Genomic DNA, 72089 nt, shown 5'->3' on the forward strand with positions numbered 1-72089 from the left:
AGCATTCTATGATAACTTTCATTTATTTTTCTTTTTTCATATGTGTACTGAACCATTTTCTTTCAAACACCCTCCCTATTAACTACTCTATTTTCAACACCTACAACTATTACTATTTACTTTTAGGCTTTTTCTTTATATTCTCTGCCTTCTTATGCTCCTCTATTTTGACACATTCTAGAAACTTTTTTTAAAAAAATCTCAATCTGTTTTTATCAGATTATTTTATCCTTTCTTACATAGAAGACCTGCTTTAGATTCTTGAAGTTTACAGTTGAATTGATGCTCAAATCTGCTGATGTGTCTCTTTTGAGTTGTCTCATATAAGTTTTTAAAGCTCTCTTTAAAAGTTTTAAATATTTGTCAAGAAAATATGTAGATTATTAATTAATGGCAGGGCAGTAACTTGTGTTAACAAGTTTCCTATTTCATCATCTATTATCCAAAGTATCATTTAAAAAATAAAGTCAGCGCCTTTAATCCCAGCACTCGGGAGGCAGAGCCAGGTGGATCTCTGAGTTCGAGGCCAGCCTGGGCTACCAAGTGAGTTCCAGGAAAGGCACAAAGCTACACAGAGAAACCCTGTCTCGAAAAACCAAAAAAAAAAAAAAAAAAAAAAAAAAAAAAATAAATAAATAAATAAATAAATAAATTCAGGTTTCTGAGCCCTTAATGTAGAATAAAGAAAAACAATTTTTAAGATTAATAAATAAGAATTTGATCTTAATAATTATTTTCCTTATTCTGTAAAATAATATAGATGAGTCTTCATGACCTAGTCACCTCTTCAAAGCATTTGCTTTTAATACCATCATGTTAACATTACATTTTAACTTATGAATGCTAGAGTGTAACACAAATCTTAAAATGTTTTATTAATAAAAACAAACCCAGGGCCAGGTATTGGGGTGAATACTGGAAAGATCAGAGAGACAGAACACAAACCACAGCTGACCTTACCTCACCAACTTCTCAGCTGAAGCCTGTTAAGCTTTTAGGCTTTTGAGTAGCAGTTCAGCTGAGATCCATTCGGGTGAGAACATGGAGGCTTCCAGTCTGAGGTAACAGGATCAGCTGAGAACTTGGTAGGTGAGGTTAGCTGTAGCTGGGTCTGTCTCTCTGATCTTTCAGCATTTACCCCAATATCTGACTCCAGGTTTGATTTTATTAATAAGAGCCTTTAAGATTTGTGTTACACTAGAGGAATACAAGTATTGAGATGCCACCTCTCATAATTCTGTTCTTCTTTGCTCCATACCTGTATGCTAAGTCCTGAGAGTTTTCTTTAATGAGATACCACTAATTTATCCTGTCTGACCTCCATTACCTGATTTCAGGGGACATTACCTTAGTTTTCTAGTACGAATTTATTTTTACTCCATATTCAGACCATATCATTGATTATGACTTGGTTTATGTATAAGTTTCAGGGATGAGTGTTGCATGAATCTTAAAAGTTATTATTAATAAAAACAAACCCGGAGCCAGGTATTGGGATGAATGCTGAAAGATCAGAGATAGAATAGGCCACAGCTAACCTCACCTCGCCAGTTCCTCAGCTGATCCTGTTTCCTCAAACTGGAAGCCTTTGTGTCCTCATCTGGAATGAATCTCAGCTGAACTGCTGCTCAAAAGCCTAAAAGCTTAACCAAGCTCTAGTTCCTGGTCCTCATGCTTTATATACCTTTCTGCTTCCTGCCATCACTTCCTGGGATTAAAGGTATGTGTCAACATGCCTGGCTGTTTCCAGTGTGTCTTTGAACTCACAGAAATCCAGATGGATCTCTGCCTCTAGAATGCTAGGATTACGGGCATGTGTGCTACTATTGCCTAACCTCTATGTTTAATATTGTGACTGTTCTGTTCTCTGATGCCAGATAAGTTTATTGAGGTGCACAATATATTGGGGGACACAATATCACCACAGATGAGGTTCATGACTAATACCTGGCAAGTCTATGTATCCTGAATATTAGCAGTGGCCAGCTTGGAGGAGAAACTATGATGCAAGCAGTTCCAATAAAAGTTGATCCTAATAATGTTACTGAAATAACTGGTAAAATGATCATGTTTTGATTCTGTCAAATATACTCTATCCCATATACTAATACATATGATACATATATTCATTCCAGAGTTCCTGATTCTTACTGATCAGAATCTGGAAAACACTATGAAACATTGGCTTCAATTTTCTACAAAATTAAGAAATAATTTTAATCACAAAATAGTTTGGACTTCTACTGAAAATAATTACATAGTTGAGAAATTCTTACCAAACTTCCTCCAGATATATAGTTTACACTTGACAAATTAAATAAAATTTAGAATTACAGAACATGTATGAAGCATTTTACTTATATTAACCTGTCTTTTCTTGGTATAGTCATCTTTCATTGCTGTGACAATACATATCATATAAACTAATGGAGGCTTGACTTATCTTGACTCACAATTTTAGTGGCTTCAGTCTGTGACTACTGGCTTCATGCCTGTGAACTTGTGTTGAGGAAGTGCATAATGGTGACAAGCACGTGGCCAACCAACAAGCTGGTGAGAGAGCATGGGATGAAGCATGATGAGCAGGATTGATCCACAGAGCATGCCCCCAAGGACAAATTTCTTTCACTCAGTTTTATCTCCTAAATTCCTGTCATCTCTCATTTATACATCAAATCATGGACAATGGATTAATATGTTGATGAGATCAAAGTTGATATGTTCCAATCATTTCTCTGGAGCTCCATTTTGGTCCAAGTCTTCAATACATGAATCTTTAGTGGACATTATTGTCCAAATTGTAACAGCTGTTTAAATATATTCAGATTTGTTTTACCTTTTAGCAGAGAATAGTAAGAAAATAAAGTAATACATTTACTAAATATTTTATGCTTGTACCTTAAAAATTAAGACTTCTATATTTTAAATCTCTTTGTATGGAATATGATACCACAGAATAAAATGCTTTGGCAAAGAATTATCTTCTAGTTTCCTTCATAAGCTTTTACTGTATTTCTTAGATCAAAACATTATTTATGTGAATATATTAGTACCTTTCATTGTATATATAAATATTTGTACATAATTTATTTAAAAAGTCAATTTTGTTTTCATTAATAGTTTTTTCATTGTGTATATAAAATAAATCTTTTATAACCATTAACCTTCCTCTTTTAGACTACAACTGAAATGGAGGTTGGAATCAACTTGATTCATTATCTGCATAAAAATTATTGATCAAAAAGTTGAATTTGTTTGTATGTATTGATTTTACTTTTTCTTGAAGAAATTCATCAGAATGAAAATACACACAATTGCTGTGGGATGTTATTCTGTATGCTGTGAATATGTGTTGCTCTGATTGGTTGATAAATAAAATGCCGATTGGCTATTAGCCAGGCAGAAAGTATAGGTGGAGTGAGAGACGAGGAGAATCCTGGGAAGAGGAAGGCAGAGTCAGGAGTTGCCAGCCAGACACAGAGGAAGCAAGATGACAAGGCAAAACTGAGAAAAGGTATCAAGCCCCGTGGCTAAACATAGACAAGAATTATGAGTTAATTTAGGTTAATAAGCCTGAGCTAATGGTCAAGCAGTAATAATTAATATAAACCTCTGTATATTCATTTGGGTCTGAAGGGCTGCAGGACCGTGGGACCTGTGGGAGCCACGTAGGACCAGGAAAACTTTAGCTACACACAATTAATTTACAATAGTGAAAATAAAAGATTTCTGGTATAATCTTTTTTTCTTTTAGACTATGTATTCTCAGATAAGTTTATAGTAATTAAATCAAAATTAATTTTATATGAATTTGTTTTCAGTGGGAGCTTCAAAGATTGTTATACAAACTAACATAGTGTATATGCATTATACATACAATAAAATAGATAATCTTTTGTCATTGACTTCATAGAAGAATATCGGTATGGAGCACTTTTCTTTGGATTTTGAGTGGTCATGAGAATGATTACTGTCATTTTTATAATTTATGTTTAAGTACACATGTTAAGTTGTGGCTTTCTTTCCTATATGGATAATGATCTGTGGTACCTTAGTTATTTACAAAGTTAGGTAATGCCTCTAGAATGTACATAGGTAGCCTTAAGTAAGAGGAGTGAAAATTCAGTAATTTCTTTTTATTCCCCTATGGCTTCTATTTCAAAGTTCTACATTCAGCATGTTACCGTAAAAAGGAACCATCACCCACTTGTTTAAGCCCATCAACTCAGAGAGTTCTAGGTCTTTGGAAGAGTGGGGCACTTGCTTTTTTGATTGATTCTGATGCAACTGCTAGATTATAAGCACCTGAGAATTCTGTTTTGTTTCTTGTCAGTCAGCATAAGGTTTGTTTTGTTGGGACTTATATTTTCAGCAACATAATTACTGATAGATGTCAGGAGAGCTGTTCTTTGAACCCCCAGATCCATGTGGAGCTTTCTATAGATGTCTATTCCTTTCTACTCATGGTCAGAATTTAGGTAGACTGGTGAGTGCTCCACAACATGTGTTTTAATAGTCCATTCACTGTCTTTTTTTTCCTTTTTGTTTCTCTGGCTAGATATGTTTTCCTCCCAATTTGAAAGAAATAATATTGGTTCAAAATAGTTGTTGTGAGGGCTGATGATTTGATCCTTGAGGCTGCCAGGGTAGTACTGTCTGTCTAGTTCCTCTTAAGACAGTAGTGTTGCCTCTGATTTGGATGGTACACATAATAAAAATTTCAAGATAAGTATAATGAAATAATAATTTAAAGATACTCTTAATCCCATAGTCCTTTTTGTCCTCCATCGTTAATAAACTATATTAACCCAGTTGCTTTATTTGTGTGTATTGCATTTTTAAGCTAACATTTTAATTTATTGTTTGGGTTTTTCTATATAATGTATTCTGGTCATACCACCCTCATCTCCTCCCAGACCTACCTCAACCTCCTTAATCACCCACTTTCTTATCTTTTAAGTTTTCTAAAGCCTATCCAGTCCTGTCTGTGCTGCTCAAACAGTTTCTGATTGGACATAAAGCCTGTTCCACAAGATGGAAGCCATTTCTGGCTAGATAGGTCATAGACCCTAGGAGAGAGCCTGTTATTATTTTGCTAAATGGATATAGTATTAATCAAACTCTCAATGATGCAATTATCTATTGATATATTAGCCCATCTCCTAACCCTCATCAGAAACTTCCTCTTTCATTAGATGTTAATTAACATGATTCATAACTGGTCAACATGCAGAGAATAAGAGAGTGGGGAGTGCTTAGCTCCAAATGGCACATCTATATTATCTCAAGGCTCAGGAATCAGTGAAAAAGAGGGAGAGGGAACATTGTAAGAACTAGAGTTTCTAGATGACTACAAGGAAACAATGTTATACTGCCACAACTGGGCAGCTTCATAAATAAATGTCAGTTGTTTTCTATTTGTAGTGTTTATTCATTAATTTACCTGTTTGTATTTTGAGGGAATTTGAATTAACATCCCCTCATGCTGGCTTTAAAACTGAATTATCATTACTATATAAAAACCTAACCTATCTTTTCCAAACAGTAACTTTACAGTTTATGCAAATTATTTCCATCTAATCAGAAGTTATATTATCAGATCATGTGCTATTTAATGTTTAATATAATGGAAAATGTTCAGTTTTATTTTGTGTTTGCCATAAAACTAAAGTCATAAGAAGGTAATAATATATAATATTTGAGCTTCACAATGACCCTGAGAAAGAATTCTAATCACTCCTTTAATATGTGAAAAAGCTCATTTTAATAAAACTTTTATAAGATAATTTTGTTCATCAGCAGCAAGAATTTGTTAAACCTGCAATATGAACTATAATATCTACAGAGTATTTTTGTGTTTGATGTGTTATCTTTGGCTAAAAAAATTGAAGTTATTCTTTGAGATTTTCTTTTATTACAAAGAAACAATAATCAAGCTGTGCACTCCCCTAAGAGCAATTGCTATTTGCATGGGGAGAAATCTGATGCTGCCTGAAGCCTCATTTTTAAAGATATATATGAATAAATAATTAAATTCCAATACAGGCATATTCTCACAACTTGTGTTTTGCATAAATGTGGAGAAGGAGATTTAATTTTGCATCTCTATGTAGAGTTATTGCACCAGAATACTTTTTATTGATTTGATTTGGAAGCAGCTACAATCAGGGACTGCCATTTAAATCAAATTTGGCTTATTAATAACACTAGATTGTTTTCCTTGTGCCTTTTCTGTGCAGCGTATTTTCAATAAGCATCTATGCTTTTTTTTTTTTTTTGTCTTGGATGAAAACATATGATCATGTTTAACATACACAAAGTGACTTTGGACATGATCACAGAGTTGTGGAAACTTCACTTAATTTGGGAATACTGTATCAGTCTTTTCCTCACAGTTGTAGTATGTCCATCCAAAAGAAGTCAGTTAAAGTGAGAACTCTCTAAAACACCTTCTAGACGTGGCATTTTGTAACTGTCAAACTGCTCTCTGCTTCTTTGGCAAGTGGGCCTTAGCTAGAGGTTTCGTAGCTTATACCTGTGCTGATTTCCATCAATTGTGTAGATGTTTGCATTTGAGATTCTATGGCAAATGATGGTCTTAAGTTCATTGGTCATAAGGATAAAATTCTTATATTATCATTATTTCCATATTTTAAAAGCTATTTATTTTTAGTGAATTATGTTTCAGATTATTTTTGTTTATCTAATTGAATTATTATTTATAACCATGAATGTTTTCATCATTTGTTCCTAATAGAATCATCCTGATTTTTGATCTGATTTGGTTTTTAAAACTCAAGATATGGAACTAATACGCGTGCGCGCACACGCATGTGCGCACACACACATACACACACACACACACACACACACACACACGCACGCATACACATGCATGAGCACACCTCCAACAACAACAACAACAACAATAATAATAATAGAAATTAAGCTATCAGTTTGAAAGTGGGGAGTATGGAAGGTAGTGGAGGGAGGGATCTTAGAAGGGGGTGGAGGAATTTATGGAGGAAAGTGTTGTAATTATATTATAATTAAAATGCTTTAAAAAGAATTAAAGTTTGAAACAAACAAACAAAAGGCCCCTCAAGCAATGGCTGTTTATTTGCCTTGCTTCAGGGTTATTCTTTTAAGATCTGCAAAATCAGTCATCTTGGAGAGAAGACAATATAAAATGATTACACAGTAATCATTAATGCCAAGAATGTGCTCATTTAGATTTAATTTTCTACCCAACTATGTGGTTTTGCTTTGAATACTATACTATTGACCTTATCACGATAACTTCTGATTCTGACATCTGGTCATCATTGTCCACTTCATCTTCTCACTGACACAACAAACAAGATACATCACAGACATGAGATCTTCCTTCCCTTGACCCTGAGTGGTCAAGTGCTATCTTTGCACTGAACTCAATTGTGTTATTTTTCTTTACACCCTTCCAATTTATTGCAAAGAAGTGCTTTGCTTATGAGTGTTATGGGTTATAGTTAACCATTGATGTGCAGATGAGCCTACATGAACTTGGGGAATCAGACTCACACATCTCAAGAGTGTGCCTGGAGAATAACGGCAAGTTAGGTTTGGCAGAAACTAAATATCCTAAAGATCTCTGAAGTGTTGACAGTATGATGTAGATACCACAGGAACCTGAGCCAGCTCTGAGGCTTCCTTTTATTTTTGGCAATTTCAGTGAAGCAAACTTGTAGCAAGAAAAATACCATTTCATCTCATTTGACCTGGTTCCTTCAGGCATTTTCTTTTGATTGACAATCATATATTTTTTTCCTAAATAAAACCCTTAAAGGCAAATATATTGAAATTCTTTTCTCAAGGGACTGACATTTAGAATATTCATGTTTTGGCTGTAATTTCTCAACAATCTATTTTGCACTTTGTGTTTTCAAATATAGCTTATTTAATTTCTTAGAACAAATCACTTCTGGCACTTTCTAATGAACCCTGTTAAGAGACAATGATCCTTGTGATATTCTCCTGGGACAGCAGAGTTTCTGTGTTGAATGTTTTTAACCTAAGAATTTTACAAAGATTTTATTAAATAAGCTGCTCATTGCTTCAACCTTCATTGTACCTATTTAACTGCAGTAATTGATGTCAAGACTTACGAGCAAGATAATATGAAAAGACACTGTACTGTGAGATGTTAGCAAAGACACTACAAACTACTCAATTTAATACTTGTAAGTGTGGAAAGAGAGGGTGGAACATGCTGAAGTGAAGCATTAATCTAATTAATCTTTATCAATAAAAAATTGAGAGTCAGATACCAGCATAAGAACCTGAAATTTCTGAGAAGCAAGGAGCAGCTACCAGTCACCTCCTACTTTTGTTCCTCCATCCAAAAGGGCCAAGATCCTCTCTCCATCCCACCTTACTACTTTTTGTCTCCTCTCTGTCTGCAGTCCTCCAAACCTGTATGGTTAATTTTGATCAGCTAGTGGCTAGCTCTGCCCTCAGACTCCAAGTAAGCTTTATTTGTCAGAATACAATCAAAATATCACACATTTTCCCCATTTTGTATAAATAAAAAGCAAGGGTTTTAAATAACATAGTAAAAGTAAATACAATAAATACAATATATTCAAACATATACAGGCAAGAATTACATCAACAATATCTAGTCCATTTGTACTTGACAAATTCAGGGAAAATACTCCATTATCTATCTATCCTATCTTGGTGTGCCCAAAGTTTTGCACCTAATTTGCTTTTTATCCTAACTTGTATTACCAACCCAAAACTATCTTTTTATGTCTCTAAACCTTATACTCTTTATACCTCTTTTGTGAGTTTCTTTTTTGAATTTGATAACAAGGAAAACTATAAGTTTTTAGTCTTCAACTCGACCAGAGAACTGAGAAGGATATAATATTACTCAAGTAAACAGGAAGTGCACAGCAAACAACTTTGAAAACTAAGAAATGACAGAAACAGCTGGTTGTCTGGACAGTCATTGAAGGTTCCTCTGCAATATTGGGGATCCATCTTCGGCCTACAGGCATAGAATATCTGATATAGTTTTTTGAGAAGCAGGATTTCTGAAAGATTGTCCCGCTTTGTCTTGACAAATTTCAGCAGTCACTTTCTTTTGTGTTCTGCTTATCCAATTTGCACAGCATACTGTCAGCAGTCAAGATAAGGGCAGTTTCTTTCCCAGTGGCTAACTTTTGCCACAAAGAAGGTAAATTTCATATTGAGTTTCTTTGATGCCTATCATTTCTAAAGTAGATTGGTGCTGCCAGAAGCAGACATGTCTCATTGTCATAAAAAACTCACATTATTAAAATATCTTAAATGCTATATTCTGTAGATCTCTGGAAGTATTTGAAGACCACCTGTCTATCTAAAATATACCTCTGTTTGACCTTGAAAACATGCTAAACATGACCACAAGTTTGATTGTAATAACTGACTAACTACTAACCTGAATTTCTTTATTATCCTACATAGTTTGTAATAATAACTTTCAAGGACTAGAAATTTGTATCAATATAGAAAAATTCATACCAATGTAAACTACTTTTTAGTTGAAAAGTAGATCCAATAATCTATCCTTTTATTTTTATCTCTATCCCCCCTTTTTTAGAACAAGATCCCTGAATCTAATCTCCTATGTTCAGCTATTTTTCCTGACCATTACCAGTATCAACTTGTAACCAACACCCCTAAATGATGACAAATATCCATAACCCACTGAATGACCAGAAACTGCCATCCCACCTCTTGGGAATCTGGATGTTGATCTCAGGGTCATGGGTTCATGCCCCACATTGGGTGCCAGATGAATTGTTAATCTAAGTAATCTTTATCAACAACAACAACAACAACAAAAAAAAAAAAAAAAAAAAAAAACCAGGATTCAAGCAATAGTGGAGAGGGTGCCTGAACTGGCTTACCCCAGTAATTAGATCAGTGAATACCACAACTGTCATCATAGAGCCTTCATCCAGTAACTGATGGAAGCAGATGCAGAGATCCACAGCCAAGCACCAGGATGAGCTCCAGGAGTCCAGTCAAAGAGAATGAAGAGGGATTCTATGAGCTAGGGATATCAACATCATGATGGGGAAAACCTACAACTAAACCAAACTGTGGGAACTCATGAAATTTAGATCAATACCTATGGAGCCTCCACAAGACTGGACTAGGCCCTCCACATAAGCAAGACAGTTGTGTATCTTGATCTGCTTAAGGGGCTCCTTGGCAGTAGGATCAGGATCCATCCATGGTACATGAGCTGGCTTTTTGGAGCCTACTACCTGTGGTGGGATACCTTGCACAGCCTTGAGGCAGGAGAAGGGGCTTGGATTTGCTTCTACTGAATGAACCAGGGTCTGTTGACACCCCATGGGAAGCCTTACCTTCTTGTAGGAGAGGAAGACTGGAGGGGTGGGAGGAGGGAAGAAGGTGATCTGTGATTGGTATGTAAAAATGAATAAAAAATTTCTTAATAAAAGAATAATAGGGAGTCACATATCAGGATAAGAAGCTGAAAGATCAGAGAAGTGGGAAGCAGCCACCAGTCACCTCCTACCTCTTCTTTTACTCTGTTCAAAAGGGCTGGGATCCTCTTACTGCCCTGCATTACTACTTCCTGTCTCCTGTCTCCAGTCCTCCAAACCTCTATGGTTAGTTTAGGTCAGCTAGTGGCTTGCTCTGCTCTCTGACTCCAAGCAAGCTTTTTTGTCAGAACACAATCAAAATGTCATACAACCCTGGATTTGGCACAGAGTTAAAGTTGTATGTAGGTTAAGAGAAATATCCACTACTGGGTATAATGGTTCCTGTAGTGTTTTTAAAATAAATTTTGAATAAGGGAAAGGATCAGGAAAATTCTATAAAAATGAATTTAGACGCACCGAGAAACAAGTTCAAATTTAGAGGCTTTTTTGATATGCATTTTGCTTGTATTTCCAATTCCTGTTTGATTCAGTTAAAAAATTATTTACAAGCCCCTACCATGTTTAGTTAGTCTTTGCAGACAAAATTTGTACATCACTTCTAGGCCCAAATTTGGTATTTTATAAATGGAAAAGTGGTCAATGAATTTAATAAATTCATATCCAGGGGCTGACATGAATATTTGGAAGTATGATAAATCCACAAGAATGCATAGGGAGTATATTCCTGTAACTGTTATGTCTAGTACCATGAATGGTGACTAGTGAGGACTTGAGAAAACATCCAGGATTTCTCTAGCCAAAGCTATTCACATAATGACCAAAATGTATTAGTCAGGCACACTTGAACACATGGAGATTTTTATTTTTTTTTAAAAAATAACTCCACAGATTCACATATTATCTTCTTTATAGAAAAGTTAATGTGACTTTTAAATTTTGAACAATAAATTTACTTCTTTTATGTGCTCTCCTTGTATACTATAAATGATAACTGAAAACAAACTATTTATTGCAGTCTGATTATTACATCATTGACCCAACAAATACTTTGATGATAGATATATTGAGAAAAATCAAGCAGTTTCTATATATCAAAAAATACTAGGGAAAGCATTGAAGTGGACTGCCTATAACTCATCAGAATACTTACTATTGTATTTCAGTCACCTTAGATAGCTATATTTCTTTGCAGAACTAGAAAGCTTGAATATTTCATCTTTCCATTCTTCTTCAAAGTATATTCTGCATTACAATTTATTTTAAGGAATGTGTGAGGTATGTTAAAATGTAAATTTTAGGCTTTTTGTGAGGCCCTTGAATTTTTTTTTTTTTTTTTTTGTTTTTCGAGACAGGGTTTCTCTGTGTAGCTTTGCGCCTTTCTGGATCACTTGTAGCCAGGCTGCCTCGAACTCACAGAGATCGCCTGCTCTGCTCCAAGTGCTGGGATTAAAGGCGTGCGCCACCACCGCCCGGCGAGGCCCTTGAATCTTTAAGCAGCACTTGAATCTTTTGATGCTAAAAGGACCTATCAAAGACACACACACACACACACACACACACACACACACACACACACACACACAATCTAAAAAATGAGGATAGGATTTACAAATAAATTCAACTAAAGAAGATCTTAGAAGTTATAGTACTTGTGAGCAGTGGCCACAGCTTTAAACCACTCATAATTTCTATATACAGAGAGTAAAACATACACCCAACAAGTCTTTTGTTAGTAATAACTCTATGTCGTTGTATGCTGATACTTTTTAGTTAAGATGGCTGACCTCAAATGTGACCTGTCATCTAACAAATGATCATTATTTCTCATTTAAATCAAATACACACACACACACACACACACACACACACACACACACACACAGCTGTATTGGAAATCATGAAAGCAAATCATCAAGTAATTGAAATGGAATTTACAAAAGTGTAAATATAGATCAGCATGCATGAGTCAGAGGGCGCTGGGAAAATCCAGAGTAGGTCTTTGGGCCTGTATTCTTAAATGATGTGTAGGTTAAGTAGCTTCTGTGGACCGAGGGTTGAGCTGGGTTCACAAAAAGCAATATTCCTTTGAATGAAGTCTTAGTACTTCTTTCCATTTCTTTGGGTAAATGCTAGAAACAAGGGTAGACATAGTATGTGTGTGTACCACATGTATGTCTGTTACCCAAGGCAGCCATGAGAGAGTGTCAGCTGACCTAGAACTAGACCTATGATGGTTTTGATCCTCCATATGTGTGCTGGGGACAGATAGAGGGTCTTTGAAAGAGCAGTAAGTTCTCTTAACTTCTTAGCATTTTCTCCAGCACCATCTTATTTTAAAATCTATCCTTCTAGAAATTAGTCTACATCAATGAACAACAGCTAATTCATTTCTATCTTCTTTTCTTAAGCTGTTAGTAGAGTTTTTATTATTGCTTAATGACTAAAATGGATGTATCTGCAAATACACATTAGGTGTTTGAGAATCAGCCTTTGTGTCAATCATTTTGATTATTGTCAACTCTGTATCTATAGTAAAACTTCTCTTAAAACAGTATTGTTTGGACTTATTTTATCCCGTACTTGCTACATTCTTATGCTTTCAAGATTATAGAGTTACACATGGGGTGCAGGATCTTACCTATCATAAAGATATCATGTTTCTATTTTTGTACATGAAACACCAAGTTTTACATAAAGTTATGCCCCAAAATACTTTAGTCTTTATTTTATATACTATCATCCTTCACTTTTTAAGGCATTTTGTCAACGTTCAATAATGCATATTTTCCTTATGTTTATATTTTAAGTTCATTTAGTCAGAACATATAAACAGTTAAGTAAAAAAAGTGCATTTAAAACTGCTAGACATGTTTATACCATTAATTTTTTGAAAATAACATTGAAGTTACATGACTTTTCATAATCCTTATTTGCACTGTGAATATTTGAAAGCTACTGTTGTATAGAAGTCTCAAACTATAGTAACTTTTTGAAACATTTTGACACATAGTGAGAATTGTTCTGATGACAGAAATTTTATTCCTCAGATTATTTACTTCCATATTTTAATGTTACTATTATGTATATTTGTCATGGTGATGACATGACCATGTAAAGTTGCCATACTCTGGTTGGTTGGGATACAATGCACGTTTTGTATTTGTTACTGTTTGGTGGCTGTGATAAACATCTTGACCCAAAACAAATTAAGGAACAATTTATTTTGGCTTATAGTTTTGGAGGAGTCGATGACCAGATGGAGGAGAAGGTAAGGCAGCAGGAGCAGGAAGCTGAACTATCACATTTCAGTCACAAGCAGGAAGCAGAAAGAGAGAAGGAAATGGGGTGAGGCGCTGAAGCATCAAAGCCAGCCCCCCACTGATGTGCTTCCTCCATTAAGGCCCAGTCTCCTGGTGGTCCCAAGCCTTTCCAATTAGAACCACCAACTTGGGAACAGATTTTCAAATATATATATAAGCTTATGTGGGATATTTTTACATTTAAAATACCATATTCTCCCTACAGTCCTGCCATGGAATTCTGTGGTGTGGTATAGAGAAATCACTATAAATATAAGTGATACAGAACATGACAACTTAAAAGCCAGTTTGGGATTTACCATCTCTTTTTTTCCTTCAACCATCAAGCTTGTAATGTTTCAGAGTGAAGTTGATACAGCAAGTTGAATCCAAAAGTAAGATAATTTAAAAACATCCATAGTCGCTCAAGAAGATACATATAACATGAAGAATAAATGATTTTTCCATCTTTAAGATAACAGATCACAATCTAAGCTAAAATGATATAATACTCAAGGTGGATTGTATCAATTTCATTCTAAAATGCCACATGTAAGTGTGATGATGAAGTTTCTCAAGTCAAGTGTTGGTAATGGCACTTGCTGCCAAACCAGATGACTTGAGTTTGACCACTGGGACCCACATGGCAGAAGGAAAAAAATGATTTTGTTTTCAAATTGAGCTCTGACTTCTACATACATTCTGTGATTCCTGCATGTGTGTGCATAAATAACTGAATAAATAAATAAATCTAAAAAATTAAGTAATTTTGACTAGCCTATAGTATCCAGTGTTTGGTCAACTTATGGATTCTGCCATGAGAAGGCATTTTGTAAACATATTTAGAGTGTGTATTTATTTGGTGTTAAGTAAAAGACATCATGCTTGACAATATGGATGGGTCTTATCCAACCAGTTGAAAGTTTTAAGAGCAATTAAGGTTTTCAAGGGAGAAATAAATTCTGACTGGAGACGGTTACAACAAAATCCTGCCTGAGTTTCCACTCTACAAAGCTGATCCATAAATATCATCTTTCTTTTTACAATTGTGTAGACTAACACCTTAAAGCAAATACCTTAGCATAGCCACCCTAATGTATGTCTTATTGGTTACTTATCTTTGAAAACTCTGACTAATACAATATGTTTGGTAAAGTGTTTATTTACTGTACAATTTTATTCTCAATTGACTCAAAGAAATGTAGAGGACAGATATAGAAAAACATACCAAGGGAATGTTGGGATAAACTCTGAACAATTGTCTTAGGTAATGTATTTATTTAAACTTTCTTTTTGGATATAGTATTTTCCATAATGTAATTTCCCTTTGAGATGATGAAGAAATGCAGAAAACCTTCTTGTGGTTTTATGATGATAAGTGCAAATCTGAGGGGGAAATTATGGAAAAGAGGAGATCTCATCATTAAACTGGAGATGTTTGTCAATTATGAGAGTGAATAGAAAAGAATAAGTAAACCACATTTCAAAATATATCAAAATATTTTATAAACCCATGGCAGTTTGTTTAAGGAATGGAAAAATTAAATATAAGAATATATATTTTCAACTGTCTTTTTTATTTTTAATACTCCAGATATTTTTCATTGTGCCTTATTCTAGGCTGCATGTCATTTTTGTTTTCTCAACTCACTGGGTCAGTGCCACTCCTCAAGACTTCTGCATATGACTTCTTGCCACCAGATGAGTGTGCTGTAATATCACATAGACTCTTCCATACCCAAGCAACAAAACACAAACATATTTGTTAGATTACTCTATTATTATCTGCTTATGATTACTGGGTCAATTAACTTATGTTTGACTAATTTTCCACAAACAAATCTTGTAGATTGCACAGAAAACACATTAGGACAACTGTTTCAGTGACTAACTCATAGGGCTCTTGCCAGAGAATCACATCAATTATAATATACATATATGTATGAAGTCACAATTAATGAAAAAAGAAGCCATGAATTTCAAAGAGCAAGGTGGGTATATAGGAGGTCTTGGGAGGAAGAAAAAAGAGGGAAATGATGTAATTATATAATAATTTAAAAAAATAGTAAAAAATATATTAAAGCATATTAGATTTCCCCAAAGACTTAATGCCCCCTATTTCCTTGGTGTAAACCTGAACTTGAATGATTATAAGTAGCACTAATCAGGTAAGTTCACTTATTTATTTGGTTATGCATGCCTACTTGGGAGATTTCTTACTGTATGAGTTACTTTTGTCATTGCTGTAAGAGGACACCTGCCTGAAGCAGCTGAGGAGAGTCCAGTTGAAGGCACAGTCATCTTTGGTGAGGAATGTCTATTGGTGTGAGTGTGAGATACCCGGTTATATTGCATCCACAGTGAGGAAAAGGAAATAATGAATGTGCTCAGCTGCATTTCTCTGCTGTGGGATGTTCTGTATGGCAAATGTGTTGCTCTGATTGGTCAATAAATAAAACACTGATTGGCCAGTGGCTAGGCAGGAAGTATAGGCGGGACTAACAGAAGAGGAGAAAAGAAAGAACAGGAGGCAGAAGGAGTCACTGCCAGCCGACTTCACAAGCAGCATGTGAAGATGCTGGTAAGCCAGGAGCCACGTGGCAAGGTATAGATTTATGGAAATGGATTAATTTAAGCTATAAGAACAGTTAGTAAGAAGCCTGCCATGGCCATATAGTTTGTAAGCAATATAAGTCTCTGTGTTTCCTTAGTTGGGTCTGAGTGGCTGTGGGACTGGCAGGTGACAAAGATTTGTCCTGACTGTGGGCAAGGCAGGAAAACTCTAGCTACATTTCTCCTTATTCCATTTCAATTCAGTCAGAGAACCCATTCCACACATGGAGCAGCCCACAAACAGCACATGTCTTTGCTCCTCAGTTAAACCCATTTGGAAAAACCATGAAGACAAACTCAGAGGTATGTATCCTAGATGATTCCAAATCTAATCATGTTGACACTGGTAATTAACTATTATGTTTCACTTTAGGAGGAATGGTAGCTTCTGAGTGTGCTGGTAACAGCTATGGTGCTAACATCATAAACCGGCCCTTAGTGTTCATTTGAAGGGTCCTGTGTGGCTGGTGTTGCTTTTCACAGATTGATATATTTAATGTGAAAAAGTGATCTGGTATATGGTGAAGGTACTGCGTTATCTTCATCTTGCATATTGAAGAAAATGAGGCACAGAGATATCAGGCAACATTTCCATAGTCATATTGTGCTTATCACCAAAGTCTACTTGATTCTATGTCTACTGCTCTTGCAAGCAAGAAACTTTTTTTCTCTGAATGGTGAGAACTATAATATTTGGATGTATCTGTGTAATAAAATGTTTCCACTCGCATTCTACTTACATATATTTTTTATCATGAATCTTACATATATACTATGTAATCATTGTGGTTGTTTTCTTTGCTACAGTCCTTAATTCTACAATCATCACAAATGCATTCTATTTTCATTACAATTAGAGTGATCTGAAGGGAGAACAGGAATCTTTGTATACCATGGAGATTAGCAATCAGTTTCCCTATTTTCTCACCAATATTTTTTCATTTTGTTCTGTTCAGTTTCCTACATTTGAAGGATGTCACAAAATTTAGAAGGAGTGGTCTTTGTTTTCTGAGTAACCTGCTATTCACCATATTTTGTTTTTGATATTTTCCTTTTTAGCTCTGTGAATATTGTGTCTTGAAAAAAATCCACCACTAATATGAAGATAGATTTGGAGACAGAAGTTGGATAAAGCCAGCCTGAAATGACACAACTCATGATTTGTTTTTCTCTTCAAACAGGCTCAGTGCTGTCTATGGCTAGTTATAGAGGCCAAATGTCCTGGGCAAAAATTGTTACTAATGATCTGACAAAGGAAAGTCTCAGAATCAGCTAATTTTAAAAATCATGCTGAGTTTAAAATAATTGCTTTAAAACTCATGCTTAGTGGTGGTTTTAATAAGTAGCCTTCATTAAAATGTAAAACATGGTACGGAACTAAGACAACTTCTAAAAATAGAAGGAATAAAATACTAGATAGCCCAGAGACTGAAGGTAGAACCAAACATGATGACTGGCAAAAAACAAAATCAATGAAGTGATTCCTAATGATATTCTGCTGTACTAATAGATCTGTGCCTTGTCCAGTAATCATCAGTGAGGCTTCATTCAGCAGCAGATGGGAACATATGCATATACTCACAGCCCATATTATGTAGAGAGAGTCTAAATTGGAGATCTCCACCCAGTTCCTCCCCTTGGAGATCAGGGAAGTGTAGCAGGAATCTTAAATTGTCTTATTAATAAAAACAAACCTGGAGCCAGGTATTGTGGTGAATGCTGGAAGATCAGAGAAGCAGAACAAGCCAGAGTTACCTCACCTTGCCAATTCCTCAGCTGATCCTGTTTCTTCAGACTGGAAGCCTCTCAGTCCTCATCCAAAATGAATCTCATCTGAACTGTTGCTTGAATGCCTGAAAGCTTAACCAGCTAAAATCTTCTAGTTTCTGGTCTTCACACCTTATATATCTTTCTGCTTTCTGCCATCACTCACTGGGATTAAAGGCTCACTTCCTGGGATTAAAGGCATGAGTCACCATGCCTGGCTGTTTCAATGTGGCATTGAACTCACAGAGATCCAGAGGGATTTCTGCCTCTGGAATGCTAGGATTAATAGGTGTGTGCTACCACTGCCTATCCTCTATGTTTAATATTGTGGCTGTTCTGTTCTATGACCCCAGATTAGTTTATTAGCATGCACAATATTTTGGGGAACACAATACCACTACAGGGAAGCCTGAAGAAGAGGAGGAAGAAAGACTGTAGGAGTCAGAGGGCATGGAGGAAACAGGAAAACAAGGACCACTGAATCAACTAATCAGGGCTCATATGAGTTCACAGAGACTGAACCAGCAAGCATGGGGTCTGCATGGGTCTACACCAGGTCCTCTGCATATATGTTATGACTGTTAGCTTGGTGTATTTGTGGGACTCCTAATGGCCAAGTTCAATAACACAAATGACAGCTCATGCTGGTGAGGATGTGGAAGAAGGGGGGCACTCCTCCACTGCTGATCACAGTGCAGACTTGCACAGCCACTATGGAAATGATTGTGATGGGTGATTGCAGAGCTGAGAATAGATCTACCTCCAGGTCCAGCTATATTGTCTTTGGACTTATACCCAAAAGACGCTACTTCCTACTACAGAGACATTTGTTCAACCATGCTCATTGTTGCTCTATTCATAATAGAAAAAATTGGAAAGAGCCCAGATGCTCAATAGAGGAATAGATAAAGAAAGTTTGCCACACTTTCTTTATATTTACACAATGGAACATTACTCAGTTGTTAAAAAATAAAATTATGAAATGTACAGGTAAATAGATGAAGCTAGAAAAACAACATATACTGAGTGAGGTAACCCTGACCCCAAAAGACAAATACGTATTTGCTTATAAGTGAATGTTAGTTGTTAAGTCTTCAATAAGCACACTACAATCCATATTACAGAGGTTAGTTATAGAGTAAGGAATTAGAGGGGGACAAAAGATCTCCTTAGGAAGGGAAAATGAGATAGATAGTTATAGATGAACAGGAGGTAGGGGAACTGGAATGAGAGGATCAAATGTGGAGGGAGAAGGAAGAGGAGAATGAGTGAGGAAATGTAGGAAGAGACAGATGAAACTAAGGGTCATCTGAGGACTCACATGGAAACCAAATAGTAGAAGCTTCCTAAGATATATACATATATGAAGGAGATTTAAATGGATTTGCCAAACAAGAGGACAGACTGAACCCAAACTGAACATCTCTCATCACCAAATGAAGCCTCCAAATCTGGGAATCAGTTATATCTAGCCACGTTGTTAGCCAAAGGGTCCTCATGGGCACCCCAAAATATTCCAAGGTATTGCCAATGCTATTGGTTGCTCTCCACAAAGTTATGATAAGGCAAAGTTGCTGAAGACAACACCTGCACTACTCATCTACACAACTCATTGAACATGGAGAAGTTGAGCTGATATCTACCTAGAGCCTTGACTCCTACAGACTAGTGTTCATGGTACTGGAAGATACTCTGCATACTGCCAGAGGAGAGAGATAAACACCAAACCCTTTGATTTTCAATGATGTCTTGCCTGCAAAAATATGTTGGCACAATAGTACCACAGGAGTTGTGGGAGTAACCAACCACTATGTGGTTGGATTTAAGGCCCACTCCATGAAATGGTACTCATCTCTGACACTGCTTGGATGACCAAGAACCTGAGACTAGATTGACCAGGGCCTGGGGGAAAATCAAATAATACTCTTCTGCTATAGAACACAGCAACAAAATGATTCCTAATGACATCCTGCTTTACTTATTTATCAGTTTCTCCCCGGCCATCATCATAAAAGTTTCCTCCTGCAGTAGATGGGAACAAATATAAAGACCCACAGCTGGACAATATGCAAAGGGTGAGAGACATTGGAACACTACATCCCTAATGGAATATCTATATCAAATCTCTTCCCTCAGAGCTCAGAGAACCCTGTGGAAGAGAAGGTGGAAAGATTGTAAGAGCCAGAGGTGATAGAGGACACCATGGAAACAAGGTCTTCTAAAAACACTTTGACTGATGACCATATAAACTCAAGTACTGAGACTGTGGAAACATGTAAAGATCCTTCAGGGGTTGGGGACAGATGACATCCCTGTGGTAAGAGGAAGAGTAGACACAAATTTCCATCCTTAACCCAGAAACCATCTCTAATCGATAACTACTTGCAAATTAAAAATTAGTTTTCTCCAACAGTCTTACTAGTATACACACCACTCCTTTATTTATTTGTTTTATTAAAAAAAATTTATTCATTTTACATACCAACCACAGATCCCCCTTTCTTCCCTTCTCCCTCTCTCCCCTAGCCTTCCTCTGAAACCCACCCCCATTCCCTCCTTCAAAGAGGTAAGGCTTCCCATGGAGAGTCAGCAAAGCCTAGTACATTCAGTTGAGGCAGGTCCAAGCCCCTCCCCCTGCATCAGGGCAGGCCTATGCTCAGCAGTAGATGGCTAACACAAAATGAATTCAGTCAACTCAATTGAATTTTGGAGGTCCTTTGCCTTGTAATGTTTTCTAAGTTCGTTCTCTCTCTCTCTCTCTCTCTCTCTCTCTCTCTCTCTCTCTCTCTCTCTCTCTCTCTCTCTCTCTCTCTCTCCCCTTACATATCCTTTGTGTTTTTAGTATGCTTTCTGGTTTTCTGTTTTTATTGGATTTCTATGTCTGAGAACTATGTCTATATATGCGCCTTGTGCTTTTTCTTTGGCTTTTTTCTTCTGTCTCCTATTTGGCTTTGTTTTTATTTTTTTCTTATCATTTTTAGGGAGAGGAAAAAGAAAGGGTATGGGATTTGGATTGGAGGAGAGATGGCTAGGATCTAAGAGAAGTTAGTAGTGGAAGAAACTGTAATCAGAATATATTCTATCAAAATATTATTTTTAATAAAAAATAAGAAATAAAGAAATCCTAACTGTGCTAATGTCTGATACCATCAGGAGTCACTCCATTTTCATCGTGTTGAAGTTTTGTTATTTCTATCTCTATTTACGAGGCTTCATAATATTTTAGAGATTGATGAATCCACAGAAAGCTCTAGAGTCTACAGATTCATTTCACAGGTAGATAAGAAATGCAGTGATTTGTCCAAAGCCTTGCACTTGAAGAACCCAATCTGGAATGTAAATACTCAGTTTCCCTCCCTCCCTCCCTCCCTCCCTCCCTCCCTCCCTCCCTCCCTCCCTCCCTCCCTCCCTCCCTCCCTCCCTCCTCCTCCTCTTTCCTTCTTTCCTTCCTTCCTTCCTTCCTTCCTTCCTTCCTTCTTCTTTCTTCTTCTTTCTTTCTTTCTTTCTTTCTTTCTTTCTTTCTTTCTTTCTTTCTTTCTTTCTTTCTTTCTTTCTTTCTTTCCTTTTTTTTGGTTTTTTAAGACAGGTGCCATCCAGCATATATATGATTACTATCCTTCATCCTACATAGGAGGTAATAATCATGACATAATAGTTTAACTAAAACTTCAGAGTTATTACTGAATACTCATAAATAAAAAAAACAAAAACAAAAACAAAAACAAAATCAAGTACCATGAATGGGGCTAGGAAATTGTGGGAAAGGAAGATAACAAATCTTTGATGTTTGATGTAATTTTCAGTCATACATGAAGGAACTGAGAGGTTTAGCATGTAGTTTGACACTTATGCTTAGAGACAGATAAGAAAGTCAACTACAGGTCTATGTTATACAACACTAACATCTAAATCAAGTTTATGAAGCCTAGCTCCTTCTCTCATTTTGTGATTCTCTATCTATTATTTCTCCTAAACAAACAGAAAGCATAACAACTTAAATGAACTTTGACTTGAGATCTGGATAGGATTTCCAACAACTTCTGAAATTGCCTCAACATCCTTCTTCCATTTTGTAGTACATGTTTATGTGAAGTAACTTACTCAGTATTATTGAATATAAAAATAAAAAATAATCAACCCTCAAATCCTGAAAGTGCCCTAAGTTCTATGGTATCAAACATTTATCCAATATTTAATTTTTTCTTATTTCTTTTTAACTGCACATTTATATATTTTGTCTGCATGTAAATATGTGTGTGAGTACATTCCTGGTGCAGTTATGCACATATGGAAGTCAGAGTACAGCATTTGGAGTCATCTCTCTGTCCACTAAGTGGGTATGAGGGACATATTCAGACTGTGGCTTGGCAGCATGTGCCTTTACAAGTAAGTCATTTCACCAATCCAAGAGTTAACTATTTAAAAAATATTTATTTGGTAATTTCATATGCATATGCAATGTATTTAGATCATATACAACTTCCCTTCCACTCCGTCATCTCCACTTATGCTTTATACTTTGACCAGTTGTGATTCTCTGAATTAAAACTATCCACTTAATAAAGAAACTTCTCTGGTAGGAAGTGAGAGTTGTGTTAGCCTATGGGTAAAAGGCTGTCTTTGGAAGGTGGTTTGAACCTATGCCTCTTTAGAAGAATATTAGTATAGCCCAGTACCTCCCAACTCAGTTTCGTGGATAAGTTTACAGTACCAGCTGTCAGTGCCCTTCTGCAAAGTGGTGCTTAAGTCTAACTAGAACGTTATTGGTTATTATTGAAAATCCATGTCACCAATGGAAATATCTTGCCAGACCCATATTATTGTAGTACACAGGGTTCACAACCGGGTAAAGCTGAGGATGGCAAAACTCAGTTCTTTCCATAAAGATAAACAATTGTGTCTTTATTATTTAAATATATACTTGATTTCATCTTTAATAAATTATAAAATCATATATTTACAAAAGAGGACTGTTGTAAAATGAATTTATTTATGATTTACTGTTAGTAAATATGTGAATTACATGCCTATTTTATGTAGACCTTTACACATAGGATCACATAAAATATCTTGGGCAAAATGGAGTCATGAGTAGACTAAACTGGTGGAGGGGAAACCATAATCAGAATATACTGTATGAAAAAATAGGGATCCTTGACTCACGCACTTGGTGTTTTTTTGTTGTTGCTGATTGTTTTTTTTTTTATACTTTTCTACTTGTCAGGTTGCATAAGGTTTGCAAAAAACTGTTTTTATGTTAATTCCTTAGTTTGGAATTTTTGAGCTGTCGGTTTTTAGTTGGCTGACATATTCTTCCTGAATCTAGCAGTCTCAAGGTAGAAGCACACTGTTGTGTTACTCCCCTCCATGGTTTCTGGGTGACTTGTTGGTTGACATCTCTCTGTTGTCATATGCTGTGGGATGGTCTGTATGTCAAATCTGTTGCTCTGATTGGTCAATAAATAAACACTGATTGGCCAGTGGCCAGGCAGGAAGTATAGGCGGGACTAACAGAGAGGAGAATTGAGAGAACAGGAAGGTGGAGGGAGACACTGCCAGCCCCTGCCATGACAAGAAGCATGTGAAGACACCGGTAAACCATGAGCCACGTGGCAAGGTTTGGATTTATGGAAATGGATTAATTTAAGCTATAAGAACAGTTAGCAAGAAGCCTGCCACAGCCATACAGTTTGTAAGCAATGTAAGTCTCTGTGTTTACTTGGTCAGGTCTGAGCAGCCATGGGATTGGCAGGTGATAGAGATTTGTCCTGATTGTGGGCAAGGCAGGAAAACTCTAGCTACAGTCATATAGGCAGATCTTCAGATGTTATAGTGTTATTCACAATTCCATATTGTCACTGCTTCCAGTAGGTTTGTGGTTGTCTTTACTTATAGACAAGTTTTACAACCTCAGAGAGTTATGGAGTTCTCTTCTAATATGATTTCCTGAGTTGCTACAGCATTGTGCTGATTTCACTTTTATTTATGCAACAATCAAAAATATATACATAGAGTCCAAAAAAGAAAACATAAAAATAGACATTTGTCTTTAAAAAGAAACACAATTATGGATTTCTTTGTAAGTTTTACTCTGTGCTCATACTTTACCTAATATGTCTTTGGTCTAGAATAGAAAGGAGACAATAATTCATTTAATCTACCATATTTCTTGTTCCAAAAATCAATGGAAGAGACAGAGAGATGGCTCAGTGGGTAAGCATGCTTACTACGCATGCCCGAGAAACTGAGTACAGATTGAAAGCACCCATTAAAAAAGCTGGGCTGCTTGAATGCTTGTAATCTCAGTGCTGTTGGGGGAAGAAACTGGAGTATTACTGGGCTTTGCCAGTCAGTCAGCATAGACAAAATGGTGAGGCCCAAGTTCAATAAGAGACCCCTGTCTCAAGAGAATAGGGAGGAAGACAGCAGGAGAGCACATCTGATATTTCCCACTGGTCTTTCCTGCATTCATAAGGTTGCATACCCGCAAACACACACACACACACACACACACACACACACACACACACACACACACACACACCATACACATTATAGACACTGATCACTCTCAGAGTAGCTATTTGTATATATTTCTTTGTAAATCAAGGAGATAGGCATTATTGTACATTCTAATTGCAAACAAGATTTCATAAAAAATTATGATTTTTTTTTAAATTTTAGGAGAAATGAAAACAAAAGAGGTAAGATATTTATTCCTTTTACTTTTAACTCCTAATCAGTATAATGTAGAATTCCTTATTGTTCATTTCATTACTTATTTTTAATTGTATGCATTACTCATACAAACTATTTTGATTCATGATGACACTTTAGTAAACATATAATATATTTTGGTAATATTTGCTTCCCCTTACCCTCCCTTATTCTCTGTCCCTCTCCTACTGGTGTTATTCTCTTTCTGAAATAATACCCTTTCCACTTCCTTATTTAACTTTTGTATTACATTTATTTACTGATGAGTATGTGTGTGTTTGTGTGCGTATTCACATGCACTTGTACGTGCATTGACATACTTGCATTCCACAATGCATGTGGACTCATCTTGGGGAAGTATTCTCTCTTTCTGCAACGTGGGTTTCAAGGATCTGACTCAATTAATGGGCAGTTTTGGCAGCAAGTGTCTGCATTTGCTTATTCAACTCACCAGGCCCTTTTTACTTTCATCCTTCTTCCTTCTGTAGATACTGTGCATGAGTCAAGCCTCACAATATTTGTATTTTGGAGTCTGACTTCTTTCAACTAAATGATAACCAGTTCCTTCCATTTCCTTACAAACTAAATAATTTCATTTTTCCTCATAGTCAAATAATACTTTAAGCACATTTTTTTCTGCATCCATTTAAAAGTCCAGGACAGAAACACTACACTACACTACACTTCACACACACACACACACACACACACACACACACACACACACACACACATACACACATACACACACACAGTGTATCTGCATTCAGGTCGTTTTATCATTCATGGTTTTTTTTTTTGTTTTTGTTTTTTTTTGGTTTTTCGAGCAGGGTTTCTCTGTGTAGCTTTGCGCCTTTCCTGGAACTCACTTGGTAGCCCAGGCTGGCCTCGAACTCACACAGATCCACCTGGCTCTGCCTCCCAAGTGCTGGGATTAAAGGCGTGTGCCACCACCACCCAGCAATCATTCATGTATTTTTTAATAAATCCTTTTATCTTATTACATACTGTCATGACTAGCACAGTCAGCACATTACTGAGGTTACTCCTTTAAAAAAACTTCTTTAGTTTTACATCTTTGGTCCAAATATATGACACACAGCATATGACATTTAGAAAAATAGTTTAACCATGGCTTTAATTATAGCATACCAATGCTTTAGCTGTGTGAAACAGGCAAATGGGTATCGGTCCTGAAATATTCCTTGATGAGAGGGATAGTGAAGTTAGAATGTATCTTTTGAAGAACTGGGATGCAGTTTAAAACAAAGAGAAGATTGGGTAGAACCCCTTTCTGAATAGTAATTTTAGTAGTATGAAACGAAGATCACTTCCTAATTATAACACCAGTAGCACAGACACTGAGAGAAACAATTAATAAATGGGACCTCTTGAAACTGAGAAGTTTTTGTAGAGCAAAGGACATGGTCAACATGACAAAGTGACAGCCTACAGACTGGGAAAAGATCTTCACCAACCCCACATCTGACAGAGGACTGATATCCAGAATATATAAAGAACTCAAGAAATTAGACATTAAAATGCCCAACAGTCCAATTAAGAAATGGGCTATAGAGCTAAATGGAGAATTCTCAATAAAGGAAGCTCAAATGGCTGAAAGACATTTAAGAAATTGCTCAACATCCCTAAATTATCAGGGAAATGCAAATCAAAATGACTCTGAGATACCACCTTACACCCGTCAGAATGGTTAAGATCAAAAACACTGAAGATAGCTTATGCTGGAGAGGAAGTGAAGCAAGGGGAACTCTCCTCCACTGCTGGTAGGAATGCAAGCTTGTACAGCCACTTTGGAAATCAATATGGCACTTTCTTAGAAAACTGGGAATCATCTCCCCCAAGACCCAGCTATACTACTCTTGGGCATATTCTCAAGGAATACTCAATCATACCACAAGGACACATGCTCAGCTATGTTCATATCAGCATTGTTTATAATAGTTAGAACCTGAAAACAACCTAGTTGCCCTTCAACTGAAGAATGGATAAATAAAATGTGGTACATGTACACAATGGAGTATTACTCAGCAGAGAAAAACAATGACATCATGAGGTTTGCAGACAAATGGATGGAACTAGTAAAAATTGTCCTGAGTGAGGTAACCCAGACTCAGAAAGACAAACATGGTATGCACTCACTCATAGGTAGATACTAGATGTAAAACAAAGGATGACTAGACTGCTACTCACAACTCCAGGGAGGCTTCCTAGTAAAGAGGACCCTAAGAATGACACAGAGATCACCCAAAGACAGAGAAATGGATGAGATCTCCATGTGCAAACTGGATGTGTGTGTGTGGGGTAATGAAGGGTAAGGGTCCGGGAAAGAGCTTAGGGGAGCGGGAGATCCCAGCTGGATCAAGAACAGAGAAGGAGAACAAGGAAAAAGAGACTGTGATAAATGAAGACCCCATGGGAATCAGAAGAAGCAAAGTTCTAGAGAGGTCCCCAGAAATCCACAAAGATACCTCCATAATAGACTACTGACAATGGTTGAGAGAAAGCCTGAACTGACATACTCTGGTGATAGGATGGCCAAACATCCTAACTGTCATGCTAGAACTCTCATCCAATGACTGATGGAAGAAGATGCAGAGGTTCATGGCCAGGCCCCAGGTGGAGCTCCAGAAGTCCAATTGGTGAGAAACAGGAGGGATTGTATGAGCAAGAGATGTTGAGACCATGACTGGAAAAAGCACAGGGACAAATAGCCAAACTAGTAGAAACAGATGAACTATGAACCAATAGCTGAGGAGCCCCCAACTGGATCAGGCCCTCTGGATAAATGAGACAGTTAATTAGCTTGAACTGTTTGGGAGGCCCCCAGGCAGTGGGACCAGGACCTGTCCTTAGTGCATGAGTTGGCTTTTTGGAGCCTGGGGCCTATGCTGGGACACTTTGCTCAGCCTGGGTGAAAGGGAGGAGGGGACCAGACCTGCCTCCACTGAATCTACCAGGCTGAGCTGAATCCCCAGGGGAGTCCTTGTCCTGGAGGAGGTGGGAATGGGGGGTGGATTGGGGGGAGAGCAGGGGGTGCTGGAGGAGGGAGGACAGGGGAATTCATGGCTGATTTGTAAAATTAAATTATAAAATTAATTAATAATAATAAAAAAATTGTACTGTGTCAAGCTGATAATAGGAAAAAAAATTCAGAGTTTGCCAAAATATCTAGCATTATACTTCTTTGCTACTCACATAAACTTATATCTATATATGATATTATTTATATCATAAGTAAATAATCATGGTAAAACCATTAAAATAAGACAAAGTAAGTTTTTGCCTTTTTCTTTTGTGTTGTCTCTATGTAGATCAGCCTCTCCCACTGCTTCTGTTAGATTATCGAGCTAGGCAGATAAGAAGAATTGTGGAGTCAAGATTCCAAGAGCATAAGTGTCTGACTAAACTCCATCTAGATCCACCCACTTTGGACCAGAAATATTCTAAGAAAAAGTAAGAGAAAACCCGTGAGACTTTCTTCCCTAAGTCCTAGAGCATGAGAAGTAAGGATGAAACAATCCTTACATGTATCTGCTCATGTTATCATCATTGTCACATCATTTTGCTGCTCCCTAATGGGTTTCACTTAAGTACTCATGGGAAAAAAGAAAGGAAATTGCTAGACTTAAACATGTGTGGTGTTGTGTTACAATAAACAAACAACAATAACAACAATAACAAAATAGATAGCTCTTCTCCTAAAGAATCTTCCAATGACATCAGAAAAGGATGAGGACAATGCCCTTAAAAAGCCACAACGAGAAACCCAATAGGCTGGTACTCACCCTTGGGACTGCCTCCTATAAGCACCCTGGATTATGTTGTCACTTTACTTTCTTCTGGAAAACAAATACTTGTCTAAATTTTCTTTGACTTCAATTGAGTCTTTCCTTTGAGAAGGTAGGAATGGAGGAAAATTTTAATCAAGTGACATTCTCCTCTAGTTAACTGTATCCCTTAACTATTGCCACTGTTATCAAAGATAAAAATTGTATCCCATAACCTTTTCTTCCTGTCTATTTTGACAGGGTGTTATTTGCAGGTGATTTATTGAGGAATGTTTTCAATCATACTTGAAAGCTGTGAGGAAAGTAAAACAGGGTAAATGTGTTTCCCCCGCCAGTGGATAAATGAATGACTGTTTTCGTCTTAATTGATGTGTCTTGATGCAGTACCATAGTAACTACTGTGGCTTCCGCATCACCACAAATATGGGTTACTTGTATCTCCATATAACACTTTACATTTCCCAGCATAGAACCCTTTAATTAAGGTTCGGATAGATGGCTCAGCAGTTAAGAGTGCTTGTTGCTCTTTCAAAGGACCCAAGTTCATTTCTCAGAACACATGTCAAGAGGCTCACAATTTCCTGGAACTCCAGTTCCAGGGTATCTGATACCTTTTCTGGCCTACAGTGGCAGCCAGACATATGTGTACATATACACACTTAAAACACAAATAATAATTATAATAATTAATAAATTATTATAAAATAATAAGATTTATAATAAAATAAATAATCCCTTTTTTGTTAAAAAGCTCAACTGTTTATATTTGCTTAGCTTCATGGACTTAATCAAATGATTCATGGACCACCCTTTGCTTCTACATCAAATGTGTATATAAATGTACTTTACAACTATTTCTTGGATGGAAGAACATTAATAAATATTGGAGCTGGAATTGTGAGGTGAACAGAAGTTTACCAAGGAGAAAACTTGCTTGAGCCAAACAAGTTAGAGGCAAGACAGCAAAACAACTCAGAAAACTGTGTGAGACTGGTTAGTGAGAAATGAGAGACCAGCAGATCAGACTGGAGAGGTGGAAAGGATCAGCACATAAATAGCCTTGTAAACTAGATAAAGGCTTTATATGCATTCTGCAGAATCTGCACTGAAAACAGCTTTTTAAAAAAGTGCCTATCGTCAGATCTTCATGAATAATAAAACCCAGCTTCCCTTCCTCCTGTTTACCTATGTATTTGTTCTATGGTCTTGGGGTGTTTAATATGCAGAGCTAACACTCTTCTATTTCAATGGCAGGCACACGTGACAATACAGCCCATATTGTTCATAGATTTTAGTGGAATGATTTAGGTCTATTCATACTGACATATGAACTTGTTATTTCAACTAAATGTCAGTGTAGATTGGAATGCTAATTCGTTTAAGCAGACATGTGTCAATGTCACCCTAAAACAAAGTACCTCTGTAATGGTGCCAACAACAACTGTTAAAACAAGCAAAACAATAGCTATAATTCCAAATCTGCTTCAGAATAAAATTTCTTTGGCAGATGTTTATTTGTATGAGGTACTGGAAATATGTCAATTGCCTGAATGTCATTTTATTCAAACAGACAAATAAAAAAGGAAAACTATTTGATAAAGTATTTGAATTCTGTTTCCAGAATATCTATTTGTGTTACAGTAATCACTATACTCACAAAAAAATTTACATATACATATGTTCTAAGTGACATTTCTTTGAAAAAATGCAATGTTTCCAATAGAAATAAATCAAGGAATGTAATAACTACTGGCCTATTGTTGAATGTTAAAATGTAATCTTAGCAGCACTGAAGGTCAAGATGTTGTAGGTCTGTAGAGAACTTAAAAGACAATTCAATCTAATATTTATTTTGAAGATTCAGAAATTGAGATGCTGCTATATAAAATGCCCCAGCTAAGGCCAAGAAAGTTTACAGCACACAAAGTCATAGGCTCTAAATTCTGACTCCATACCCATGAGATTTTACATATTATCCCAGCGTGGTTTCATGGTTTATTTGCCTATGTGTATAGCTTTAAGTAAGTTAAGGACTCATTTCCAAGGATGAGTTGCCATTCAGCTGGGTTAGTTTGGCTGTAACCTATTTTAAAATAAAATTATGGCAATTAGGTCTTTCCCACTAGCGATGTAATCACTGACACAGGACTGCTTACCCACAGTTTACATGGGTCAATGTCAATTAGAATTATGCCAGTTTTCAATATGACACATTTCATCCTGTGCCAAACAGAAAGCAAATTGATAATGCTAAGCATGCATGCCTGTTTTACAGGCATCTGATTTAATTAAATCATGGTGCAGAAGCCATGAGTCCTGCGTCTAAATGAAATATTTAGAATCTTCCTGCCTTTATTCATGGGAGCTTCAAACTATTTTCTAACACTTGACTGCCACATTATAAAAAGTTGTGTTTACTCAAGGAGTGAACATCTTTTGTGACAGGTCAAATTTACCTGATTCTGAAAATTGGTATTCTTCATTGTAAATATAATGACAACTATTTCAACGACTGAATGTAGTTGCTATTAATTGTGAGTAGAAGTAGAAAACTGAAGTTGGCACAGGAAATTACCTTGAATTAGCATAAGTAGAAAAATGTCTTGCATAATTCCTAGATCCATGAAAGACTGCAGATTGATAGATGACACATAGCCTTTTAAATACAAGGTAAGTATTAAGACGATTTTGAGGGGTACACAATAGTTTAAGAACATTACATGTATAACATTAGCAATTAGTAGACATGTGCACTATAGTATAGATGTCTTGTTACTGTCACAGCATAATAATAGACCATAAAGAACTGGTCGTCTAACATGAAAATTTCATGCATGAATATGAGAACTATTCTAAGAGAAAATTAACTTTCTAGATCTGGAGAAAGAAGATCTCTATAAAAGGCCTAGAGATATAGAAGAATATGGTCCATTCTAAGAAAGAAGTCACAGTGTGATAGGATAGAGATGACAAATAGAGGTCCAGAGACACACAGGGGTCATATGTATCAGTGAGTTTGAACTATTACATATTTAAAATAGACAATTGCTTAATCAGACTGTATTTTGTAAAACAAAGCCATTCTTTGGCTATTTAGTGGATGTAAGTGGAACAAGATTAAGAAAATATAGAATGAACTGTTATAAATGCAACATAATAGGCAAAAAATGGATACAATTTACATGTCCACTAATAGATGCAACAATTTGCATGTCCATTATGAGAGAGCACAAATAGAGACCCACACACAATGAAATATTATTTAATCTTAAAAAGGAAGGGAATTTTTTTGCACACCTACTACAAGAAGAAACTTTTGGGATATTTTGGCCACTGAAATAACTGAGCAAAAAAAAAAAAAAAAAAAAAAAAAGACAAATGATATGGTTCCACGTGCAAGAACTGCATGGAGTACAAAATTCACACATTTATAATCGATGTTTTTGAAGCCTGAAGGGTGGTAGGATGGAGTGTTATTATTGACTGAGTGCAAAGTTTGAGCAGATGAAAAATTCTTCAAATGGGTAACAAGGATGTTTACACGGTAAGAGAAATTCACTTAACATTACTGAACTGTATACTTAAAGAGGTTAAATGAGAAATTCTGAGGTAAGTTTATGCTACTATAACAATACACATAAGGAAATTTTAAGGTACGTTTATTGTACCACACAATAAGAGTCAGATCTCCAACAATAAAGGAATAAAGAAATTTTGGTGTAGATACACAATGGGACCTTTATAGCCATAAAGAAGAATGAAGTTATGGCATTTTCTGAAAAAAAAAAAATGATTCTACTAGAGATACTCATAGTAAACAATTTAAGTCAGTTTCAGAAAGATAACATTATCTACTAAAAAAATCCATTGTGGTTCCCAGATTCCATATAGATGTATAAAACCATGTATGTACTTAAGAAAGTAGGAGCATAACTGTCTAGGGGAACAAAGGGGACTAATTGGATAGGAGACAGATGAGGCTAGAGAGGGTAGAGAGAATGAGAGGGAGTAAGATCAGTGTACAATACATACTTGTATAAAAACTTTAAAAAATGACTCCATCATTAATAAAGGCTGAGTAAATCTAAAGAGTGATATAACATGGTGTGGCCATGGTGGTTTGAACATGAAGTATCTCCCATAGAACCATGTGTTTCAACACTCATCCTCAGCTGCTGCGGCTGTTTTAGATGGTTATAGACCCTTATGTAGATCAAGGTTTGACAGCACAGCCCCACTTTCTAGCTGTCCCCTGCTTCCTGGCTGTGAACACAAGGTGACTAGTCACTCTGTACTCCTACCACCATGCTTTGATCCCTATCTTCAACTATACCCCTTGTTAAGTGTTAAGCCAAAATACACCATTATTCCCTTACAGTGGTTCTTCCAAGGCATTCATTCATATCAAAGGTAAAAGTACAATGTCTTTCTTCAGTTGTTAACTGCTCAGTGCAATATCTTGTAGCATTCTTCATTCAATCTTTTTGGGTGAAATAGTTGGTAGGTTTTCTTGAACCATTTTGCCCTTGTTTGACTATCTTCTGCAGGTAACCATTGCCCATTAATTGTGACCTGTGAAGGTTACTCAAATTTCCAGTGGCTTCAAACTTTGCTACGAATACCTCTCTGAATTAAGTCCCAAAGAGAAATCTTAATCAGTTTTCTAAGCCTGGTTGCATATTTGTCCCTGTTCAGAATTGCTTTCATAGATTCCATTATTTCCTTATCCATAACTTTGTGCTGGCTCTATTTCAGAAAGTTTTGTCGATACTTCCCACTGCAGTTACATTGATTTTTAGGAGAACTTTGAATTGTGCTTTCTCCAGAAAATTTCCTAAACCTCCTTGATTAGATTTGTTTACCTTTAAGTAAGTATTTTCATGTGCACATTCACCTTTAAATTATTTAAATTACATTTATCGTAGAGATGGGGATTTAGCTCACTAGTAGAGTGATTTCCTAGTATGCCAAAACTTGGGTTTGACTCCCAGTACCCTGCATAGCACTGGCATGCACACACACACACACACACACACACACACATACACACACACACACATCACATCACATCACATCACATCGCAACACATTTGGTCCTTGAAACTCAAAATTAATCAAAACATATCTAAGAGCTCAAGGTGTATAGAATGATAAATACTTTCCTTAAATTATAGCATAATTCTCCATTTTACCCCATTTTTCTCATGGCTACATTGTAGGCTTCAACAGTAGTTGAAGGGGTGTGAAAAGGTTGTACTGTTTTAAACATTCATTGTCCTAATTCCTCATGAGTATCCTGCCCTTTTTGCCAACTCCCTGTAGATCATATTTCTTTTTTATTCCTTGAGGTACTTACTATGCACTCCCAGTTACTAATCTCACACACACATGGATTTATGGGGGCTTTGTATAGTAAAAAGAACCCAACTCACATTTAAGAGACTCCAATTTTAAGGCTGTTTTATATTCAGACAAGGCTTGAACCAGTCTGAGAAAACATATAATTCATCTAAGTTACATGTTGTTCATGAATACAAATCATCTTACCCAGGGATGTGAATCAGTTTAAAAATGAATACTTCTGATTCTCAGATGATTCATTTGATTGATCCAAAAATACTATGGGAAATGTTCATTGGCATATTCATATCAGTAAATACCATTAAATAAATTTATTTTTGAATGATGTTACCAAATATATGGCTTTTGTTTTGTGTGACATTCGTTTTTACTTTGCATGTGTGTAATCTGTGGATAACTTCTACATCTCCTTTTGATTTTCCTGACTTTAGCAATAGCTAAAGGGAGATGTTCTCAGCTAGGATGGCACAGCCTGTGACTGAACAATCTCAACAGAAATTCCTGCCCCAAAGCTAGCGTTTTCTCTAGCTAATTCCATCTCCTCCATAGCAATGACTAATAAAATTTTTCTCCAGACAGAGTTCATAACCATTGTTATCACTGAATCACCCTTAAGTGTTGTTGTAGTAAATACTTTTTAAATCCATGCAGGCAAACCTTGGAGCAGTATCTGAAAACAATATTCTGATCCATAGGCAGAAAGAAAGACACCGAGCCTGTCATGAAAAGGATCAAGCTAAGCAAGGAAAAATACAAAATGTACAGTTTAAGGAGAGCTTTAAGTACAGCATTACAAAATGCTGGGAAATGTAATGGAGTTATTCCAGTTCTTGAAGACATAATTTTTTTAAAAAGCCTTATACTAAATGGAATAAAGGGAGGGTGACCTCAGGGCAAGACTTTATCCAGCTAAGCTTCCAACTTGTGAAAAGGAATTACAGAAAAGTTTAATCAGTGAAGGAAACTATCAAAAACAGAAAGCTGATGCAGATGTAATTGAAAGAGGGGGCCAAGTTCCAGTTCCATAAAGCAGCAAAACTTGGCGGCTTTGGACACATGGTTCTGACTTTACAGTCAAAGATATGAGAAAGGGATTATGGAATCTCCATCTGAGGCTAAGGAAAGCCCATGAGGCCAGGCATATATCAGAGGTATTCTTGCATAGGGGCCCAGGGAGGCTATTGCATAAAGGTATGAAGATGAAGCCTGAGTTTCAATGGAGAGCCCAAGATGTTGGAGATGCCAGAGTCATGGGATACCTACCAAGGAGAGCTACAGACTGGGTATGGAATCAGCCCAAGAAAAAGAAGTGTGTTGTAGTCAACAAAGCTAAAAGAGTTGGAGATCTGAAGAATACTTCAATATCAAACATAGAGATGCAGAACTTGGCTGGTTTTAAGTCTTGCTTTGTTCCAATATTTCCTATGTTCCATTTCTTTCCTTTTGCAATTATAATGTATATTCTGTCCCATTGTATGTTGGAAGTATGTGATCTGCCTTTTGACTTTTATTATACAGGGAGTTACAGTTAAGAGACTGCTGTGAGTCTCAGAAGAGACCTTTTGGACTTTTAAGTAGTCTTGAGACATTGGAAGACTATGGGGACTTTTGAAGTTGAAGTGAATGCATTTTGATATGGGTACAAGTCTATAGGGGCCAGGGAGTGGAATATGGTGGTTTGAACAAGAATGGCCTCCATAATAATTGAATGCTTAGTCCACAGGGAGTGGCACTATTTGAAAGGATTGAAAGGATTTGGAGGTGCGGTCTTGTTGGATCAAGTATGTCATTGGGAGTGGTTGGCTTTGAGGTTTCAAAAGCCTACACCAGACCTAGTCTCTCTTTCTCTCTGCCTATAGATCAGATATAGTTCTCATCTACTGTTCCAGAGTCTTCCTGCATGCCACTATGCTTCCTTCCCTGATGATGATAATGGATTAAGCCTCTGAAACTGTAAAAAAAGCCTCCAAATATATGCTTTCTCTTATAATAGTTGTCATGGTCATGCTGTTTCTTTATAGCAATAGAACATAGAACACTTAAGATTCTTAAGACAATACTAATAAAAAACATCCTCATGACATGTGAACATAGAATATAAGAACTAAATGTTATTGGCAGATGGAGAAAATTGAGCAGATATTTCTCACATGTCAATGACCTTGCATTTGGAGTTTTATGCTATCTGCACACTGTTTTTTTTTTTCAATTCTTGATTTTGAAACAGAAAATAACTGTTCTTGATAGTGTTTAGTCTTCAAAATTTGTTGAAGAATCACTCAGCATACTAGGTGAAAATGCTTATTTTCAGGATTTGCTTTTCCATATTTTTATTCAAATTTTCTCGATCTGTAATTAGAAATATGTATGGTAATATATTTTTATCTGACAATAATTCTAAGTGTTGAGCCTTTGAAATAAAGATTCATATGATAAAAGGGGGGTTGGGTTTTCTATCTTTTTATGAGGGAGGTCATTAAATCGTGAATTTTCTGAGTTGTGATTCCTTTTTCAACTGTATAGGTCATGCATTTTACTGGCACATCCTTAAAGGATACAGTCAATGAGTTATAAGTATTATTTATTAGTATTTTGATGAAATTTTATCTCTTATTGTGTCTCCATTTGTGCTTTCATGGGAATTCTAGAAAAGCTGAGTCAAAGATGGCTAATCAGTTGTTATTTTAATCATATTCTGATCTCTGCCCTAAAGGTTTTTTCAAGATCACTTTGGTAAAAAACATGACATAAGCTGAGTAGACTATTAATGAAGGTCTCTTTGCACTTCTGTACAAAACTGCAGCAAATCATTTCAACCTCTTTTCTGAAGGTCAAGCTTCATGCTGAGGAAATGATTGATTTTCATTGCTTCATCAAGGATGTTTGAAGCCTGAAATAAAGAATTTCTCAAGTGTTTTGGAGTCAGACTCATATTTATTCCCATAACTTTCTGTTATGCCACATCATCATTCAGAGATGGCAGCGTACTTTGAAGTATTTCTCTTATGATTCCTGAGATCGTGTGTCTAGTGGTTAGGGAATTTAAATGGACTTTAAGCACAACTCAAAAGCTGGGTGGATGCTTCTGACACAGGCAAGAAAAATGGTTAGATATGAGGTAATCAAAGAAACTCTGATTATATCATTGTAGCTGTGTCTCATGATAGAATGCTCCATTGTGATTAAATGCCCATAGGTTATGGACAGGTGGTTCCTGATATAGCAAAAACTTAGGCACTGGAAAATTCCCTTACAGGTGTACATTAATGGCGGGTCTGAATTTTCAAAGATCTTGCTTTGCTATAATGTTATACACATTGTGGATTTGGCATCCTTACACCTTTGTGGGATTTTGTAGAGAATCATGGGAGAAAAACCCTAACCAAAACCAAAAAGACCCTAAAAATGGAGAGCTAAACCATGAATTGAGAGAGAAAATGATAACTTTATCCTATAAATATGTCATCCACAATACAAATACTCAGACAGATGTCTATAATCCATATCATAGAACCCTCCATGTTGCCACCCTCTCGGGAACAACGCACTCTAATTTCTCTTTGAAGTGTATGCTTTGCTTTGATACACCATTTTCAGTTGAAACCATCTGTCATTTGCCACCAAATAGCTTCCTTTTAGATGAGAACCAAGAAGAAGCCTTCACCCAACAACATATTTCAGTATTTTCACTTGGATGGACAGAATGAGCAAACTATAGACCCCTACTCTTTGTGAATGTGTTGTTCTAAAATCCAGGTGTGTACTTTTCATGCTGAGGCATCTTGATAGTTTTTTTTTTTCTAGGGTGTTTTCAAGGACCCAGCTTCCTTCAGGCAGAGGTCCCCAAGAAGAAATCTTTACGTCAATGGTTCTCAATCTGTGAGTTACTACCCCTTTGGGGTTGCATAGTAGATATTTATATTACCTTTCATAAAAGTAGCAAAATTACAGTTATGAAGTAGCAAAGAACTAATTTTATGGTTGGGGTTCACCAACCATGAGGAATTGTATTAAAGGGTCTCGCCTTTAGGGATTTTGAGAACTACTATTATAGACTATGAGTAACAATGTTAGATGATGTCTTCATGACACTTGAATATGCTCATCTACTTGTGCTTCTTTGGTTTCTTTACTTCTTTGTTTGCTGGAAAAGATTCGGCTAGTATTAACAAGGTTCTGAAGATTTGGAATGCATTAGAGATTTCCATACCTGTTCCTAGTTAAAGAGAACCGTAAAGGCTTTCCTAGGAGGTCACAACTACAAGTGTTGGGCTGATATCCTTAACCACTCTTTGTCCTCTGATAAAAGAAAAAAAGCCACCACATACCTCCGGAGACGAAGTTGTTCTAGGATGACACCTGGAGAAGCTTATCTTGTTAATAAGTATCCACATATGTTTTGATCTAAAACATATTGAGATGGCCACTTCTTCACTCCAGGACCTGCCTTAAATCATTCATTTGCAGTTTCTCTCTTCTAGCCTCCCCTCTCTGCTACTCCCCATAGCCTGTATTTAATCTCTGTGTTGCCACCCAGCATGCCTGTCTTTCATTGGTGCAGGAAGGGGACTTGAGAGCTGCTGTACGATTAGCTGGTTGTTGTGGTAGTGTTTGTTGTCGCTGGTGTCTATGTGATAAATAGTTAATATACAAGCTATTCCAGGACAACATTCAGGTTGCCAAGCAGTTGGATTTATGTCTCAATTCAAGCTTATCTAGACCCACTGTAATGTTCTGGCTACTGTAACAAGAGAAACTTCCACTCTCTCTGTTACCTCTGAAGACAAATTTAAAGTCTAAATACTGTAAATGTGGCCTCAATCTAAAGCTTCTGTATGTTTAATCAAGAGTGCATTGACCAATTTATCCATGAATCATTTTATTTTAAATTAAAAACTATCTTTGCCATGTGAAGATGATTATTGATTAAATATGTTATATAACATATGTGATATAAATAATTCTGAAAGTTCTTGAATGACTTAACCATATGCTGATTCATAATAAAATTTTGCTTAAGGAAATAATACTTCAAACCTAAGATTTTGATAGAATGACTATAAATGTATCAGTGTTGTACAAGTTTTGTAAAAGTTTTGATAGAATTTTCCTGTTCAAATCATTATATCCAAGTATTTAGTCATGTTATAATTATTCCTGCAACTAGAGACATAATAACTGAAAAAGTTAATATGAGAGCAACTTCTTTTCCCTGCCAACATGTTTAGAATCCTAAAGAATTATGGAATATTTCTTAATTCTCTGAAGCAGTGATCTCAAAGTAATGAGCTTGAGTTTTGATGTCTTGAAGTCATCCTTCTCTTCTTCTCAGTGACAATGCAATCAACAAGAAGTTTTTATGGGAAGCTTATCAGGGCTGAAGAATTGTTCATGAAAATAACATGGCTAGTATAAACTGCCTCCACAAATCCTCAGTATTCTTTCACATAGAAACAATAGAAACAAGATATGTTGATGTTGCTTCTTTTTTTTCATTTTAACAATTTCTGTATTTTCATCATCCAGGTATATTCTTACATGCCAAAGTGTTGTAATTTATTGATATATTTTCTTTGAGCTTAAATTATCAGAAAGGTACACATTATTAGGGAAGATATAGTATAGCTTATAATATTTGCATTTAATGAACAGTTCATGAAGTCCTAAGTATTCATTAGTAGGATGCCTGCATCAAAAGTGACACAGGTTGGGAGGATTTATATCCACATCTTCAGAGGGATGGAAACAGATGAGTTTTACTTTTGCGATTTTTTTTCTCACATATCTTCTAAATTCTATCCATGGATATATGTGGACAGAATTCTCAAGAATAATTCATGTATAGTGGTGTTTCTTCTGGGGATTTAAATCAACAATGAGTCAGAAGATCTAGAAATTCAGTGTTTCAAAGGATTCTTTAAAAAAAAAAAATCCACAGAGGTTCTGTGTAGAATGACTTGACAATTTGGAGATTTCCAAAACTCTACATACTTTACATATTATGGTCCTATGACCTATGGTCCTGTGACAGAAATCAGGATATATAAAAGGTTTTAGGAACTGTCTCTAAATGTTCTTCCCTGACAATTCAATGAAACACACAATGAGTTGCACGTGAAATAGACTTAATTCTGTTTTTAATTTAAAAATTTATATGAAAACATTTTCTCCTCTTCTAAGTGTTCCAAAATCTTCCCTACATTACTACCTACCCAACTTAATATTCTCACCCCCTTTAAAAAAGTCTCACAAAACACACAAAAATCAAAACAAACAAAAAATCAGTAAGACAAAAATGCACAAACAATACAAAACAAAAATGTGTAGTTTATTTTGTGTTGGCCAACTACTCTTGGGCATGGGACCTGCCTTGGTGATATATTCAGTGACTACTTTAAAAAATTGGTTTTCCTCTTGCCACTTGAGTGGCTTTTTCGGTTAGGGTTGTTACCTTGTGTCCACTTCCCCTTTTGGTACTCAGATGCCAGCTCTTTAGATCCTGTGCAGGTCTTGTGCAGTCAGCCACAGTCTCTGACTTCATATGTTCATCAGTTTTGTTCTGTCTGGAAGGCACTATTTCTTTGGAGTTAGTTGTCACCTCTGGATTTTACAGTCTTTCTGCCTCATCTTCTGCATAGATTCTGGAGCCTTTGAGAGAGGGATTTGATGACGACATCCCATTTAGGACTGAGTGCTCCAAAGTCTCTCATTGTGTGTACATTGTCTAGTTGTGTCATTTCCCATCTGCTGCAAGAAGAAACTTCTCTGATAAGGATTGAGCAAGGCATTGATCACTGAGGTTTTTCTTTGAAATCCTGAATTTTTCAGTTTCAGTTTTATTTTAGTTAGGGATTTTGTTAGTGATTCTATTTCTTTGTTTAATTCTATTTTCATTTCTTTAAATATTTTTGGTATATCATTTGTTTGTATTTTCACAGTCTTCATTAAGGTATATATATATATATATATATATATATATATATATATATATCCTCTTCAAGGTCCTTGAACATTTAAGTGTTACTTTGAAGTCCCTGTCTTGTGTTTTAGCATACTGTTTTTCTCACAGCCTATTTCAACAGAGTTTGCTAGTTTCTGGGAAAGTATGTCTTGGCTTTTCATGTTTTTGTGTTGGGATCTGGCATCCATATTTATGATGTCTGAAGTGTTTCTTGACATAGATATTTAGTTTCATCTTTGTTGAGTGGGCATTCTGTTCTTTGGTTACTGTTACCCTCTCTGGATCCTAGCATAGTCTGGTGACTGTTGGATTCCTTGTAGAGATTTCTGTGGGCTGCCCGGGGACACCAAGGATTGAAAATGAGATAGAAGGAAAAGCTGAAAGGGGAAGCAGGAAAGAGCTGTGTGTGTGCACGCACAAGAGGTTAAGTCCTCAGCAAACATAGATGGAATGGGAAAAGAGGAGCTCCAGTAGGCAGCAAGCATTAGAATTAAGGGTAAGTTTGGAGAGACCGGAATGTAGGGCAGAAAGGACAATAAAGGCTGGTGTGGATACCAGGAGGCCCTGGTGTACACATCCTTTCTTCAATCTTTCAAAAAAAATTTCTTATTTTATATTTATTTTTCTTTTAAAAGGAGATTTATTTATTTATTTTAGTGTGTGTGTGTGTGTGTGTGTGTGTGTGTGTGTGTGTGCCTACACATATGCATGTATACCAAATATTTGTCAGTTTCTGGGGAGGCCAGAAAAGAGCATCAGATTCCTACAACTGGAGATGCAAGAGGTTGCAAATCACTTGATATGGGTGCTAGAAACCCAACCAGTGTTTTCTGTAAGAACAGCAAGTACTGTTGACAACTGAGCTCACTGTCTAGCCCATGAACCTACATCTTTATTTTGACTTATCTCTAAGGAAAGCTTCTTCCCCAATGTTTTTGCTTACATTGTGGACAGCTAAAAGAGTTCAAGAACCTTACTGAAGAAAAATATTAAAGAACTATATGATAACCGAGTTTCTAAAGAAAAATCTACTTCCTGTAAATTGTGTCATAACAAGTCTTAACATTAAAATTAATAGAAATCTGAGTGATGTTGCAGCTATCTTTCTCATACATGCTGATATTATTAGAATTATTTTTTGGATAGGATTTTGACATTATGCTATTTTCTGTCTCTTTCACAACAGCAACTTAAGTGTTTATGTGGTCCACACTCAATATTGTGTGGGTCTCATAAGCAGCTTCTTCCTATGCACAAAAAGAAAGACAAAATCATGTTTCCACAGAAAGAACAGTTATTTGTTTTTTGACCTTCCCCCTTTATATTTTCTTTTTCAAAATAAAACTTATTTTAGGAGCTAGAGAGATGGCTCAGAAGTTAACAGCACTTGCTCTCGCAGAGAAGCCAGGTTTGTTTCCCAGCACCCCTATGGTGGTTCACAACCATTTGTAACTCTACTTCCATGGGGTCTGACACTATCTTCTGACCTCCATGGGCACCAAGCATGCACATGGTACACAATACATATTTGTAGGCAAAACACTAATACATAAAAATAAACTGAATTTATTTTTATTATCATCTTGACTACAATATAAAGCATTTAAGGGACTCTCTCTCTCAACTGGATTGAGAGTAAACTCTGCTACTTTGAAATATATTTTAGGGAAAAAGAGAATTCCAGAACATTTCCAATTATTTCCTATTGCAGTTTATTTATTGCTAACTGGTCTAAGTCCATCCTTGAGGAGGCTTTTCCCTGCAGAATTTTGTACTTAAATTGTATGGATTTTTGTAAACTCATTTTCAATTTTCTAGAATGTATATCTAACTAGATGTGGCTTAAGCTATATAAGTTTGTGTCCATAGAGCCTGATTATGTCCGGCTGGAATTTTGTTTTTAACTTTTAAGTTGTAATTTGACTGTCTCATTGAATTGACCTACAGCTTACTGCTGTATGATCAACATGCCATGAAGAAAGGATGGCTGGCTACGAGGTGGCAATGTTGAAGTTACCCTTGCAAGAAATGTCCAATTTTGTGACTGGCGAAGCATAACAAAGGACGGTTCTCTTCTATGTTGCACTCATGGATTGCGCATCTGTGCATTCACTTGGTCACTCATGGTTTAAGATCAATGACTATGTGAAAAAGGCTGTTATGTGGATAAGGAGGTTGACTTGGGTCACATGTTATTGAAAGAAAGCTAACTTTTGTACTGTAGGATTAAGAGGTTCATGGTCACCAGCTCTGCTATCAGTGTGCACCAGGGGTTAATGTAATCTCCTAACAGTCTTTGAGACAGATTGATCTTGATCTTTAAAATGTCTCCAGAGATTTCCAAACTGTGAGGAGAGAACTGAAGTGCAAAAACAATATGTTTTCATGCTAGAAGCGGAATGCAGCTGATTGCTGGCAAGCAGCAGGCAGACAAACAAAAATGAAGATGGAAGTAGCTCAGAGGCCCTTCTCATTTCATGAATCTGTGTGCAAGACAAGGACTCATTTAGGCAATACCTCAATCTTCTTCACTTTTACTATATGGGGACGTCTTACTGCTGGGTGTGTGTGCATGTGCGTGTGCGTGCGTGCGTGCGTTCGTGCGTGCGTGCGTGTGTGTGTGTGTGTGTGTGTGTGTGTGTGTCCTTAATTTCCAGTAAGAAGAACCCCATAGTTAGGAAAGAGTTAACATACACATTAAAATCTGAACAACTGGAATTTTTTGTTCTTTTTTAGTTTTTTGAGACAGGGTTTCTCTGTGCAACAACTCTGGCTATCCTGGAACTCGCTTTGTAGACCAGACAATTGGAATTTTAACATGGCTGCAAGCCAATTTTTTTTATCATTTGTCTTTAAAATGTGCTGGAAGTTTTAATCAGTTCCAATGTATGAAATCTGTCAGTCATCTTTAAGTACTTAGAAGTATTTTCTACATGTATGTGTGTGTTCAGATGGATAAATTTTATTCAACAGTGTTAAAAAGTTACCCAGGGTCTAGCAAATTGTACAAAAATGCTTCATTCTAAGTTAGGATATTGTTCAGAGAAGGTCATACATAAACTACACAATTCATGAATTCATATAATCACATTGTGTATTGATAAACTTATGCAAATATTTCATTTGCAAGCACAAATTTCAAATATTTATTATATAGACAGCCTTATAAAGTTGTATTTCCAATAGAATACCTGTTTATTTGATAACCAAGGATTTTAACAAGTGCTATGTAAATTTGGAAGTCAGTAAATTTCCTCAACTATGATTATTATATAGCAATTCATATTGCATATTAATATTCTTTTACCTAGTACAAAAATGATGGAATTTCTTTGTAGCTATAAGTTACTATACAATTTCCTGATTATTGTTTATCAGAATAACACTATTGCTGCCACACTTTTGATTTTTTCAACACACATCATCTGAAAATCCCTACACTATTACTTCATCCCTCTGTTACATCTACATTTATTCCTGCTTCTGGGTAATATGGTGAGTCTCAGCTTTGTTTTTTGACAACTTATTCAAATATTTGAATGTAGAACTGTTTTCATAATCTACTTTAATTTAACAACAGTCATGAAAAGGTGGACTGTGAGGTATTAAATGTTAGCTATCATAACAATTACTGTTGTTATGATGCATGTGTTATACTATAGCACTGTTTCTCTTTTTATTTTTTATATTTTGGGGGAGGGATCATTTGTGCATGTATTCTATTTTCTGTTTTTATTTTCTTGTTTTTACATCCTAACCAAAGCTTCCCCTCTTGTACCTCTTCCCAGCTCCCCTTCCCCCCCCTCCCCTCCATCCACTCTTCCTCCATTGTTTCTCTTTAGATACAGGCGAACATCCCGTAGATATCAGCCAGTCATGGTATATCAAGGGGATGTGAGACGAGGCACCCCCCCTCCTTTAAGGTTGGATGAGCCAATTCAGCAGAAGGAATGGGTCCCAAAATCAGGCAACAAAGTCAGAGACATCCCCCCCCCCCCCCGCCCCTTCGTTGCTAGATGTCCCATACGAAGACCAAGTTACATAACTGTTGCGTATATGCAGAGGGCCTAGGTTGGTCCCACGCAGGCTCCCTAATTGTCAGTTCAGTCTCTGTGAGCGCCTATGAGGCCAGGTTAGTTGGTTCTATGGGGTTTCTTGTGGTGTTCTTGACATCTTTGGGTCCTACAATCCTTCCTCACCCTTTTCTGCAGGATTCCCGGAGCTCCACCTAGTGTTTGGCTGTGAGTCTTTGCATCTGTTTCTATTAGTTGCTAGATGAAGCTTCTCTGATGACAATTGTGCTAGGAATCAATCTGTGAGTATAGAAGAATATCATTGGGAGTCATTTCATTGACTCCCCGCCCCATTCCTGTTTGGTTCTATCCTAGTCTCTAGGGTATCCTACCTCTGGGTCCTGGCCCTCGGTAGGGAGCTCCCTCTCAGGATATGGTCTCCAGCTGTGCCAGTCATCAGTTGGTCACTCCCACAATTTCTGTGCCATCTTTACCGCACCCAGCACATCTTGTATGAAGGACAAATCATAGGTCAAAGGGTTCGTGGCTGGGTTGGTGTCCTAGACCCTCCACTGGAAATCTTGCCTGGTTACAAGAGATGGCTGGTTCAAGCTCCTTATCCCCTATTGCTAGGAGTCTTAGGTAGGGTCACCTTCATATATATATTTTTTTCATTTAAAACATCATTTATTGATGAAAAACAATTATACAACCTAAAAGAAAACAAACTTCACCTGACATGTTGAATGTGAAAACATTTGAGCATGTGAAAACAAAATCAAACAGAGTTATTGCAACTAAGGTTGTCCTGGGTCTTATACATTCTTGATAATTTCCATTGATCTAGGTTTCTGGCTCATCCCAGAGATGCTCCCAGATTCCAGCTGTCTCTCTTCGTACTCTCTCCCTCCATCCTCCGCCAACCTGATCCCATTCCCATACCCTTTCCTGGTTGCCATCCACTGGCATTTTTGAGGGCTCTTTTTTTTTTTTGGTGAGTAAAAATCTACTTGCTGGTGCTTGTTATGTACCATTATTTAATCTCTTAATAAAATCAGAGCTTATCCATCATTCCTCCCTTAAATACTTTATCATTTTTGCTTTTATCTCAATATTTTCCTCATATTTCTTTCTTTCTCAATTATAGATCACTTACTTCTACTTTAATAATAGTACATTCTCAGGCTTGTTGGATGGCTTTTCTATCAGCATTGTCCTTGAAGTATGTGCATTTCTAAGTCCAATGTTTGTCTCGTCTCTCCCTTGTCATTATTTCTCAATACACTGCTCTTCCTATTTAATGACTTTTGGCACTGCTGCTGTCTGTACTGTCAATATTACCATTCAGTTCTAGAATTCATCTTGTAGGGTTGTACGGACTCACATGATAAAGCTAATGATATCTGGACCAATTTCACCTCAGATGCTAGTGGTAAGTTTAGAGTTCTTCCAACACCTGAAGTTCTCATCAAGTCAGAACAGATTTGAGGAAATCTTCCTATCTCTTTTATGCTCGGGAATACACGAAAATGATTTGTACATTTATTGTATTATAATCTTATAATCACAACTTTATGGCAAAGAATCTAAAGGATCAGTCAAAGCAATAAATACATAGAGCAAAGTCAGTGGTCCCCCTGTTCAGAGTGTTCAGAATCTCTCCAGTGGGTTCAAGGTGCATTAATGTGTTCACCGGCCAGGAAACTCAATACTAAGAAACTCCATCAATCTTTGGTGTTCAGAAATTTTACTGAGTTTAATCAGGTTTAACTGATTCAATCACTGCCCACATGATTCATTTCAATCTTAAGCATCCCTTTATCCCCAGATATTAGTTTACCTTAAACCCCGAAGCTTTTAACGACATGGTTGAATTTTTCTAGTCATTAAAGGTCAGTGTGACTTTTCTTTCTTAGCACAGACTCAGATGTGATATAAATGACTTACGAATAATCAAAACATGCTTACTTCTCGAATAATTTCAGTGATTTAGATTATCCCTCCCAGGTGCCAGGGGCAAAAGATAGAATTATTATGCTATATTGGTTTTTTTTAATTAACAGTTTATTTGGTTCTTTTTTGGGTGTGAGCTTTTTTGCCCTCATGGATGTATATGAACCATTAGTAGTTATTAATGTTACAACATGATGCTGACCCAGGACTATGCATAAGTCTAAATTGTACCCCACTGCCATACTTATGAGTACTTTCTGAGCTTTCCATTTCTGAAGTCAATTTAGAAACCCGATTCAATCAGGCAAACTTTTTGACATGGAAACATACTATCATGTTCCTGAAATATGAACTTTCTGTAAGTTGAAACTATACAAAGTCCTGGATAAAACAGCGAATAATGCTTTTCCCTGGCATACAGATATTTTACTTTCCGTTATAGAAGAAAATAATGCAAGTAGATAATTATAAGAGAGTTTGGTGAATGCAAGATTCGTTACATTCACATAGGAAAAGTATCAACTCACTGTTCATGAGAATCTAGGTCAATGTAGGAGAATGGAGAGGCAGAAGCAGAACGGTTTGGGAAGGAGAATACTTGTAGTTTTTGTTCACTGAGAGCTTGAAGAGAATAAGTGTAGAGCAATGAAAGATGAAGATGGAAAAGAAAATGCCTTGGATCCTAGAAACTAAGATAGGAATAAATTCAGAATTCACTACAAGGATAGTGGAAGATGGCAGAGAAGCAGTAAAGAATTGGATCAAAGAATTAAAATCTGGTTGCTATATTATAAAGAATGTTTTAAAACAGTGGGAAATATAGACCAAAGGAGACAGATTAGAAGAGAAACAAGTAAGAGGCCCTTGCAGAGCTCCAGGAGACACTTGATGGTTGTCTGAAAGGAGGTAGGAGTAGTGGATGTCAAGGTTAAGAATGCATTTGAAAAATGTCAAGGAGAAATGTCAAGTATTTGTGGCAGGTATTCACAGGAATCATTTTGGCAAAGAAGGCAGGTAACACAGGATAATAAAACATGTTCAGGCAATTTTAATATGCTTTATAGGTTGCCAGAACTGAAGAGAGGGAAGTCACTCTCCATTTTTAAGTGACAGATTTGAGAAATAGGAGCTGAACAGAAAATTGTACTTTCATGTTTCAACTATTGAAGGTAATGCCTGCTAAATGGTTAAAGTTACAGACACCAGAGCAGTGTAAGTGCAGATTGTTATTGGCATATGGTAGACATTAGCTCATTAAATATTCAGAGTAGCAGATGTACATGTTCACTATGCTAGGAGAGTATTAATTTTAAGAAGTAGGAACTTCTGGACTCTAGAAGTCTCTGAGTGCTTGGTTCTCAAAGTTCTCTGCTGTACAAATTAAAGTCATTCCACTCACTGTCTGTTCACACACTTCTGATGTAACTGAGGCAGACTTAAATTCCACTGTTAAATCAAATCTGAAGAGAATGAGGAGGAAAATGTGGAAAACCCTCTGTAATTACACTTGAGGCTAAACACTTGAAATAGAGACACATTACTGCAAAAATGGAAAGGTAGAAGACATTTAACATAAAATATTTAGTCATTAAAAATGAAAGAACTAATGTTATATGTAAAGCATTGGCTTAATACTGTGTTCTCAGTAAATAACAGAATCTTATAGTCCCACAATCCATGGCTGAAAGTTTGTTCTATTATAACATTTCTTATGAAAACTAATCTCAAAGGATTTCAGGCAAATCTCTTAAAGTTCTTCACAAAACAGTTGTAAAACTCCTATAAACAATACAGTTAAATTACCTTTTTCTTTTTGTTTACATTTAAAATACAGTGTTTGTCTCCCTTACCCTCTTCCTTTTGGTGGGAGAAAGACAGCAAAGAAAGAAGAATGAGAAGAAACCCTGAAAGAGGAAATAAGTGAAAAAATGAAATAAGATGAAGGTGGGAAATGATGCTTGCTGTGGCATTAAATTAGAGGAAAGCGAATATTTGGACATATTTTATTTACATTGATATTTCAGCTGATTATTCAATTCTCATAAATATAAAGTCTATAAAATGGTAAATACAACGAATTGGATTTAGAAGAGAAGTGAATAATGTGTATAAGTTCCTTACTTGCTATATGTAACACCTATTACATTTTCACACATCTATGCAAAATGTGCATTCATATATGTGGTCATCTGTACAGTCTACAAAAATAATTCTGTCATTTTAGTTATCATTTTAAAAACATGTACATGATTGTGTGTGCATTTAGAATGAGTCTGGAAAGTGTGCTATCCTCAATCAATAGCAATTTTGAGGCATCCATCCTTGAAATCAAATAGCAGATGAAGCTGTTGGTTAGACACAATCACAGGCTCCAAAAATGCCCTTGAGGATGTTATATATACAGCATTGCTGAGACTCAGAATTCACGTACCTGGAAAATAATCCATTAACATAACCTAAGGGGAATTTACTAAGACGGACTTTCATTTCCAAAGAAGAGTGATGCCAAGGGCATTGTAAGAAAAATTATCCTATTATTCAAATTGATAGAGAATATGTCAAACATTTATGCTGATGAACCTTTGTTCACATCTATAAACCAAAACGGAATATCAGGAGTCGCCAAATGTTTGAGGAAAAACAAAAATAATAAATAGAACTTAGCCTAAGGGTGAACAGAAGGAAACTTTGTAATGAGTATAATCAGCATCATTGGAGAACAAATGTGTGAACAAAAAAACAAAAAACCCCCCACCATATTTCTGAGTGAAAGTAAGTGTTTAGCTGTCTTTTGACATTATATTTATTTGTAAAAAGAGAGAGCTAAATAAACAGGGTAACATTGAGAGGAAATACAGAAATTAGGCTGGTGAACTGGAGCACTGAGGAAAAGCTGGTGGACAGTGAGAAAGTTCCAGCAGTTCCACTAGCCTCTCAGGAAACGTCAAGAAGACAGCAGAACAAAGGTAGCAGTTGGAGCAGGAGAAATAGAAACCAAAAGATCCCAGAACTGAAGATGTAAATCTCTTTGTGTAGTAGTCATTTATATATACAATTTAAGCAATTCATGATCTTAAGTAAAGATTTAATTCAAAGACAACCTGGTGAAATTTATTTTTACTATTTTAACCTCAATACTAGTAAAAATAAGACTTTATTGAAAATGGAAATAGAGAGTTATCCCTTTGTACTTAATCTGGTCAAATTATGCTACTCCATTCTGAAATGGTTATATTAACAATTTATCGTCTTTTCTTCACAAATTTGTTATATAGCTTTGAATTGCACATTATGTGTATGAAGACATATGTAAATACATATATAAACACTGTACTCTAAAATCAATTTTGAAGTTTCAACATATCAAAATTGCAAGTGAAATGAAATATATATATTTCAAATGAATAATACAATTATCAGGGAACATAAATTAAAATAAAAATTTTAATGAGAGAAAAAGTTATTTATAATATATTATGCTTTCAAGAACAAGATTATGCATATTTGAAAGAAACAACTCACTGAAAATAGGTACATCTGTAATTTTAGGGAAAAATTGTGAGTGTAGTAATACTATATACATACTCTTAATGAGAATTGTGATATTTTTCTTTTGATTCTTCTCTAGTACATTACATTTGAACTGCCGTTTCCCCTCCATCCACTCTTCCTAGTCCTCTCCTCCACATCCTCTTTCCCCCAGATTCACTCATTTTTCATTTCCCTTCAAAAAAATGCAAGAGCAGGACTCCCAGGAATACCAACAAAACATGGCATAACAAGTTACACTAAAGCTGGGCATAGACCCTCATATCAAGGCTGGACAAGTCAACCCAGTAGGAGGAAAAGGGTCCTGAGAGCAGGCAAAGGAGTCAGAGACATTCCCCGACCCCCACTGTTAGGAGTCCCATAAGAATTCTCAGCTACGCAATCATAATGTACATTTAGAGGACCTAGCTCAGATACATACAGGATCCGTGATTGTTGCTTCAGACTCTGAGATCCCCTATGAGATCTGCTTAGTTGTTTCTGTAGGTTGTGTTCTTATGATGTCCTCAACCCCTCTGGCTCCTGAAATCCTCCCTCCTCTTTTATGGGGTCCCCCAAATATTAGTATTCATAGAAGGAGTAATTTCAAGTGTTATACATATATACTGCACGTGTGTGCTCATGTGTGTATGTACATTATCAAGATTATTAATTTCATCATTGTTGAAAAGCAAAAAATGGATTTTTGAAATAATATATATTTCCAGCAATAGTAAAATATTAAAATAAAATATTGATGCTTAAAATTTTCATTGTATGAAACTGTATGCATCAGTATTGAAAACTTTAAGATACTGGAGAAAGAAAGTGAGGAAGACACTGGAACATGAACAGGGACCCCCATGCTTATGGATTGGAAGAATTAATACTGAGAAAATAAATATCTTACCAAGAGCCATTTGAAGATTCTATGTAATCTCCATCAAATTCCAAAGCTATACTTCAAAGACATAAAAACAAAACAATTAAAAATATACAGAGGCACAATGACTAAGGACAGACAAAGCAATATTAAACAAAAAACATACCATGGAACGTACTCTATACCTGATTTCACATTACTACAGAGCTGTAGTAATAAAAACAGACACGCTGATCAATGGGATAGAATTGAGGACCCAGATATTAGTAGACACAATTACAGTTATCTGATTTTTGACAATTATGGCAAAAACAAACACTGTTAAAAAAACTGAACTTCAACATATAGAAAAGTTAAAAAATGAAGCTAGATTCTTCCCTCTAATTATGAGCAAACTCAAGTAAATGGTTAAGAACTTCAATGTAAGTCCTGACATCCTTAAAATCTACATGAAAATGGAGGCACATGCTTCAACTTACAGGCACATCTAAGGACTTCCTAAATAAAATTCCAGCAGCACAAGAAATAAGACCAATCATTAACAAACGGTATGTCATGGAATGAAAAACTTCCTGTCAATTAAAGGGAACTATGAAGTTAGTGAAATAGGCAGATCACAGAATGGGGTGAGAGTGGGGGATTTTGCCAGACATTCATTTTATAGTAGATTAGTGTCTAGAATATAGAAAGAACTTAAAAGACTAAACACTGAGAAAATAAATAACCTAATCAAAAAGAGACTATAGTGCTGTAGGATAATGCTTTTGTATACTGGTTTAATAAAACACCGATTGTAGCCAGGCAGGAAGTATAGGTATGGTAAGCAGACTAAAGAAATGCTGGGAAGAGTCAGGGGTTGCCAGCCACACACAGAGGAAGCAAGAAGACAAGGTAGAACTGAGAAAAGATGCCAAGCCACGTGGCTAAGCATAAATTATATGTATATAATAGCCTGAGCTAATGGCTGAGCAGTTATAATTAATATAAGCTTTTGAGTGATTATTTTGTAAGTGGGCTGCTGGGCTGCGGGGCTGGGGGGACCAGAGAAAACTTTTGGTTACATATGGCGTACCAATGGGGGGGCACTCTTGAATTTCCATAAGACCTAAAGAGTTTTAAAAGGGCTTCTAAACGCACAATAATGGAGCCCAAAACAGTGTTCTACATCATGTCTTATGCTGGCTGAGATATAGAGTCACCAAGGAACAGAGACACCATGGCTTGTGGACTTGAGGTACAGTAAGGCTGGTTTACAGATTATGGGCTTGAGTGCAACATGGAAGATTCCTGCCGCTCTACAGAGAGGTGGCTCCAAGCTGTGCAGCATGGTACATGGTGGATATAGCTTTTGCTAGTAAAAAAAAAAAAAAGAAAGAAAGAAAGAAGAGGTTTCTGGGCTATATGCTGCTGGATGGAGGCATGGACCCACTGCCTCCCAGAGTCAGCAGAGATCATGATTCTCCCAGAGCTGGCTATAAACCTAGTTCTGCCATGTTGGAAAGTTGAGGTGGGTGGAGCCAGCAGCCAAAGCTGCCTTAGTCATGCTTCAGTTTAAAGCAATAGATTCATAATAAAATAGATTCAGATGGGATAAACCCTAAATAGTTTACAATGTGTGTAAGAATGTATGTAGGCTTGGAAGAGAGAGAAAAAGGAATATAGACAGTTATTTAAAGAAATAGAAGTTTTAAAAAATAAAGTCTTTAAAAAGAAAGTAAAGGTAATTTAAAATATAAGTCACATAAAAATGGAAATCACACAGAGAGTCTGGACTATTTTGTCTTTGCGATTTTTAACTACAGAAAAACATTTAATTATAAAGGCTGCTGAGTTAAACCAATATGTAAATTTTAAAGCTATCTTGACTTCAAAATTTGGATCTCAGGATATGTTGCTTTGGAAAGGAGGCTCTGCTTTTGTTCCCACAGGAAGCAAGAGTCTATGGATTCATTCCAGGTTAAGATGGATCAGATTTGATCAAGCCAGACTCCTGAACCCTAACAGATGGTACCTGTCAACAGAGGTTATAGATGGTTTTCCCAGGACTTGACCATCATCTCTAATTTTCTAAGGATCCCCATAAGACTACCAGCACCCCCATCAGCAGGAAGTAGCCTAGAAAACTACACTCACATTCCCAAAAACTAGACTATGGGTATTTGTCTTTGTTTAGAGATTGGTTACAAATTGTTATTGGTCATAGTCAATCTCTTTGTAAAAGAAGAAAGGGGAATATGATATAGAAATATAGGATATTGATATAATGGGATAAAAGGTAGATTATTGAATCTACTTTTAAAGAGAAACAACTTGCTTAAAATATTTTACATTGCTATGGATTTTGGTTTATTGACACAAATTTAAAGTTAATTTTGTTATATTGTATATATATTTCTACTCTTGTTTAAGGTATTATGTCTATGTAACTCATTTAAATTGTAATGGATAATTAGTCATCTATGATAATCACACTTGTAGTCATGTTAGTTAAGTTTTCTAGATATATGTAGATATGTTAGGTAGGAAATCTTCAAACACTTCAAAGACCTACAGAATATGGCATTTAAAACGTTCTAAGAACTTACACTTTTCTGGACAATGAGACATGTCTGCTCCTAGCAGCAGCACCAAATAGTTCAAGGAAGATGATGGGCTTTGAAGAAACTCTTTATAGAGTTTGCTTTCTTCGTGGCAAAAGTTAACCACTGGGCAAAAAGTGCCCTTGCATCAGCTGATTGACAGCATGTTATATAACCTAGAATTACAGGACCCATAGGAAGGTGACCACTGAACTTTGCAAGATGAGATGGTCCTTCAGGTTCCTGCTTTGCAGAGGACACTGCCAGATATTCTACAGGACACACAGAGGAGCGACTAAAGAAATCTAGGCATATAGGCTGAAGATGAATGCCCCAACATTACAGAGGAACTTTGGATGACTGTTCAGGTAGCCAGCTGTCTCTGTCTTTCTAGATTTTTGGAAGTTGCTTAGAATATTCTTCCTGTTTACTTAGGTCGTGTTATATCCTTCTGGGGTATTTGATGTAGTAGAAGACCAGATAGTTATAATTTTCCTTGGTTAAAAGATAAATTAGATATGAAACTTTAGACTCACAAATATAGGATAGATAAAATATTTTCTTTAATTTTGCCAAATACAAAATAGACTAGATGTTATAACTGTAATTCTTGCTTGATAACTGTTATATGTAATTTTACTATGTTAAAGTTAAAGCCTTCCTTTTTGTTTAGACAGAAAAAGGGAAATGCTGTGGGATAATGCTTTTGTACACTGGTTTAATAAAATGCTGATTGGCCAGTAGCCAGGCAGGAAGTATAGGTGGGGTCTAGCAGGCTAAAGGAATGCTGGGAAGACGAAGAACAGAGTCAGGAGTTGCCAGCCACATACAGACGAAGCAAGATGACAAGGCAGAACTGGGAAAAGGTACCAGGCCATGTGGCTAAACATCAAAAAGAATTATGGGTTAATTTAAGTGTAAGAGCTAGTCAATAATAAGTCTGAGCTAATGGCTGAGCAGTGATAATTAATATAAGTTTCTGAGTGATTATTTTATAAGTGGGCTGCAGGACCATAGGGCTGGTGGGACCAGAGAAAACTGACTACACTATGGAAGTAAGCATAAAAGTCTTAAAAGAAGAAATAAAATGGCTAGGAAACACTTAAAACAGTGCTTACCAGCTTAGTCATCAAGGAAACACAAATTAAAAATACTTCAGTATTCCACTTTGCTCAATCAGTATAATTATCATCAAAATATAAATGATATCAAATTCTGGTGTGGATGTGGCAGAAAAGGAGTTCTTGTACATTGTTGTTATGAGTGTTAACTAGTACAACTAGTAGAATTCTGTTTGAAGTCTTCCAAATTAAAACAGAACCATGTGATAAATTGTGTACCCTAATAAAAATTGCAAGAAGATCAGAGGACAGAACAAGCCACTAGATTAAACATAGAGGCCAGGCAGTAGTGGCACACACCTTTAATCCTAGCACTTGAGAGGCAGAGGTCCATCTGGAACTCTGTGTTCAAAGCCACCCTGAGCTACGTGAGATTGACTCAGTCTAGGAGAGAAACAGAGCCAGGCAGAGGCACATACACCTTTAATCCCAGTACTTGGGAAGCACACATGCCTTTAATCCCACAAAGTGATGGCTGGGTGGAGGAAGATATATTAGGTGTGAGGAGACAGGAACTAGAGGCTTTTCAGGCTGAGGAGTCTTAGAGGTAAGAGGTGGCTTGTTCCTTTGTCTCTCTGATCTTTCAGCATTTACACCAATATCAGACTCTGGGTTTATTATCAAAAGACCTATTAGAAAATTGAGCAACAAAACCAAAGAAACTAGAGCTAGGACAGTCAGTTCCCAGCTGTACCACTCATGGATGTATATCTAATGCACTTTATATCGTACTCTAGACACACACCCATGTTCATGGCTGTTTTATTCAATAATATCTAGGAATTAGACATTGAAGTCCATCAACAGATGAATGGATAAGAAAAATGTGGCACATATACTCAACAGAGTATAACTCAGCTATAATGAAAGTTGAAATAATTAAATCTGCAGGACATGAATAGAAATCGAAAAAAATTCTACTGGTTGGAAACTTAGGCTCAGAAGGACAAAAACCACATTTTTTTTTCACTTGCTCATGTGAAGATCCTATCTCCAGTTTTTGGTTTTGTGTATTTAACTGGAAGCACAAGTGGAAGCCTGGAAAGTCCAAAGGGACTTTAATCAAGTTTAGGAACAGGGACAATAGATTATAGGCCAAATGAAAGCAGTGAGCTGCAACACTAGAGTGGGAAGGCTTAAACTTGGAGGGGTGTAGGAGTATTGGAGAAATCACGGATTAAGAGGCTGGACAATCTGAAGGAAGTGGATATGAAAAGTTTTACAGAAACTTGATATATTTTCCCATAAAACTTTTTAAAATAAGTGAAAGGCAAGTGAGCATACATGAAAAGAAGGAAGGTGGAGAGATACTGAGAATTAAGTGAATAGGTATGGCTGGGGATGGCAGGTTGTGGGAGACGAGAGAAGAGTAGGTGGGTCAACCGAAACAAAGGGTCTGCGGAAAACCTTACACAAACATCTTAGTTAGAAAGCAAACTTTAAAATGCATTGAAAAGCAAATCAAATTGAATTACCCTGCACAGGTGGACAATGTTTCCCCCAGAAAACACAGGTTATTAAATGAAAATTGTAGAACAAGGTGTGGGATATGTCCCTACAAGTTATCGGTCAGGGAGACTACAAAAGTCTTTGAAACAACACAAGCCATTGCCAATGCTCTTGCTTAGCCACTGTACTGCATAGAGAGATCCATTTGCTGAAGACACCATGCACACTTGCTGCAGGATATTGTTGCTGGAGGGCTTCTCTCCAGGTTCCCCAAGCCCCCAGTTCCACAATCCACTTATAAAATAATCACTCAGACGCTTATATCACTTATAAACTGTATGGCCGTGGCAGGCTTCCTGCTAACTGTTCTTTTATCTTAAATTAACCCATTTTTATAAATCTATACCTTGCCATGTGGCTGGTGGCTTACCAGAGTCTCTACATGCTGTTTGTCCTGGCGGTGGCTGCAGTGTCTCTCCTCCTTCTTCCTGTTTCCCCAATTCTCCTCTCTCTTTGTCCCGCCTATACTTCCTGCCTGGTCACTGGCCATCAGTGTTTTATTTATATAGAGTGATATCCACAGCAGATATGGAGGAATGAATCTCAAGCTGACCATAAACTTCCTCCCTGCTGGTTAGTTTTCATAGAATTGGAAGTTTCTCAGGCTCCTGGGTTTGAAAAGACATCAGTAGTCTTAGTCAGTACTGGGTCCTGCATATTGTGATACTGACCTACTAGTTTACACATGTCCGCTGGTACAATCATGACATGACTGTTATGGGGCTACTAACTAGTTTTTGATTGGCTTTGAGGACTGCTCCACAGGAGAGGATTTCATGCCTGGTGTTGTAAGCTTTGTCTAGGGCCTCTGGCTGGGATGTTACAGGTCCTAGGTTAGAGTCTATTATTTTTATTTTTCTAAGTGGTCAAATTGCCTTCTAACTCATTATATTTACATTCACAGAAATGAGTTGCTCTCAGCCTTGATCAGAAGCCTCTCTTTGCAGTGCACAGCAGTCAATGGACACATGCATAATGATTCTAAGTGATGAGAATAAAACACTCAGAGCTCAACTCTAAATGGAGAACCTATAATAGCCCACCACTAAGGCATAGGGAACATAGCAGAAGAGGAAGCAGAAAGACTGTAGTAACCAGAGGATGGGGACGAACACTGAGAAATGCTGTCTTCTAGGCATGACATGCCTACTGGAATCATAATCTCACAGCTGCTGTGTTAAGCTGTACAGGATCAAGCTATACAATATCCCTCTAACATACACAGATGGAGAAGATGATCTCTAGGTCTCACTCCATACTAAGTAGCTATTGGCAGAGGATAGTGGTTGGGAGAGGGAGAATCATTCTTTATTGATGATGTGGCCACTCATAGTATCCCCATGTTTGGGTGGACCTGACACCTGTGTTATATGAGCAGCTCTGTCAAAAAAATAAAAAGGACATGGAGTTGAGAGGGGATATGTTCAGGAGAAATAAAATGAGTCAGAAGGGACAAATGGCAAATGTTATGATTATATTTCTTCATATATGAGGGTGAAATTTTTAAATGTATTTTAAATAATATATAAAATGCAGCATATACCTCATAAAAGAAATAAGCTACTTACCATAAAAAACTTGAAGATGCATTGTTAATTGACAGAAGTCAGTCATAGAGTAAGATGGATATGTATATAAATACATAAATAATGAGAAAATATGTCCATCTGTTAAGTAGCGATGTTCACTCTGTTGGTGAAGATGGTTGTTAAAGGGTGAGCTATTCACAGAAATAAGATCCTTGTTAACAAAGACCTGCAGCCTTCCTGTTATCATTCATAAAACAATAACTTTCATTACTGCCTTTTCTTAAGTAGAAAGTCTATTAGCAGAAATAGGCTAATGCTAAAGAGATGAGAGGAAGACTTGTCAGTTGATCTCAAACCAGGTGTGCCCATCCCTGTGCCTACCTGTGCCCCTCCTTTCTCCATCCCCACTCTATGCCTGCCCCTTCTTTCCTTCCTTCCTTCCTTCCTTCCTTCCTTCCTTCCTTCCTTCCTTCCTTCCTTCCTTCCTTCCTTCCTTCCTTCTTTCCTTCTCTTTCCCCTTCTTTTTCTGTCTATATTTCTCTGCCTCCCCATTTTTCTCTAATTTATTGCTTCAGTTATAATACTTAGCTTGGTATAAAATTCTCAGTTTGCCAGACCATCAATACAAAGATAAGTCTTTCTATCAGAATAATACCTGAGATAATTGCACTGATTTCCTGGATTAGAGAATTAGAAAATAAATGGAGGGCTATGAGGGTGCCTTGTAACAATAGTTCATTTCCCCTCAAATTCATACTTTAACTTTGTGACTATGTATCTTTTTTCATGTTCTTTAAGAGTGAAATTGTTTTTTTTCCTCATGCCATCTCATCAAAACCATCAGTTCTCTTCAGAGTCAAGTGTCTTTCCCCTCAGTCACACCTATGATCTTACTCATTGCTTCCATTGCACTCTTACCTGACACTTGGATGCTAATCAATCAACCTTTTGAAACTGTTAAGGCATAGTAGAGGTTTGTTGATTCCACATACTAGGCACTTCAGTGTTTTGTCTCTTTTTTAATTCTTACAAGTATCTTTAAAACAATCAATGGATATCAAGGTTTCTAAAGTATACAGATTATACACACTAATAACATTTAACTAATGGGTAAATTGAGAGTTTTGATCTCTGCACCAGTTTGAAGTTCCCAGTAAATGCATCTCAACATGCACCTGTATAATTTACAAGGCAATGCATTATGGTTCCACTCATCTGGACCGTCTCAACTTGGTTTTATATTCCTTGTGTTGTCTATTTGCTAATTGCCTCTATATAGCCTCTCTGGAAACCTCCAATATATCTAAGCATTAGTGATGCAATTTGTCTTGTTATGTTCAGTTGTGTTTTGCATCTAAGAGGTACTTTTAGACCATCCTGGCTTTCAGATTCATTAGAATATTAGCCATTCCTACCTAACTGTAGAATCTGAGCACATATCTCAAGTTTCCCCATCTCATAGGGAATTTAAACAAGTCACATCTACAATGTGTGAACTACAAATAACATTGTCCAGAGTTCTGGGACATTATTATTAATGAGTAAGAGGTTTTATTGCACGGTCAACATGAGACTGAAAGTATCAGTCACACCCAAGTCACATGAAATTTCATTGATCATCCCTGTTATATATGGATGTATATATCTATTTTTTGACATATTTCTTACTTATAGAACTGTGAGATAGTAAATTTATGTTATTTTAAGCCAGTAAATATTTTAGGCACTAGTAATGAAAAACAATACGTATTTCTAAATTGGGGTGTGTATTTAGGTCAGCTCTACTCTGTGGTTGAGAGACATTGGGTCTGTCTCCTGACAGTTTTTCTCTGAATTTCTTAATATTTCTCACCATCAAATACATAGAGCTCCATGGATACAAATAAAGGTCTAGAGAAAGCTTTCAAGATGTCTGTTTACTAAGTTGTTGCTATATGTATAAGGAAACATGACTAAAATAAGTGCCATTTGATTGCAGTGTAGCCCAACTCACCAGAGTACAATTGATGTAAAAGTTTTGAAAAATGCTACTTTCATCTCCAAGCTTATCTCAGCATTCTTCACAACAGTTCAGATAGGGAATCAGCCCAAGTACTCATCAGCAAACAAATGACTAAAGAAAGGATAGTATCTATATACAGTAGAGTATTATTAAACTACAAAGATAAAAAAAATCATGTCATTTTCAGGACAGTGGATGGAATTGCAGAGTCTCAAGTAAAATGAAATAAGCCAGATGCAGAAAAAAAGATATGTCTTCTCTCACATGCCCCAAAATAAAACAAATAAAAACAAAAAGACAACCTTCAAGTAGGGAAGGTACCATTGGGAGTGGGAAGGGGGTTGACTGTGTGTGTGTTAGAAAAGAGGGCAGGACAGAAGAGAGAGGAGGTTCTGCATTGCTGAGGCATCATGCACACTCAATGGAAACATCATGATGAAACACATTATTGGTAAAGTTAATGTGTGCATAATTATAATAAAATGGCACTAGACATAATAAATTTTATTTAGAATGAATAATTCATTTTTTTTTTGTATTTGGATACTTCCCAAGAGTCACATCTCCATGTTATTCTCTTCACAACCTGAACTATTGGTAAGTAGCTAGTGAAAGATTCGGGATTTGAACAACTGGCCACCTTTGTGTATAAAGGGCCCCCTTCCCACTCCCAGTGGTACCTTTCCTACTTACAGATTGTCTTCTTGTTTTTATTTGATCTTTGTTTTTGTTTTTGTATTTGTGAGAGAAGATGTATCTTTCTTTTTGCTTCTGACTTATTTCATTTAACATTAGACTCTACAGTTCCATCCATTTTCTGAAAAATGACATGATTTCTTTTATCTGAACATATACAGATAAGAATCCCATTAAAATATGCCATTCTTGGAGCTGGGAAGTTGGCTCAGTGAGTAGAACCCATTCTATTCAAGCATGAGGACCTGAATTTGAATCCCCAGCACCATGTAAAAAGTTGGGTGTAGTGGGGGTGCCTTAATCCTAGCACTAGACTGGAGGAGATAGGTGAATCTCAGTGGACTGGTAGACAGACAAGCTAACCAGAAACTCTGAGTTTAAAGTTTAATGAGAGACACTGCCACAAATTTTAAGGTAAAAAGGTGGTTGAGAAAGACATTTTAATGTCAACCTCTGGCTTTCCCACATGCCCACATAACTAAGCTGTTACACAAACACATGTGAATACACACACACACACACACACACACACACACACACACACACGAGAGAGAGAGAGAGAGAGAGAGAGAGAGAGAGAGAGAGAGAGAGAGAGAGAGAGAGAGAGAGAGATTCTAGTTGAACACAGTAACAGGCATCTTTAATCCTAGAGCTTTTGAGGAGGACCCAGGGGGACCAGCAGTTTAAGTTCATCTCTGCTATACAATGAGTTCGAGGCTACTTTGACTACATGGGACTCTGCCTTCATAAAACAAAACAGCCATCCCCAAAATAAATAAATAAACAAAAGCTCACAATTTTGATTTTAAGAGAATTACATTTATTTATTTCATCATAAAATCTTACCACTGAAACATTCACACACAAATATATTAAAAAGATAACACATGACTTAGGAAATAAAAATCCACTTACTCTTTGCTTGTAAATATTGCTGATGTAATTGGCATGCGACAGACCACCTATATGTCCATTTCTGAAATCCTAAGTACAAAGAATATATATGAGAGATGTATGTCTGTAACAAAGATTTTTCAATTAAAATATAATTTAAAAATATTCATTTGGGTAATTAAGATTTGCAAAAATGTAATAATGTATTTAATTTAAACTGAACCCAAAGGAAATTAAACATTTTGAAATAGTATTATTTCTTCCCATTGATACTTATGATGAATTAAAGACTTTTGATTTTTTTCATGTTTTTATTATTCTAGGCATTTTGAACCAAAGAAAAACACAATGTTTTGCAAAGAGGAGACAAAACACAGCTTGTTAACCTTAGGCAATTGTATTTAGTTCTTAAATAATCAACAGTTCTATGTGTCCCTTCTTGTTAATGAGGACCATGGCTTGAGATAATCAGCACCTTACCAAAATCATACAGTTTTTAATTAGAATTGGTATTTAATTATAAAACTGATTTTCTCCTAAACCAATTTTACCCAAGTAGAATCTCAATTTTTGAATTTCACAAAAAGATGATTTTTTTTAAGTAAAAGTAAAAGTTTGCATAAAACACAAAGAAGAAACTTGGCCTGGTGGAATAGTTTTACAATTCTGGCTACTTGGAGTCTGAGGTAAGATTGAAGATTAAAGACCAGCCTGGATTAAAGAGAGATTTTCAGGCTAGCCTGAGCAACTGAATGAGACTACATCTCAAAATATAAAGTAAAAACGAGGCTAAGGCTTAGCATAGTGGTCCAGTACTTGCTTAATATCTGCAAGAGTATAGGTTCAATTATATATAGGTTCAATTCCCAGTACTGAAGAAAAAATAAAGAGTACAACAGTAAATATAATAAAAGAAAAGATGTAATCCAGCATATAAATCTCATTCTTTCATCTATTCATTAATGTATCTAGAAAATTTTATTGTTTACCTACTATTGTTATCAGTCTTCTGATCACTAAGATAAGATAGAGAATAAGACAGGCAATTTTTTTTTGGTCACATTGATGTTAGATTTTGGTGAGTTCAGACAATAAAATTTTAGTGCATTTTATACATTTCAATGCAGTAAAGGTAAGAAATCACTTGTAATATAATTTTGGCTCAAAACCCAAAGAACTCATGCTTCCTCATGCTTTAATTCTGGCATAAGTAATCAATAGGATTCTACTCCCTATGCTAACTCAAGAGCTCTTCTTTCTAGGTAATTCTTAGCCAAAGTGACCTGAATATCAAACATATGTGTGTACAGTGTACAGAGAAAATAGTTCTATAGAGAATTCCAAAAGACAAACTGCCAACATGAATATAGGTCTGTCAGGTTTATAATATATTGGCCAAAAATCCAGTTTCATCCTTGAATTTTCAATATAAGGGGCCAATGAAGAATAGTGCTTTCCACAATGGAAACGGGAACACTCAGAATCACTGATAAGAGTAAGACCAGGACCCTGCCTGAGTGCTTTGCAAAGATGATGAAACTCTCAATCTCTAGTATCTATGGATTTGGTCTTATAAACACAGTTTGTAAATATAATCATTGTGTCGTGATAATCAAACATGACTTCTGCCTTTGAGACATTTGGAAACAGAGATGCTGTGAGACCAACATGTGAAAATGGTGGCAAAAATTGGAAGATTACAACTGCATCCAAGAATGCCAATGGTTGTCGGTTATGACCAAATCTTTGTTACTATAGTGAACAAATACCTGAAACAACTTAATTGTGGAAGGTTGGTTTGGCTCATAACTACAGAGGGAATTTAATCAGTCATCTTAGGGAAGACATTGTAGGCACAACAGCTTTGTGTTGAGTAGTTAGAGGCTTCTTATATCTTGCAGTTAGGAACCTGAAAACTCTGTCTAGAAAGATAATTGAATATTATTTTCAAAGACTTGCCTCCAGTGACCAATTCTCCAGCTAGGATCCACCTCTGGAAGTTTCCAGAACATCCCCAAATAGTGCCACCAGCTAGAGCTTGAGTGTTCATATTAAACCTGTGGGAGACGTTTTACACTCAAACTATAAAACAATAGTAACTAATGGGGTGAGAGTTGAGAGGGCAGGGGTGGGGAGAGGAGAAAAGGAGTATAGAAAGGGACAACTAACTCTAATGGCATTTGAAAAAAGTCATATTGAAATGTGCTACTGCAGAAGCTTCCTAAAATATACATCATATTTATATACCTATACATACATACAAAAGTATTTTAGATGGAGTTACCCTATAACAATTGGACTCAATGGGTTTTAAACAACAAAAAGAGAAGGCATAATATTGGATGGGTAGGGAGGTGGGGATGGGTCTGGAATGAGCTTGATGGCCAATATCTTCAAAATATATTGTATGACATTTTCAGAGTTAGTAAAAGTACTATTTTTTTTTTAAAAGAAACAGAGACATGAGACAACTCTTTTAAAAACCCTCAGAAAAGGTCAGTGATGATGATACATGCCTTTAATCCCAGCAGAGATGCAAAGGCAGGCCAGCCTGGTCTACAGAGTGAGTTCCTGGGCAGTCAGGGCTACAAAGAGAAACCCTATCTGGAAAAACCAGCAAAACAAAACAAAACTCTCAGAAAAAACATTGAAGATCCTTCAGGGCCGTGTTTCTAGGCTCTAGAAGGGTAAGATAAAGAGCCTTTGCTGCTTTAAGCCATCTGTTAGTGTTTGGCCATTGCAACCTGGAAAACTGCTGTAAACACTGTTATTGAGAGTGAAAAACCTATTGTATAAGGAGTAGGTAATGAGTAACCAGAGTTCTTTTTTAAAGTAGCTCTTCAAGCTGAAACCTAAAAAAGTCAGGCATGGGGCTTGTTAAATTCTGAGGAAATATGTAATTACTATTGTGTTCATGATCAACAGAGTCCAATACACAAAAAACAAAACAAAACAAAAACAAACCAATAAATAAATACCCCCTCCCAAATTCTTGATTTTACAAATTAAATATTAGAAAAAGTCTTTTCTAAAATTCTCTAAAATTGTAAATTGCAGGAGGGCTTAGGGAGAAAATTATGTTTGGTTTATTTTTCTCTTGCACAGCCCTTGCACTGTTTCATATATATTTATTTATTTACTATGATTTTGTCTATTTTTGAGAATTTCATACAATTTATTTTCATCACATTTGTTACTCTCTTTAAATTCCTCCTATATTTTTCCCCTCCTCCATATCCACACAACTAAGATGGTAAGAGCCAGAGGTAGTAGATGACTTCAAGGAAACAGCCTTTTTCAGATGCAGCAGGACTGATGCAAGTATGAACTCACAGAGACTGTGAAAGTATGCAATCATTGCACATTTAAATTCAAGGGCTAGATCAAGGTTAAGAAATAGAAACTCTGGCCATGAAATTTCAACCTTATAGTTCTTATAACAAGAGAAATGTTCCCCATATTCTCTTTAATAGGATAAGTTAGATTTTAGATAGCATCTGTAATTCTCTTCGAATTAAAGGATTAAGGTAGCTTAAACAATGATTTAACTCATGTCTTACCCCAATTAATCTGTACAAGCCAGATAAATACAGAAAACCACTGTGGTCTGGAAAGAGCAGGTAGAAGGAAGGATAAGGCAGAAATAATTTTAGGAAGAAATATTGTATTTACCTACACTGTTCTGAAAGGAAAGCCTTAAAATAATTTAAGTGTTAGGCTGAGGTAAATTATTGATGAGCTAGAAGCTCATGAAATCATTAGGTTAGACTTTCTGATTTCATGAGGATCAACTTAATCTAGTACCTTTGAGGAAACTTAAAGTTGAAAAGGATTGAACAAAATTATGATAAGATAGTCCAATTTCAGAAAATATTATGAACTCTTTAAAAGTAGAAAAAATAATTAATGAACAGTAATTATAATGTGCTCTTTTTTATTTTCAGAAACTCATGTTTATGCAAATTCAATAATGTTGACTAGTGGTTGTTGTGGGATATTTGTATACTGTGTGAAGATGTATTGCTGTGAATGGTGTAATAAAGAGCTGAATGGCCAATAGCTAGGCAGGAGGTATAGGTGGGACTTCTGGAGAGAGAGAGAGAGAGAGAGAGAGAGAGAGAGAGAGAGAGAGAGAGAGAGAGAGAGATAGAGAGAGAGAGAGAGACAGAGAGAGAGAGAGACAGAGAGAGAGAGAGAGAAACTGGGAGGAGGAAGCTAAGCAGAAATTTGCCAGAAAGACACAGAGAGGAAACAGAAGGTATGGGATGGAATAAAGGTAACACCAGGTGGCAGAATGTAATTTGCCAGGGAGACACAGAGAGGAAACAGATGATATGGGATGGAATAAAGGTAACACCATGTGGCAGAATGTAATTACTACAAATGGGTTATTTTAAGTTATAAGAGCTAGTTAAGAACAAGCCTAAGCTAAGGCTAAGCTTTCAAAATTATAAGTCTGTGTCATTATTTATGACCTGGCGGTCTAGACAAGAAAGTTTGCTACAAGTGGTAGTATGCTGATATTACCAGCTAGCTCACTTTTCATTGAGGAAGATTTTCATTTATAATTGCTTTTAGTTCCTAGTGGTAGCAAACAGGGTATTTTTTTTTCTCTAGCAGTAAGTTAGTATACTTATAAGCTAGCTATTTTTTTCAACTTAGTTCATTTACAAAACACAAAATTGGTTCCAGAAACTTGTTCAACAACCTGTCACAGGTGTTTAAAGTTAATAAAAACAATAATTAAACATACAACCAGTTTCTGTGTAAGAAATTTTCATAATACAAATGTCCTTGTTTTTGGTGAGTTTATGTAACATTCTTAATGATTTTTATATTAACGTATAATACTTTAAAATTTTACGTTAAACTGCAAATTTTAATCCATAGTACTTCCCAAGAGAAATGGATATGGGCATACTGGTCTCACTATTCAACAACTATTGCTATCTTGCTATCAAACTATCCCCGATCACAGCTGAGGAGATTTTGTTTCCTTGTAATCTGCTACTTGGCTCACAGGAAGTCATTCTCTCTCTGTTCATGCAATTGAGTTATCAACTCTCCTTGATTTTGACCTGGGCTTAGAATCTGTTTTAAGCAAATGGATATGATAGGCATGACTCTGTTCCAGAACTATCCTTCAGAATGTCCAAAGCATCCATGTTTTGCACAGCGGGATTATTGTCCTTCCTTGTTATCAAGACTCGGTATTTCGGCAGAGTTCAAAGGGAAAACAGTGAAGAAGATAGGTTCACTGCCCCTCTCAGCTAACCCAAACACAACTAACTCACTAGCTCAATGGACTCATGCCAGTAACTCCTGGCTGATCCATCAGAAATGCCCAGATGCATCCTGCTATTTTTGTTTTTCGAGACAGGGTTTCTCTGTGTAGCTTTGGAGCCTGTCCTGGAACTCACTCTGTAGCCCAGGCTGGCCTCGAACTCACAAGCTCTGCCTGCCTCTGCCTCCCAAGTGTTGGGATTAAAGGCGTGTGCCACCATCGCCTGGCAAAATTTATTTTTTATTTTTTATTTTTATGTGTGTTAGTGCTTTTTGCCTGCATGTATGTCTATGTGAGGGTTTCAGATCCCCTGGAATTAGAATTACATACAGTTATAAGCTGTCATGTGGGTGCTGGGAATTGAACTCGGGTCTTCTGAGAAAGCAGTCAGTGCTCTTAACCACTGAGCCATCTCTCCGGCCCCTGCATCCTGATATTTTTTAATAATGAGCAAAGAAAACAGTTGTTGGAAATTACTATGTAGCAGGGGAGGTTGTACAGAAATGACTAAAAGTTACAGTGAGATTCTTGGATTTAGCACAACCATTATATTAAGTTTATAAAATCATGACTGTCTTTAGTGGTATGATGTGATGACCTGGCCACAATGAACTACTTAAACTTTTTTTTTTTTTTTTTTTTTGGTTTTTCGAGACAGGTTTCTTGTAGCTTGCGCTTTCCTGAACTACTTGTAGCCAGCTGGCTCGAACTCAGAGATCACTGCTCTGCTCCGAGTGCTGGGATTAAAGGCGTGCGCCACCGCCGCCCGGCTGAACTACTTAAACTTTAATCTAGAAGTATTGTTAGTCGTTTATGCCTATCAAAAGATGGAATATGTCATACTTTCAGGAAAGCCTGATAGTTACAACTATTACTTTAGTCACTGGAACCCATTAAATGTACTGCTCTCCTCTGCTAGAGAAATCACAACAGATATACAATTCCTCAGGTCCCTTGAGTTTTCTATATGTAACTGAGCACATATTCCTAGAGTGATGCGAATCTTGATATTTAAGCATCATATACTCCATGGAGCCTTGGGTCAAAGATAAAGGCCTTTAAATCTTGATCAAATTTATTTTGCTAATATGTGCTCTCTTTCTCAAGGGAACACTCTCAAGGAGAGGGAGAAGATGGAGGAGACATTTAATAACATTAGAGATAATATGATAATTTATTAAACAATACCAGAAGTTAAAGAAAAGTTTGAATGTGGGCTTTCTTTCCAATTAAGAAAAAATGAAATGAAGGAAAGTTATCAGGGAAATGCAAATCAAAATTACTTGGAAATTTCATGTAATATCCATGAGAATGGCCAAGATCAAAACAAAGGACAGCTCATGTTGGCAAGGATGTGGGGTAAGGAGAACATTCATCCGTTTCTGGAGAGACTGCAAACTTGTACAGCCACTATGGAAGTCAGTGTGGCAGTTCCTCAAAAAGCTGAGAGCTGTTCCACTTCAAGATTCAGCAATATACTCTTGGGCATATACCCAAAGGACTGTATGTCCTACTACAGAGGCACTTTCTCAATAATACTCATTGCTGCTCTATTCGTAATAGTCAGAAAATGGAAACAGCTTAGATGCTAATCAATGGATGAATGGATAAAGACAATGTGGCACATTTATACATTGGAGTACATTGGAGTAATTACTCAGTTGTTAACAAAAATAAATGAAATCATGGAATTCACAGGGAAATGTAAATGGGTACAGCTAGGAAAAAAAAAAAAAAAACACTCTGAGTAAGGTAACCCAAACCCCAAAGAACAAATATGGTATGTATTTGGATATATGTGTATACCAGCTGTTAAATCTTCAATAAGTAGGCCACAATGCATATAACCACAGAGGTTAGGTTTAGAGTAAGGGATTGAGAGTGGGGGAAGGATCTCCCTAGAAAGGGAAAATAAAATAGATAGTTATAAATGAACATTGCCTAGGGAAGAGCCTAGTAGGAGAATCAAACAGTGAAGTGGATGAAAGATGAGAGTAGGGAGGGAGTATGGGGGGCAGCTAAAATAAATGTCCATTTGATTGGTATATGGAAAAATAATGAAGTATGAAAGAAATCTAAATGGAAGTACCAAATAACCAGTGAAACAAAACACCAACTAGACATGTCTTGCCTCATTTGAAACCACAAGTGACAGAAATGGGTTATATCAAATTGAATTGTTGGTCAAAGGAGCCCCATGGTAACCCCCACCCCCTGAACCCAGGCTATTGCCAAGGCTATTAGTTACTATCCACAAACTGATAATAAGGCCCTATTGCTGAAAGTAACACATAAATATCTCATTGAACATGAAGAGGATGAGCTAGTGTTTAACTAGTGCTTTCACCCTTACTAACTAGTGTTCACGGTATTGGAAGGTACTCTGCTCACTACCAGAGGAGAAAGGTAAACACAAACCCAGCTAGCTACAAGTGCTTCTATCTATAATCTGCTTGCAAGATATACTGGTGCAATAGTGGCACAAAAGTGGGAGTAACCAACCACTCTCTGATTGCAATTAAGGCCTGCTGCATGTGATGGAATCCATGTTCAACACTGCTTGTGTGGCCAAGAACCCAAGACAAAATAGGCCAACAACCTGAAGGAAAGCCAAATATTACCTTTCTGTTTAGGAACACAGCAGTAAATTAACTCTTAATGACATTCTGCTATACTCAAAGATCAGAGCCTCCCTCAGCCATCATGAGAGAAGGTTCCTTCTGCAGTGGATGGAAACAGAGACCCACAAGTGGACAAAGTGCAGAGAGTGAGAAACTTGGAACCTTCTGTTTAAATGGGATGTCTCCATCAAATCTGTCTTCTCAGGGCTCAAGGAATTATGTAGAAGAAGAGGTGGAAAGATTTTAAGAGCCAGTGGGAATAGAAGACACCAAGTAAATAAAGTCTTCTAGACACAACAGGATGGTACACAAGAACTCAAAGAGATTGTGGCAGCATGCTCAGGGACTGCACATGTCTAAGCCAGATGGGCTTCCAGTGCTGAAAGGGGAAGGGAGCACAAGTTTCCATCCCTAGCCTAGAATCTATTTTGTTGTGGGATATTATTTTAAGATGTATTACATTTCTTTATGCTGTGGAATATTTGTTTAATGATGCAAAGATATGTTGTACTTTTATGTTGCATTTGTTTAACTCTGTGAAGCTGTGTTACTTTGCCTGTCTAAAACACCTGATTGGTTTAATAAAGAGCTGAACAACCAATAGCTAGGAAGGAGAGAGAAATAGGTGGGGCAGGAAGCAGAGAGAATAAATTACAGAAAGGAGAAGAGAGAAGAAGATGCCAGGGCAGCCACCCAGATACACAGCTAGTAAGAAGCTACACTCCCAGGTACACATGGAATAAGAAGGAAAGAGGTCTATAGAACAGAGAAAGGTAAAAGTCCAGAGGCAAAAGGTAGATGGGATCATTTAAGAAAAGCTGGCTAGAACAAGCCAAGCTAAGACTGGGCATTCATAAGTAGGAATAAGTCTCTGTGTATTTATTTGTGAGCTGGCTGGCAGGCCCACAAAGAGTAAAAAAAAAAAAAAATTTAGCTACACTATCTCTAATTGCTAACAGATTGCAAATGAAAATTATTTTTCTCCAAAGAAATGTCACTGGGTATACAAATCACACTTAAAGGCAGGCCACATGGCCAGTAGTAGATGCCAACACAAACTGAACTCAATGGTATTTTTGGAGGATTTTTTTTTTTTTGTCTCATAATGTTTTTTTTTTCTGGATATTTAAAAAACCTTTTGCTTATATATTATGGTTTTCAATTCTGTGTTTTAATGGGATTTATCTCTCTGTGTGTATGTGAGAATGTGTGTATGTATGTGTGTGCATTCATATGTATTTCTTGTGTTTTTTAAAATTTTTGGCTTTTTTTCTTGTTCATTTGTTTGTTTTGTCCTATTTAGGTTTGTTTGTTTTCTTATTTCTTTTCTTTTTTAGATGCCTGTTTGTTTTGTAATGAGAAAGAGCAAGAAAGGGTGTGGATTTGGGTGGGTGGAGAGGTAGGAAAGATCTGAGAGGAGTTGGGGGAAAGTGAACCATAATTAAAATATATTGTATGAAAAAGTCTATTTTTAAGAAAAATATAAATAAATAAAAGACAGAAAAGTTCTTGAGACATTCCAAGAACCCAGTAGATTCCAAGAGTCTTGGGTAATACCAAACCCTATATATACTGTTTTCACCTATACCTATATATACCTATGGCGAAATTTAATATATAAAGGAAAAATTAATGGCTAGTAATAAAATATTGAAATAAAAGTAAAAACAAGAAACAAAAAAGCATATAACCTTAAATCTTCTAAATTTATAACTAGCAGGGTATTTTCCTTCAAACTTTGTAATTGCCTTGGTTAGCAACAAAGATGAAAACACTTAATCCAGCAAAATGAATTAATAATAGTTAGCCACAATTTAGTCAACACACATGCTATAGAGAATAAATAAAGTTCATGCATGTGTATTTTAATGGGGCTACAATAAAGTAATCTTAATTTTAACAGAAAATTCTGAACATGTCTGTAATGAGAAAAACAAGATTTAAAATATAGTTATATTAAACATGGTAACATCAATGGAATTCTTAAAACTTTTCAGAGATGTTGTTTGATAATACAAGACAATAAATTAACAAATGTCATTTATAAAAATATCCTTGACATTGTTTTCAGATTTCCTTTATTAACTAAAGTATGTATAATTGGTGGCCATTTGGTAAATCCTTGGTCTGTGAAAAGTGTATTATGCCCCGATTTAAATGAGGAAAAAAAAAGGGATCATGAAATTTGCATTTTTGTAGTGTTTCTCTGTATCCCAGGCTGGCCTCATGACCTCATGATCCTTCTGACTTGTAACTTTTGTGACTGTTATTTTTAGCCAAGCTGAGTAACTTTTTGAGATTACTTCTTGGCTTTGTTTGCCACAGATACCATAAAAAGTGAAAACAGACTGTGTAGCTTAGACGGCATTTGTTGCTCATGGTTCTGAAGACAGGATGTCTAAGAGTGAGACATGGAAAGATTTCTTCTCAGCATAGGCTGTCTTGGTTTGCAAACTGTTACCTTGGAGTCACAGCTGTTAGGGCCATTGGGAGAAGCAAGATATCCTG

The sequence above is a fragment of the Peromyscus leucopus genome, chromosome 2, assembly GCF_004664715.2.
Source record: "Peromyscus leucopus breed LL Stock chromosome 2, UCI_PerLeu_2.1, whole genome shotgun sequence".
NCBI lineage: Eukaryota > Metazoa > Chordata > Mammalia > Rodentia > Cricetidae > Peromyscus > Peromyscus leucopus.